This window comes from Furipterus horrens, unplaced genomic scaffold (genome assembly GCF_987537825.1).
Source record: "Furipterus horrens unplaced genomic scaffold, mFurHor1.1.pri manual_scaffold_11, whole genome shotgun sequence".
Taxonomy (NCBI): Eukaryota; Metazoa; Chordata; class Mammalia; order Chiroptera; family Furipteridae; genus Furipterus; species Furipterus horrens.
This window is the reverse complement of record NW_028327181.1, coordinates 31,494,980-31,555,010: the sequence shown is the minus strand read 5'-3', so window position 1 is coordinate 31,555,010 and position 60,031 is coordinate 31,494,980. Positions and strand designations below refer to the sequence as shown.

The following is a 60,031-nucleotide window of genomic DNA, read 5'->3' as shown; positions in this document are numbered from 1 at the left end:
GCATACAGGGCAAGACACTGAGGGAGGTCAAAGAGAGCATGTTACTGAGGCAGTCACAGAGGGCAGGGCAGTGAGTGAGGACACAGGGCCAAGTCACGGAGGGTAGGTCACCAGGGCATCTCATGGAAGTCATGTCACTGAGGGAGGTCATGGGGAGCAGATCACAAATACCACATGAAGGAAGCCAGAACTTAGAGCAGGTCACAGATGCCTGGTCACAGTGGACAGTTACTGAGTACAGGTCACAGATGGATGGTCCCAGAGGGCAGTTCACAGAGAGCAGGTCACAGACAGCGGTCATAGCATGTTACTGAGGGAGGTCATAGAATGCAGGTCTAGGAGGGCAGGTGAGGGGAGCCTAGTCAAAGAATGAAGGTTTCAGAGGGCAAGGTCACAGACAGCAGGTCACTAGGGCAGGTCACTGGAGCCAGGTCACAGAGGGCACATCATACTGGGCATGTCACAGATAGCAGGTAAGAGAGGGCAGGACACGGAAGGCAGGTGACTGAGGCAGGTCACACAGAGCTGCTCACTGATGGCAGGAATGAAGCAATACTGGGTTGAAATAGCCAACTTGCCTTCATCATGCCATTGACTTCAGAAACACCAGAACGCTCAAGCCACAGGGAACAAGGATGAAAGGTCCCCATAGCATGCCCTTCTTCACTTAACAGGCACCGATGTCAGTCTCAAGTGCTTTACATGAGAAACGACACGACCTTCTGGCAGTGCACAAAGAGCACACCCGCACACCCACCCAGCTCCAGCTCTCGCGGAACACTGACTGCGTATTTTGCATTGAATTATTACAGGACAACAGAGAAGCCACCAGATGGTAGAGAAGTAAAAAATCACACTCGATATATAACAACATAAATTAAAAAGGCAGAAAAAGGCGAAATTCTAAAGATTATAAAAAAACGAACTTACTTTTTTTTTGATGTTATTCCTCGTGTTTATTGTTTTTTACTTTTTGTCCTGAAATGAGCTGGCGCGGCCCTGACGAACCGGCGCGGCCCTGACGAACCGGTGCGGTGAGTTGTGTGGCCATCGTCCCGCAAAGTGAAAGGTCGTCCGTTCCATTCGCGGTCAGGTTCAGTCCCCAGGCGGGTGGCATTCCAGAGGCAATGGGTGGATGGTTCTCTCCCTCTCTCCTTCCTCTCGTCTCTCTCTAAAAATAAATGAAAGTCTTTACAAACCAAGTTTGTGCATTTCCGAAGCTTTCGTAGGCAACCCAAGACAAATTAGGCATTTACTTCACTTTATTCCCTACTTACACTAAAATAAACAGACCAAAGGCAGGCCTGAATAAAAGACTTCATTATATCAACTATATTGCTTAAGAGAGTTATATTAATTATGACTCTTTCGTACTGCATCCCAACACCTATCCCTTTTCATCTCCCATACCGACAAATCGGAAAAGCAAAACACAACAAAGAGATAACACCCATCGAGTCTACAAGGAGCTTAGGACCAAGGCATAAATTCCATGCCCTGGGTTCTATGGGTGGGTATATACACAGTCAGTGTACATCTGTGCATCTTGTCACTTAGAGACACTCGGTTACCTGTCGCCGGTCTGCATGTTCTCTTCCCTCACAAGGCCCACTCCCTCTTTTACATTCCTCAGGAGAGTCTGTTTGTTTTCAAATCCTGAGGGTTTCCTGTATTGTCCTTCTCACTGCTCTGGCACTGACTATCTGACAACCATGCTAGTGAGAGAAATGCCTTCAGCTTGCCATTTCCTTTGGCTTTTACTTCTGACACTGTTGACAGCTGTCCCCCATGGTCCCCAGCCTGGCCCACCTGCACCCAGCCCTCGCTCCCCCTCCCCTGGCCTTCCCCACACTACTGCCTGTGACGGGCTGGGCACATCGCTGCTTTCTCCATCATCACTTACAGCCGGTGCCACCGCCTTCGGGAAAACGCAGTCATTTGCGTCATATTTACAGGTTCCAGAGGCATCTCATCCCTCAGCTCAAAGGACTACTGACACCAATGCTGAACTCGTTTACGTGTCAGCTCAGTCATAGGAAGTACGGCACTTTCTTCACTTTGCAAAACGACTCTGATGCTGACAGTCTACACCTGTCAAGAGCCGTGCACAAACAAAGGGCTCTGTACCATTTCGACATCATTACATTATGCTTTTCATGTTACACTGACTTAGTGAGGTAACTGTTTCCAAAAGTAGTGAAACCAAGGAACTAAGAGGGAGAAACAAGAAGGTGAAACCGGGTTGGGACCCCGAACCCTAACGGTTCCTGTGCAGCAGTTGGGACAACAGATGAAGAGCAAAGGCAGACGTGCACATCCCTCAATCAGCTAATTTGGTAGACATAGGAATGGAGACATTATCAGAAACTGTTTGCTGAAAGAGCAGCTGCCAGTGCAAAGCCAGAGGAGAGCACATGGGAGCTCGTTTTCCAAATATGCTCCTTCTTTTGTAGCATGCTGTCCCACTGTGCCCCAAAGATGCACAGAGCTAGAGCAGTAATAACATACGGAAAGGTGAAATCATACCTCCTTCGCTTTTGAAACGAGTTTGGCCTTGATGGAGAGATAAAGTGTGTTCGCGCTCAACAACGGTCTTAAGGGCTGCGAGAAAGCCTTACCTTTTCTAGATGGCTCTTCCTGACGACCGCGGGCTTTTCTAAGCAGGTTTCTGCTACCCGGTCTCCACGGTGCCTCACGCAGTCTGTGGAGGTAAGTTTTAGGTTGGGATCACTGTGCGCACAAAAAGCAAACTCTTACGATGTCTCACTCACTACCGGGACTATACAAAAGTCTCCTAGGGCAGTGAAGCCGGTTCCACTCAGGGGCATAAAAGTTTGCTAAAATCATGGAAGCATGTACCTCAATCCTTCTGACGGCTGAGGTCTTCTACTCCTGTCGGTGCGTATTACTTTGCTTGCAGCCTCCATTCGATCCAATGAAAAACAAACAAAACCAAAACAATGCATGAGAAAATATCCAACAATTCAACTTTTTCAATTATGATAACTATAGAAAGAAAAAAGATTCTATGCCTACATGTATCTACAAAAGGATTATTATTCCTAAGATGCAAACAAAACAGTCTATGAAGGAAATAGGTAAAGGGGCAATACTCTCGGCATGGCTAACCTTTAAATCTACTTTTTATTTCCTCCGTTCTGTGAGGAAAAAATGGGAAATATTGTCGGTACCTCCTGCTCTTTGAGAACCAGCCTGCACACGGACCCGCGGCTTTGACCCCAGTCGTAGGGGGCACACGTGTAGCTTGCAGGTTCTGTCTGGTTCAGCTGCCTGCCTCGCGCAACCAGCGGAGGTTTTCTTTCACATCATGTTTCTCTCCCTCTCTTTCTCCCTGCCTTTTCCCCTCTCTAAAGAAATAAAATGTTTAAAATATGAAACCTTAAAACATAACAAATAACAAACAAAATATAATTAAAGTGGTGCCCTGCGATGCTCTCTGAAGCTCCATCATCGGCTCTTCCATGCTGCTCTACTCGTCTTCAAAGAGCCTTCAGTCGTTCACGGCTTATCCTTGGACGTGCATCATCAATACTTGCTGAGAGAAAGAGAAAAACAGCAAATAACATACAAGGGAGCTCCGATAAGGCTATCAACTGATTTCTCAACAGAAACATTACAAGCCAGAAGGGAATGGTCAAAAATATTTCAAGCAATGAAAAACAAAGGCCTACAACCAAGAATACTCTACCCAGCAAGGCTCTCATTCAAAATAGAAGGTGAAATAAGGAGTTTCTCAGACAAAGGAAGACTGAAAGAATACATCTCCACAAAACCAGCATTGCAAGAGATGCTAAAGGGAGTGTTCTAAGAAAAAAGAAGAAAAGAACAAGAGAGGAGAGGAACAGAGGTACAAAGGGAAATGAATAAATACACGTCAATAATAACCTTAAATGTAAATGGATTAAATGCTCCAATTAAAAGACATAGGGTAACGGAATGGATAAGAAAACAGGACCCACATGTTTGCTGTCTACAAGAAACACACCTGAAAACAAAAGATTTACACAGACTGAAAGTAAAGGGATATAAAAAAATATTCCAAGCAAACGGACCGGAAAAAAAAGCCGGGGTAGCTGTCCTCATATCAGACAAAACGGATTTCAAAGCAAGGACAATAAAAAGAGACAAAGAAGGACATTTCATAATACTTAAAGGAACAATCCATCACGAAGATATGACTTTGATAAACATATATGCACCCAACATAGGAGCACCCAAATACACAAAGCAAATACTAGAAGACCACAAAAAGGATATCAACAACAACACACTCATAGTAGGGGACTTCAACACTCCATGATCAACAATAGACAGATCATCCAAGCAAAGAAACACCAAGGATATACAGGCATTGAACAACACACTACACCACATGGATCTAACTGATATATATAGAACTTTTCACCCCGAAGAAGCAAAATATACATTCTTTTCAAGTGCACATGGGACATTTTCAAGGATAGACCACATGATAGGTCACAGAACAAGCCTCAACAAATTCAAGAAAATTGAAATCACATCAAGCATCTTTTCAGATCACAATGCCTTGAAACTAGAAATCAACCTCAGAGAAAAAAATCAAAGACACCCAAACTCATGGAGATTGAATAACATGCTATTCAATAATGAATGGGTTAACAATGACATCAAAGAAGAAATCAAGCAATTTCTAGGAACTAATGATAATGAGCACACAACAACCCAAAACCTGTGGGACACAGCAAAAGCAGTCCTGAGAGGGAAGTTCATAGCAATACAGGCATATCTGAAAAGGACAGAAGAATCTCAAATAAAAAACCTAACCATAAAGCTACAAGAACTAGAACAACAACAACAAACAAAGCCTAGGGCAAGAAGAAGGAATGAAATCATCAAGATCAGAGCAGAACTAAATGACATAGAGACTAAACAAACAATCCAAAAGATCAACAAAACTAGGAGCTGGTTCTTTGAAAAAAGAAACAAAATCGACAAGCCTCTAGCCAGTCTAATCAAGAAAAAAAGAGAGAAGACACAAATAAACAAAATCAGAAATGAAAGAGCATAAATCACGACCGATACCTCAGAAATACAAATGATAGTTAGAAATTACTTCAGACAACTGTATGACAAGAAATTTGACAATCTAGAAGAAATGGACAGATTTCTAGAAACATACAACCTTCCAAAACTGAATCAAGAAGAAGTGGAAAGTCTCAACAGACCAATAACAAAGAAGGAAATTGAAACAGTAATCCAAAATCTCCCTGTACACAAAAGCCCTGGACCGGATGGCTTCACAGGCGAATACTACAAAACATTCAGGGAAGAACTAACTCCTATCCTCCTCAAACTGTTCCAAAAAATCCAAGAAAAGGGGAAAATCACAAACTCTTTCTATGAAGCCAGTATTATCCTAATCCCCAAACCAGGTCAAGACACAACAAAGAAAGAAAACTACAGGCCAATATCACTGAGGAACATTGATGCTAAAATCCTCAATAAAATATTGGCAAACAGGACCCAGCAATACATGCAAAAGATCATACATCATGATCAAGTGGGCTTCATTCCAGGGATGCAAGGATGGTTTCATATTCGCAAATCAATAAATATAATACATCACCTAAACAGAATGAAAGACAAAAATCACATGATCATATCGATAGATGCAGAAAAAGCATCTGATAAAGTACAACACCCATTTATGATGAAAACACTCAGCAAAATGGGAATAAAGGGAGCATATCTTAACATAATTAAGGCTATATATGAGAAGCCTGAGGCCAACATCATACTCAATGGACAAAAACTGAAAGCATTCCCCCTGAACTCAGGAACTAGACAAGGTTGTCCACTCTCTCCGCTCCTTTTCAACATAGTGTTGGAAGTCCTAGCCACAGCAATCAGACAAGAAAAAGAAATAAAAGGCATCCAAATTGGGAAAGAGGAAGTAAAACTTTCATTATATGCAGATGACATGATAGTATACATAGGAAATCCTATAAACTCCACTAAAAGACTACTCGATATAATAAGTGAATCTGGCAAAATCGCAGGGTACAAAATAAATATACAGAAATCTAAGGCATTTCTGTACACCAACAATAAAATAGCAGAGACAGAGACAAAAAAGAAAATACCATTTACTATAGCAACAAGAAAAATAAAGTACCTAGGAGGAAACTTAACCAAAGAGATAAAAGACCTGTACTCTGAAAATTACATAACATTGAAGAAAGAAATTAAGGAAGAAACAAATAAATGGAGGCAAATACCATGTTCTTGGATGGGAAGAATCAACATCATCAAAATGGCCATACTACCCAAAGCAATTTACAGATTCAATGCAATCCCTATTAAAATACCACTGACATATTTCACCGACCTAGAACAAATACTCCATAAATTCATATGGAACCAAAAAAGACCCCGAATAGCAAAAGCAATCTCGAGACAGAAGAACACAGCAGGAGGAATCACCACACCAGATATCAAACAATACTACAAAGCCACTGTAATCAAAACAGTCTGGTACTGGCATAAGAACATATAGATCAATGGAACAGAATAGAGAGTCCAGAAATAAACCCAGGCCTCTATGGTCAACTAATATTTGATAAAGGAGGAAGGAACATAAAATGGAGTGAGAAGAGCCTCTTTAACAAACGGTGCTGGGAGAACTGGATAGGGACCTGCAAAAAAATGAAACTAGACCACCAACTTACACCACACACGAGAATAAACTCAAGATGGATCAAAGACTTAAATGTAAGCCGTGACACCATAAAAGTCCTAGAGGAAAACATAGGCAAGAAAATATCAGATATCTCAAGTAACAATCTCTTCACGGATACATCTCCTAAAGCAAGAGAAATAAAGGAAAAAATAAATAAATGGGATTACATCAAACCAAAGAGTTTCTGCTCAGCAAAAGAAAACATCAGCAAGATGAAAAGGAAACCAACCATATGGGAAAACATATTTGCCAATGACATCACAGACAGGGGACTGATTTCCAAAATATATAAAGAGCTGATACGACTCAACATCAAGAAAACAAACAACCCAATTAAAAAATGGGCAAGGGACCTGAACAAACACTTCTCCGAAGAGGACATACAGAAGGTCCATAGGCACGTGAAAAAATGCTCAACATCATTGGCCATCAGGGAGATGCAAATAAAAACCACAATGAGATACCACCTTACACCAGTCAGAATGGCCATCATCAACAAATCAACAAGCAACAAGTGCTGGCGAGGATGCGGAGAAACGGGAACCCTGGTGCACTGTTGGTGGGAATGCAGACTGGTGCAGCCACTATGGAGAACAGTATGGAATTACCTCAAAAGATTAAAAATGGAACTGCCTTTTGAACCAGCGACTCCACTACTAAGATTATACCCGAAGAATCTCGAAACACCAATTCAAAAGAACTTATGCACCCCTATGTTCATTGCAGCCCTGTTTACAATAGCTAAGTGCTGGAAACAACCTAAGTGCCCATCTGTAGATGAGTGGATCAAAAAACTGTGGTACATCTACACAATGGAATACTATGCAGCAGAAAGAAAGAAGGAACTCCTGCCATTTGCGACAACATGGATGGAACTAGAGAGAATTATGCTTAGTGAAATAAGCCAGGCAAAGAAAGAAAAATACCATATGATATCACCCAATACAGGAAACTCAAGAACAACACAAACAAAGGAACTAAATAGAACAAAGAGCAGAATAGCAGTCAATAGGGGGGTGGGGAGAGGGAGAGAAGGGGGATAAGTAAGGGAAGGGTTTAGTCAAAGAACCTGTATAAAAGACTCATGGACATGGACAACGGGGAGGGATATGACTGCGGGAGAGGGGGTGGGTTGGGTGGGGGAGAGAAATTAGGGGAAAAGGGGACAACTGTAATTGAAAAACCAAAATAAAAAAAAATAAAAAAATAAAAAAAAAACACTGACTCATGTCACTATTACGATGGAACATGTTAGAAGTAAATTATTTCTTCCATTTCAACGCCTACAATGTTTTAATTTAAGTTCTAATAGACTCTCTCATGACAGCATAGATTTTTTAAATGTTATAGCATACTCAATGAATGAAAAGCACAAATTATTATTCATTTAGTACTGTAACTCTGGTTTTAGGTCTTTGTGTACTTACCTGTATTTTCACGTTGGTACATAGCAAAACGCAGGTTATCATTTTGAGGGTATAATAAGGTTCATAAGAAAAATTTACCTGAATATAATTTTGAAGTTTATAAATTTAAAACCGAACTAAAACTTCAAAAACTCTTTCAAGTGTTAAATATCTATAACTCAAACATTAAATTGTTCCTCAAAGGATCAGATGGGAATTTTGAGATATTCATGTATCTTATGCATATGAAAATCAAGCATATATTATATCACACCTCTGCAATATTTAAGTTCAATTGTTTACCAAGAAACTTTGATAGTTATACCTTTACTGCAATGTAAGAGGGTATATTAAGATTCCGTTTCTTATTTAAGAGGGCTGATCTCATGCTATCTTTTCATCATAAACTTTTAAAGATTTTACGTATTTATTTTTAGAGAGAGGGAAAGGGAGGGAAAAAGACATGGAAAGAAACATCAATGCGAGAGAGAAACATCGACCGGCCGCTTCTTGCATGCACTCCGACCGGGGACCCAACCTGCAACCCAGGCATGTGTCCTGACCAGGAATCGAACCTGCAACCTGTCGCTTTGTGGGATGACACCCAATCAGTTGAGCCACCCACTTAGGGCTCTTTCCTCATCATTGTTTTTAAAAATCCCGTTTTTCACATTCAGAGCATCAGAGGTTTGGAAAAGGTACTATAGAGAATAGTAAGATGATGGAATAATGATGACTTCCAAAAGTGAAAAAGGTCTTCCTCTACGGTGTTTTATTTCCTGCTGAGTAATACGTAAATCCTTAAGGACAGCACATCCAGGAAAAGGATCTAAAAGTGTAATCATGATAGAGGCCTTTCCATTATCCTTGTTACCTATCACTAAGTATTTCAACAAGTCCGATACCTAAACGTAATTTACAAAGAAGAAAACAAGAGGAGAGAAGTGGCTTAATTCTATTTTAACGGACAATAACCAAACACATCATAATAAATGATAACAACTCTGCTAACCTAATTCAGATGAAATATTCCATGTATTTCTCAGGTACCCTGCTATCACTGTTCCATGCCTTCAAATCATTCAACAGTTAAAAGTGCTTCTACAGAAGAGGCACTCAGGTATAAAAATGCCAATCTTACTGAAATGAAACATTTAATTCAAGTAAGCTCTCCCATGCCATTGTGTGCAAACTCTCTACATTTCACCGTCAAAGACAGAAACTATCAGGTTTTTCATTAGATCAAGGTTATGAAGTGCTTAGTGACTGAATGTTTACCATAAAGTCAATTGAGAAACTTTTTCCACCATTTTTCAAAGAATACTTTCACTTCAATTATGAATTACACGACTGACACATAAAACACTCAGCTCTTCCCAGAAAGACTTAATACATGTATTTCAAATATCAGTTTGAAGATGATTTACAAAATAACCTGTTCCCGAACCTCCACCTGCTCCTCTGCAAGGGGTAGAGTAGAAGTGTAGCGACAACATCACCAAGACGCTTTTCTCAAGCATCCTTACCGGACGTCATTGCTGTGCCGCAAACCCTGCTTACCAGGTCACAACAGAGGCAATGGTCACAAACTACGCAACGACACATCAGTAAAATGAGGAGACCTGATACAGAAAAAGCCAGTGAAGTTCTAGGAAACTACTTCGATAGAAACTCCTTCAAACGTCATTGTAATTCAGCAGCTCTCATTCTGATATGGCTTGACAACACAAGTCACTTTCATAATCAATTCCTTAAAGCCAAAACAGAGAAGTGGCATCAGCAACATGGCAGTTCCAATCTCTCCTGGAACAAACACTGAAAAACAAGCAGGATCCTGACTTTGTTTCTGTTTTTCTTATTTAAAAAGTCCACATGTAAGTGAAATCATACGGTACCTAACATGGCAAAATTTCATTCTTTTTTTATGGCTGAGTAATATTCCTGTGTGTGTGTGTGTGTGTGTGTGTGTGTGTGTGTGTGTCTGTGTGTGGGTGTACCACACCCTCTTAGTCCAGCCATCTACTGATGCACACTTAGGTTGCTTCTAATTCTTGGCTATTGCAAATAGTGCTGCAGAGAACATAAAGGAACATAAATCTTTTTTTGGAGTTTTTTCCGATAAATATCCAGAAGTGGAATTGTTGTGTCACGTGGTAGTTCTGGTTTGAATTTTTTAAGAAAGCTCCATACTCTTTTCCATAGTAGCTGTGCCAATTTACACTCTTACCCACAGAAACAAACCCATAGAGAACAAACTGACGGTCGCTGGATGGAAGTGGGAGCAAAAGAATGGGTGAAAAACGTGAAAGGGAGTAGGAAGTACAGATTTCCAGTTATAAAAATAGACACGAGGGTGTGAGGTATGGCATTGGGAATATAGTCAATCACTATATTGTACTATGTGGAACTAATATGATATTGTATGTAAGGTGTAATTAAAAAAGAACTTTAAAAACTTCTAATAAAGAATGCAGCAGTTTTGCAGCCTGTCAGGAACAATCTCCGAGAAGAGTAAAAAATGGAGATCATTTCTACTAAACAGTAATTGTTTTCAAACAACTGTATTTTGTTAGAACTTTATAAATGGCCGAAGGTTCACAGCAATCAAGCAAACAGTGAATTTTTAAAAAGGCCACTGGAAAACGGTAGGAAAGCTCTGGGGCGGTTTTCCTTGCCCTTGTGCCACTCCTTCCCCAGCTTGGCTGTGGGCATGAAAACCGCATCCCCCAGTTCCCAGGGTAGGATCCTGGTCCTCAGGTCTGGAGAAAGCACAGCAAGACCTCTTTGCTAATGATCGTGTAGGCAGGTCTGTTCTAAAGCCGTCTGAGAGCTCCCTGAAGGCTGGAAAAGCTACGGGCATTGCTTGAAGCCATTAAGCTGGCCAACAACCCATAGCTGCCTGGCCCAAAAGATTCTGGTGGAGGCATAATACCACAGATGGCAAAATGCCTATGGGCGGAAATTGGGGAGAGAGCTTTTATTGGGAAATTAGAGCCCTCAAAATCACCCATATATTTGGGGAATTCAGAAAGCCACATGCATGCCTCGGGTAAGATGCTTGCTCAAAAATTACCTTTGAAGAAATAAGCTTTCACTTTGGGCTGGTCCCTGGGCTCAGTGCAAACCCGGCTGAGTGCTGAGGGACAGCCCTAACAGCCAATCTTCAAAGACTGAAAAAAGGTTTACTCTCTTGTTTTCTGGCTCCTGGTATTCAAGGAGATCTCTGTCCAAACACTACCCCAACATACGCCGAGGAGCAGTCTTCAGTGACCACGCATAGCAACAAATACATCCTCTAAAAATAGTTCAGTAAACCCCTGAAAAATGGACTACTATAACCTTCGACCATCACAAAAAAATAAGTCAAACCCTGGACCAGGGGAAGATCTGATTTCCAAAGTTACAGCATAAGAGTAAGACACGCCATTTTCAAGAAGAAAATCACAAGGCATTAGCAAATTTAAAAAGTATGGCCCATTCAGGAATAAATATACTGACTGAAACAATTGCTTAGAGAGCACAAAAAATTAAGACACAGCATACCTAAACCAATGGGATGAACAAAAAGCACTTGTGAGAAATAATGTGCGCCAGTGAACACCTACACTAAAAAACTAAAAAACAAAACAAAACAGAACAAAACTTGAACTCTGGCTGCGGTGGCTCAGTTGGCTGGAGCATCATCCCATAACTGAAAGGTCATGAGTTTGATTCCTGGTCAAGGCACACACCTAGGTTGTGGGTCCATTTCTTGGTCAATGCACGTACAAAATGTCAACCAATGGATGCTTCTCCCTCTCTCTCCCTTCCTGTCTTTCTCTAAAAAGCAATAAAACAATCATCAAGGGAGGATAGAAAAAAAAAGAAAGAAAGATTAAAAGACGTGAAGAACACTATTAAACACAGAAGAAGTAGTAACCTTGACATCTTTCAAATTCTTCCAAAACAGAAAAGAAGGGAACTCTTCCTAACTCATTCGATGAGATCACCAGTTCTTTTTCATACCAAGGCCAGATAAAGACACGGCCCCCCCCCCAATAATAATGACCAGGATACATTTTAATGAGCATAGATGAAAAACTTCTCAACGAGATACTAACAAACTGAATCTACAGCACGTACAAAGGTTTATATACCGTGAGCAAGTAGGATTTATCCTAGGAATGCAAGAAGGTCAATATAAGAAAATCAATCCATACAACAGACACTAATGGAATGAAATCAATTACTGCCCACCTCAATAGACACAGAAAAGGCATTTAACAAAATCTAATGCTCTTTCATGATTGAAAAAAAAAAGTGAGAAAACCATTAAGTAGATTAAAAAACAAAAACAAAACAAAACACTGAGAAAACCATGGACAGGAACTTCCTCAACATAATAAAGGTGTCCTATGAAAACCCCACAGAAAACAACAAAATCAATATTGAAGGACTGAAAGCTTTCCCACCAGGATCAGGAACAAAACAAGGGTTCCTACTTTCACCACTGCTATTCACTATTACCTTTTTAAAAATTCACTGTTTGCTTGATTGCTGTGAACCTTCGGCCATTTATAAAGTTCTAACAAAATACAGTTGTTTGAAAACAATTACTGTTTAGTAGAAATGATCTCCATTTTTTACTCTTCTCGGAGATTGTTCCTGACAGGCTGCAGAACTGCTGCATTCTTTATTAGAAGTTTTTAAAGTTCTTTTTTAATTACACATCAGAGAAGGAAAACTCTGACTCCAAAAAACCTCCGCTGCCTTGCGGCATACCTCTTCAGGGGAAAGGCTAAGGGAGTAAACCCCGACAGAAAATCCGGAGCCGGAGTCCCTAAGGCGGTTTGACGTTGTAGTCAACACCGGCAACTCCTGCGGCGCACCTGAAGCCAAGCTGTATTGACTCCGTCTTTCCCTTGGACCCTTCAGCTGCGAAGAGAGGGGGGGTCTGCTGCATGGGCAACAGCAGACCCTCCATATCACCCTGCCCAGGCTCTGTAGCTTCAGTAGAAGCTACACCATCGTCTCTCGAGACGGACGGATGCCGACGACGACGACGACGATTCACTATTACCCTAAACTTCTAGCCAGAGCAAGTAGACAGGGAAGAGAAACAAAAGGCATCCAAATCGGAAAGGAAGAAGTAAAATTATATCACTGATGGTATGATTCCATATATCTATACCTATATCTATATAGATATAGGTATAGATATATATATAATCTTTCAAAGAATCTACCACAGATCTACCTGTGGCAACAACAAATGAAATGAGCAAATTTGCAGGTCATAACATCAACATACAAAAATCTGTGTGTTTCTATACACCAGCAGTGACAATCCATGAAGAAAATTAAAGAGCAATTCCATTTCAATGGCATCTCAAAGAACTAAATACTGGAAATAAGCTTAACCAAGGAGATGAAAGTCTTGTACATTGAAAACTATAAAGAATGCAGGAAATCAATTTAAAATGTCCAAATATGTAGAACGGTATTCCGTGTTCATGGGTCAGAAGACAAACGATCGAGATAGCAATACTATCTAAATGAGGACACGTTCGATGCGATTTCAATCACAATGTCATCCCCCTTTTTACATAAATAGAAAAGCTGGACATCCAATTCACATGGAATTGCAAGGAGCCCAAAATAGCCAAAGGAAAGTCGAAAAACAACAAAATTAAAGGGCTCCCACTTGTGATAAATATGTGCCCAGAATATGTGAAAAACCTTTCAATTAAAACAACAACAAGACAAAAACCGCCCATTTAAGTGAGAAAGACGTCTGAAGATTCTGCCCCAAAGCAAACCTGTGCATGCTAATCAGCACAGGAAAAGAAAATCCTCATTCATCACTAGGAAACCACAAATCCATACCCCAAGGAGATACCAGTGGTTACCTATTAGAAGAGTTGGCATAAAAAACAAACGTTGACACTTGTCAGACCTTTCATGGCACGTGAATAAACAAACTGTGGTACAGCCATGCGACGAAATACAGGTCAACAAGAAAAAGTAACACACTGCTGATTTAAACAGGAATGAATCTTAAATGAATCATTCTGAGTTCTTCTAAAATATCAATTCTAAACGAGTAATTGGGGCCCTGCAGCCCTACCAGAAGCAGAGGCGGATTGAAGGGTGGGCGCAGCGGGCGCGCACCCTGGGCCCCGACTTCTGAAGGGCCCCGCAAAACCCCAACTTGACACTTTCCTCTAATGACACCAAGTTTGCTTTCATTACTACGCTGCATAAAATATGGGAAATGCGGATTTTTCTTTTCCCTGGCTCTCTCCTTGTTTTTAAGGGGCCCAACCAATATCTACTTCCCCGTCCGGGGCCTCCACCCGCCTTAATCCGCCTCTGACCAGAAGTCAGGAACTGCAGTGCTGAAGAGGGGAGGAGGCCGTCAGGCTGAAGGCCACTCCGGGGAGCAGGGGTCCCGGCCCGGCTGCCAAACCCAAGGGGCACCTTTGGCATCAGCACCTGGGAGACTGTGCTCTACTTTTTTGTCCCCTCAAGTCATACAACATGACATAATGTAAGAGGAGAAAGTCGGCCATCACAGGGACGCAGATCCTTACCGTTTGTGCTCCTCTTCCTTGGTTTCTCCAGCTCCCAGCTTCCTCCTTTCCCAGAAAGCCCACAAGGATTCCTCCTTCTTAATAGGCTGCACCGTGCCTTCATTTCCAACCTCCTGTTCTCTATGCAGCCTCAGAGAGGAGAGCTAGGGAGCTGGGGTGGTGTCCATGGGGATCACCCCGCTGTCAGAGGCTGGCCTGGCAGCCAAGCCTGCAGATGTGCTCGAGGATGCGCCCGCACCGACTGCCCCAGGGATTGGTAGGCTGGTGGTCTTCTGAGTTCTTGCCGCGTGCCCAGCAGAGGCAGGGCCCCTGGGGGTGGAGGCTGAGAGGGACACCACGGTAGAGGCCACCGTGCTGCTGGTGGTGGTGCCCAGCCCTTGGCTGGAAGCATGGGAGCTCTGCTTGGGTGCAGGTCCGTGGGTGGGCATGACGGCGGTCGCAGCAGCGCCTCCCAGCGTATGCTTTTTCCCAGCCCTGACGCCAGGAGTCGTGACCAGGGTGCCCTGGCGGGTGCGCTTCCGGGTGTTGTGTCCGGAGCTTCCCCCAGGGCGCTGGGTGGCCGTGCCAGACGGGCCTGGAGCCGATGACGAGGCGGCCAAGGCAGGCCTGAGGCCGGCGTGCGTTCCCGGGGGGGCCTGGGCGATGCTGCCCAGGGCTGGCTGGCCTACAGTGGAGACTGGGGCCTGGGCTGGGCCTGAGGCAGCCCGTTTTCTGCCTCGAGAGCTGGGTGGAGCACCCGAGGGAAGTGCATAGGGAGCGGGGCTGGTGTCCATGGGGGTCACCCCACTGTCAGAGGCTGGCCTGGGAGGTGGGCTGGTGTCCATGGGGGTCACCCCGCTGTCAGAGGATGGCCTGGGAGGTGGGCTGGTGTCCATGGGAATCACCCCGCTGTCAGAGGCTGGCCTGGGAGGTGGGCTGGTGTCCATGGGGGTCACCCCGCTGTCAGAGGCTGGCCTGGGAGGTGGGCTGGTGTCCATGGGAATCACCCCGCTGTCAGAGGCTGGCCTGGCAGCCAAGCCTGCCGATGTGCAGGCCGAGGGGCTGGCGCTCAGCACAGAGGTGACTGGAGCACCGGCGGACACAGGGGCACTGAGGGCTGGCACAGGCTGCGGGCAGGAAGGCACAGGCTCTGGAGCCCCGCAGCCCGAGAGGGCCCACGCCTCACCACGCAGAGCCCTCAGGAAGGTCCGCCACCGCGCTTCTCGGTCTCTGTCCAAATCTTCTGGGGTCACCCTGTACCCAGGGTCGGGACCTGGTGGCAGGCTTAGAGGGGGCCCTCGCCTGCGCGGGAGCAGGCAGACCTTCCTTTTGCGGCGCCTGGAGAGTGCTGTGTCCCCTCTGGTGGCACCCCGGCCCTGCTCAGGCTGGCTCAGCCTCCGTGGCAGGGCGGCAGCTGAGGAGGGAGCCCCAGGGCGCTGCTGCCTCAGCGTCTTCCCGGCCCTCTGGGGCAGCCCGGCTTGGCAAGGGGCGGCACGCCTCCCCCTCTCCACCGGAGGGCAGTCTCGGGTGGAGCTATAGGAGCTGGTGATGGGGTTCCTCTTCCTGCAAAGGCAAGGGGAGCCCCTCACGGAGGCCTGGGACTTACCACGCCTTCCGTCTTCCTGGCCCTGCACCTGGAGGGTGCCCTGCAGGGGCCCAGGCCTCAGCACTGCGGCACGGAGGCCTCCCTGGGCCCCAGGGAGCCTGCAGGTAGGCGGGGCTCTCTCACAGCCCTCAGCCTCACTCTCTGGCACAGTGGGCACACCCCCTTCCTCACCTACCTCCTCCCCGTGCCCCCTACAGGCCCACTGGTACAGGGACCTCAGGATCCCGAGCAAACGCCACAGGCTCTGGGGGATCCTCACACAGACACTCACGAAGGTTGCAACACCGCATGTGAGCAAGTGCTGGCGGGCTGGCCCTGCAGGAGGTGGAGGAGCGCGGACAACTGGGTGCCGCTGGCGGACCAAGGGAAACTGGCCACCTGGGGGAGCTCTGAGCTGGCCCCCTGGTCCCCAGGGCGGGGGGTGGGGGCAGAGTGCACTCAGGCAGTTGCCCATTGGGCGAGTCTGGGAGCTCTGTCCGGGAGCACAGAAACCTTCCTCAGCAGCCAGCGAGAGCTCGCCAGGAAGTATCCGTTGGGGCTGTTGCCTGGATACACTTGGAACTCCCCGGTGGGGGCGCGGGGAGGGCCGCCAGGAGGAAGGCGCTCGCGCCAGCTTGCCCAGATTCTGTGGCAAAGGCGCGCCCAGATGCCTCTCGAGGTCGCTTCCGTGCTTCTCCACCTCGAGCTGGGGCACGGCACCGGCCGCCGCGGGCCCTCCGACGGCCTCTCCTACCTCCGCCGCCGCCGCCGCCGCCGCTGGGACCGCCGCAGCTACCACTCCAGCCGCTGCCACCCACCGCTCCTGTCGCTCCCGCGGCTCCCGCCACCGCCGGCCCCGGTCCGATCGCCGGCGCCCCCGCTCCCGCTGCCGCCGGCCCCGGTACCACCGACGCCGCCCCCGATCCCGCCGCCGCGGACCCCGGTCCCAAAGCCGCCGCCCCCGCTCCAGTCGCCACCGGCGCCGGTCCCAGTGGCGGCGGAGGTAGGAAAGGCCGTCGGAGGGCCGGTGCGGGGTCGGTGGCGCCGCCTGTCGGATCAGCGGCGGCGTCATTTACAGAACCTGGGACGGCGGCGGAGGTGCTACCGGCGGGAGGGCCAGGAGCGGCGGCGAAGGAGGCGGGAGCGGGGGCGGCGGGAGAGCCCGTGGCCCATAGCACCTCCGCTGCCGCCCCCGCTCCCGCTCCCTGCGTTCCCGCCGCCGCGGCCGCCGAACCGGTCCCACCGCCGCCGCCCTCCCCGCTAACGCCGCCGCCGGCCCCGGTCCCACTGCCGCAACCCCCGATCTCGCCACCACCGGCTCCGGACGTACCGCCGCCGCCCACGCTCCCGCCACCGCCGGCCCTGGGTCCCACAGACCCCGCTCCCGCTCCAGCCGCCCCTCCGAAGGCCTCTCCTACCTCCACCGCCACAGGGACCGCGTCCTCCGCCGCTGCCGCTCCTGCCGCCCTTCCGACAAGTTCTCCTACCTCTTCCGCCGTTGGGACTGGGGCCGGCAGAGGCTAGAGCGGTAGCGGCGGCGGCAGAGATAGGAGAGGTCGTCGGAGGGCCGGTGGCGGGCGGCGCGTGGTCGGTGGCCCCGCCTGTCGGATCAGCGGCGGCATCTTTGACAGAAGCGGGGACGGCGGCGGAGGTGCTACCGGCGGGAGGGCCCGGAGCGGCGGCGGAGGAGGCGGGAGCGGGGGCGGCGGGAGAGCCGGTGGCCCATAGCACCTCCGCCGCCTCCCCAGCTCCCGCTCCCGGCGCTCCCGCCGCCGCGGCCGCCGACCCGGTCCCACCGCCGCCGCCCTCCCCGCTCACGCCGCCTCCGGCCCCGGTCCCACCGCCGCCGTCCCCGCTCACGCCGCCGCTGCCGCCGCCGCTCCGGGCGATCACACCGACCGCACCTCGGCCGCCGCACCCCCCCTTTCGCTCCCGCCACCGGCGTTCCCGCTCCCGCCGCCCCTCCGACGGCCTCTCCTACCTCCGCCGCCGCTGGGGCCGTCGCCGCCGCTGCTCCCGCTGCGGCCGCTGCCACCCACCGCCTCCTCCACCGCCGCAGCTGGGAGTACTCTGCGGGCCCCACACCAGCCCACCCAACCTCAAGGCTCCATCGCCGCGCCCCACCTTACGCAAGTGACCTTACGCGGCTGCCCAGACGCCCCGTCCACACGTACGCGTGCGCGGATGACCCCACGTGGGCACGTACGCGTGCGCGGATGACCACGCCGTGGGCACGTACGCGTGCGCGGATGACCACCCCGTGGGCACGTACGCGTGCGCGGATGACCCCACGTATGGAGGCGTGGTCGGCGCAGGGCTCAGGAGGGGCGTCAGCTGCGGTGCGCGGGCGGCGAGCGCTCAGCGAGGACAGCGGAAGGGGGCGGCGCGGGCGCGCTCTGTTCCAGAACGGCGGGAGGAGGACGAGTGACTCGGAGGCTGCCAGGTGCGGGCCTGGAGTGGTGCGACGGGCGGAGGTGAAGGCGGGGCTGCGGTCCCGGCAGGTCGGGGTGGCGGTGAGGAGAAGCCCAGGTGAGAAGGCGGACGGAGGCGCGTCTGGGAGGAGGGCCGGAGCCCTGTGAGCCGTGCGGGAAGAGGTGGGCCGGGGAGAAGGCTGGACCGGAGACGTCCGCGGCACGCGGTGAGAGGGGGAAACTGGAGGCGGGGTGGGGGGAGGGCCCGGGCAGAACTGGGGGGAATAGGAGCGGACTGAGGCCTGCGGAGCGGAGACCTGTCGGTGGGCGGAGGTGACAGAGGCCCCGAGAGGCTGGAAGGAGAGCTGGGGAGGCAGGGCACGGGACAAGGGGCCCGCCGCTCCCACAGGTTTGGGGGTTCCTTCCCCGTGCGGAGGAAGAGGGAGCAGAGCGAAGCAGCGTCGCCGCAAACCGGCCCTCCCGCCAGGCCTCAGCCGTGACCGGGGCGGGAGGGCAGGTCGGGCGGGTTTGCGCAGCTGGCGCCGGCTGGGGGTTCACGGCGCTGTGCTGGCCATGGCCGCCGGGCTGCTGCTCTTTTCTCCCGGGAAGGAGAGAGACGGGGACCCTGGCGCCCCGGGAGCGTGGTCAGGAGCGCAGGACTTCTCCGGTTGCCAGCGGAGCCGGAGGAGGGAGGGAGCGGTGAGCCGTGCTGCCCCCTGGGGGCCGAAGCGGGCGCTCTGGACGTGCGGGCGAGGGGCCGGGGCCCGCGCGCGGCGTCTGGGCAGCGGGCTCGTGGCGTGGGCGCTGTGCTCTCCAGACCGTTCTCCTGCTGCTCCGGGGCCGGGAGGGAGACGTCCTGGGGTTCGTGTCTCCACTGCAGCTGGAATGTCCCCCAAGGAATGGATGTAAGCAGGACGGCTAGAAGGGGACCCAGGGCCCGGCTGAACTGTGCGGCGCAGGCCGGTGCGGCAGGGGGCGCCCGACCGCCCCCGTGTCCCAGGGGACTCCCGTGCGCCGGCGTCTCGCGGGTCCCCGGGCTGGCTCTGTGCTGTCAGGCCGCGTCCGTGGCTCCGCGCGGTGCCGCTGGGCCGAGGTGCTTCACCGGCTTCTGCAGCCCCGGGGGGCGCCTCCGGGGACCGGGAGGCGCAGGGGGGCGGCGGGAGCGTCATCTACAGAGGTCCCGCAGAGTCGGCTCGGTGAGGACATTCGTGGGGTTTTGAGGTTTTTGTGTGGCGTCAGGGAGAGTTTGGGTGAGGGTTAGGCGGACAGAACACAGGCTTGTTTGTGTTTTGCTGCAAATGATAGACAGATTTAGGCGATTTGAGACTTAGTAAACACGTCTTGTGGAATATTAAAAATGTGTGCTGTGAATAAGTAATCTCTAGAAGTGACCGAATTTGTTTATCAGTGTCAACCTAAAGAATACTGGTGTCCCAGAGAATTGACAATTTCTTACTCTTAGTTTTCACAAGGAATTAAAATTTTTTAAAGGTTAAGAATTCAAGTGAAAGGTCCAGAAAAAAGCCGTAAAGTACTGTGTGTAAAAGAAAGGTATTGAGATACGGGCATGTATATTTCAGAGAAATGTAGTTAAGTTTGTTCTAAGTGAGGCTGGTTGTGCCAGAGTGGACAGAGGAAAAGCAGGACAAAAGCTGAATGTCAGGAGGAAAGTGGAAGGTCTGTGATGAGAAATGCAGAGAGAGGACGTTTTCTATACGGTGAAGGGGAATACGATGGGACGAAATTCCATTAAGTAAATGAATGTAAATATGAAAAGTGAGCTGACGTAGAAGCACGGTTCAGTTCTATTTTATTTTGTTGAAATGACAAAATATTTTTCCATATTGTGTAGCACCAGATAAGGTAGTATGAGAGTTTTTCTGCCTATAAAAGAGATACTATGTTTCCTTAAAATGTTTCTGCTTCATATCGTTTCAGTCAGGTCTTTGATTACTAAAGAAGACGGTCTTCTGCATCCTAAGAACGGACGATGTGATAGTCACATACTGACCCAGAGCTGCTGTCACAGGACCCCTGCTCTCTCAGGTAAGACCCCTCCTGACACTCACAGGACTCAGAGGGGCAGTGACTGGACACCCCACACTCCCTGCCAGGACTCAGAGCTAACATTCCAGCACCCCCTAATCTCTCATGCTGGACTCCTCCACACCGTCCCATGGCCAGGGCTCCGTACTCTCTCCGGTAAGACCCCTCCCGGCACTCAGAGAATCCACGGCTGAAGTGACAGGAGTCTCTATGCAGGCAGAGAGAGTGGAACCCCCCACAGGCTCAGATGCACACTCCAGGAAATGCTCTTCCCTGCTGCCATCTAGTGCACATCCTGAGACCGGCGCCTATGTACTCAGCAGCAGCTCTTACTATTTTGCAAGGGCAATATGAATCCCCAAGGCAACTCACGCCACACCTTGCTCGGGATGTCTTACAAACGCATCCGTCGTGGTAGGGCCCGCAGTACCTGTGGCAGGACCCGCTACTCTCACGTGACACTCCTCTCCATGGTGGCTCGGGGGATAGTGTTGCAGCTATGTAGGTGAGATGGAACGCTCTGAAGCCGTGTATAAAGTGAGGAAAGGATTTTAATAATGACCAGGAGTTGGGCAGACCCTGAGCCGGCCTCTAACATGCTCCAACCTGCAATGGAGTCTAAAACGCGGAGTTTTTATACTGACGAGGCCCCCTTTGCTGCTTCTTTGGCGGGAAACGGCCTTAGGAAGAGGGGGCTGGGCAGGACTGCAGGAATGTCTTGGCAGTAACAGGAACAGAAATTGGCAAGGCTATAAGGTTATCTCTGGTGGCAGCATAGCTCTTCAGCCAGGGACGAACTCCCTGCGAAGCAATCTGTCTTCAAAGGGCTAGACATTCTGCAAAGCACAACCTTCACAAATGTTCTAAACCAGACACAAGTAAATGGAAGGTGATAGAGGCTGAGGTCCTTTTAGCTTGTAAATCACCAATTGCTACACTCCTTCTGACATTCCTCTCTTCAAGGCTTTTTAGCAAGTCCTTGCTACTTTTTACAAAGAACATCTGAAGCCCCTACGTGTTTACGTATTTAGCAGACCTTTGAAACTTTTTACAGGGACTATTTGGTGCCCCTACAACAACATCCACTATTCTGTCTGGTGCGACCTTTCCCCAAACTAACAAGACATACAGCCAGTTTGACCAGACCCCCAGTTCTCCCAGAGAGAGCCCCCTGTTCACAATCACAGAACTCAGAGCTGAAGTGACATGGCCCCTTACTCTGTCAGGTGGGAGCCCCTCCTCATACTCATAGGACCCTGAGCTGATGTCACTGGACCCGCTATTCTTTCTGGGTGAAACCCCTCACCACATTCACCGGACCCAGAGCTGACGTGACACAACCCCTTTTTCTCTCTGATGGGACTCCTTCCAGTGCTCACAAGATGCAGCGCGATTTTCAGAGGACCCCCTACCCTCCCAGACTGGCCGCCTCCACTCACAGGACCTACACCTGATGTCACAGATCTTGCTCTACTCTTGGGTGGAACTCCTCATCACAGTAATAAGACTCCACACCGAAACAACAGGGCTCCTCACTGTCTCTGGTGGGTCAGCCAACGACCACAGGAGCAAAGACTGAAGTTACCGTACCCTCTGCCGTCTCAAGTGTGACCGTACCCGACAATCACAGGACCCAGAGCTGATGGGACAGGATGACCTACACTCTAAGGGAGGGGCCCTTCCCCACACTCAGGAGACCCAGAGCTGATATGACAGAAACCACTGTTCCCGCTGGTGGGACTGTTTTCCAAACTGATAGGAGACAGAGCCAATGTGACCGGACACCCTACTCTCTCTAGTCAGACCCCTCCCCGCAGTCACTGGACACAAAGGTGAAAGGTCAGGACATTCCATTTTACAGGGAGACGCCTTTCTGACCCTCACAGGACACAGTTGTGTAGTAACAGGACACTCCAGCCTCTCATGTGTGACCCTCTCCACATTCCAATGACCCAGACCTGATGTCACAGGACCCACTATGCTCTCAGGTGGGGCCCCTCCCCTTGCTCATAAGCCCCAGAGCTGACCGGACACAACCTTTGATTTTCTTTGGCGAAGACCCAGAGCTCGCATTACAGGGCTCCATGCTCTCTTAGGTAATACTTCTCCCAACAGCCAGAGGACCCAGGGCTGATGTGGCAGGTCGCCCTGCCGTGTCAGAGTGGGGCCCCTTTGTACACTCTGCTGCACACTGCCTGCCATCTAGTGCGCATCTGTGGAATAACAGCCGAGGCGAGGCCGCCAGGAAATGCTCTTTTTCGTTGCCATCTTGTACATCTTGGGAATAGCACCTTTTTTCGAAGCATCTGCTCTTATAATTTTGCAAGGAGACTTGAAGCCCCAAGGCACCTTACACCACCACTAGCTCAGTATGTTGTGTACACCCGTGTTTCCATTCCAATTCTAATACTCTTCTGCACGTGGGGTTTCTGACTCTCATGTGAGTGAGGTTCCCATGCCTACGTATGTCTAAAATTTGGTTATTTTCATTGGCTAATCTGTGTCATACCTATTGGGTTATTGGACCAGCCTAAAGATTCTTGAGGTTAGAGGAAAGATTGCTTCTCCACCACGTAGGCAAGCGAGCAGTGAGGTATTTAATAGGTAAATTTGGGGAGTACATATATGTCACCATTTCCTTAAGTAAGGTTTAGCAATTTAGCTAAAGCAACTTATTCTCAAAACTGAGTGATTATGTCAGTGAAATATGGAACAAGGCACCATTTTAGCTTGTGGCTATAAACCTTTTATTCAAACTTTCAAAGGTGGTAATGAAGGGGGCCAGAATTTTCTACTCGGCATGTTGATTTTAAACTGGCTGTTAAGAAAGGAAAGACTGAGAAATTACTTATGTTTATCATCTCAGTTCTTCCTAAGCAGTTTAATGGCCAAAATTTGGTTTAGGAAAAGAGCTTTAGCACAATCACCTTAGCTTTAGACAGTAATAGTCCTAGCAAAAGCCCGTCCACCCTCTTATCTTACTTCTTGTGTGTTATAGTCTTTGGGGGGTCGCCGAACAAAAATTAACCTGCCAGGTATGCTGCCTTTTTTCTAAATTAACCTGAATGTACCCATTTCACCATTAAAGTCTAAGACTCTGTTCTTCCATTTTCCAAAATGTCCTTTATACCCGATATCATCTCATTGTGTTTGGCATTCATTTCAACATGAATTCCCCTTGTGCATGTATTAAACATTGAGTATCTCCTCTTAATCTGATTGTGCGAGTTTGACTATTATCTCAGGTGTCAGAATTTAGAAGGTATGACAAAAGTAGTTTTTAATCTCCCACAGTTTTGGTGAGCCGGCGCGGTGACATTCATGGCAGGGACACTTAACTTCTGGAAGGTGCAGCAGCCGAGAGATCATGGACATCTCTGGCAAAAGTAAGCACTATTTTTTCTTGTTGTTGCTCGTCTTTTTGGTTTATTTCTGCAGGGTTTGGCGTTATTTAGTAATTCTGTGAGTTATTTTTCTCTCTTGTACATTTACATTGGCCTGAAAAATATTTGTGACACTAGGTGCTCCGACTTAGTGAGTCACACGAGCTCTTCATTAACTCTCAGCTCTGCTCACAGGGTGAGGACTTGGTTCTGCTCCTGCATCTGGCCCCTGGCAACTGGGGTCCATTGTCCAGCTCCAGCTCTGGAGTCTGGCTATGGGTTCTTGCTTACAGATGTGGATTCTGTCTCCAGGGTCCGTGGCCCGGGGTCGAATCTGTATTTGGCTGTGTGTCTGGGAGCTGGGGTCTCTTTGGGTGTGTCTTTGTGCGCTGGGTTTGTGTGTGGGGTCCACGTGCAGTTCTGGCTCATGAGTCTGATGTATGGAAGCTGGTGTCCAGAGTTCGCTGTCAGTCTCTGGTGTCTGGTGTCTGGCATTCAGGGTCCACGGTCTGGCTTGGGTCTTGGAGAGAGTTTTTGGATTGGGGCAGGGGTCTGGGGTTCAGCTTTTGGTTCTGAGTCTGCTCCAGGGTCCAGGGTCCAGGGTCCTGAGTCCAGGGTCTGTGTCTGGAGTCCTGAGTGGGTCCTGGGTGTGTGTGAACTGACACCAATTCAATGTCGACAGGAGTTCCAGAGGTGGGGTGCGTTGAAGAAGGAAAGCTTATTGAGTGCAAATAGCTCGGTTTTGGTACAGAACGTCTGAGAGTGGGTGCACAGCCGTTAAGAAACCCAGGATTGTTACGGGTGAGTTGTGAAGCAGCACTGCCGCGGGTCAACTCAGTGGTGCCGCTTCTCAGTTATGGAGCGTCACGGCTGTGGGACAGCCCGGGGACAGACTCCCTCAGGCTGTGGTTCTCAGCTCTTCGCTATTTATGTGAGTTCTGTTCCCATCGTTTCCTCTTTGCTCTGCCACCTTGGCACAGAAAGCAGCACAAGTTTGCAAAGGAGCCCCTCTGGGTGACAAGATCAGTGCAGGTGAGCAAACGAAAGGCTTCTGGTGTGGTTATTTTTAAATTATGCCATGTTTTCCTCTAGAACTCCTTTTTACCCAAACCGAGAATGCCTTTCTTTGTTGCAGGTTACTTACATTATCTAGGAGAATAAAAATGTATTCAAAATCCTACCCAAACAGGTTAACTGCTACTGTTATAAGTTTAGACCCTTCAAGACATCTCTACTTGCATAATTATATTCTTCTGCTTCCTGTGGATTTAATTTTTGTTACTCTGGGTTTGTGATATGATGCAAACCTTGTGAATTCCCATAGGTTCTTAAAATATTACTTCTGTCTTAACTATATTTTTTAGATTTTACTTATTTATTTTCAGAGAAAGGGAGGGAGGGAGAAAGAGAGGTAAAGAAACTTGGATGTGTGAGAGAATCATCCATCGGTTGCCTCTCTCATGCCCCCAACAGAGGATCCGGCCACGGCCCAGGCATGTGAAGCAACCAGGAATCAAACCTGCATCCTTTTGGTTCGCAGGCCAGCGATTAACTCACCAAGCCACACCAGCCAGGGCTCCAGTAGGTTTTAATGCATTTTTTTTTATTATTCAGTTCCAATTATTTTTAACTACAACTGCGATTTATTTTGAGAGTTATTTAGAAGTGTATTTCATATCTTTTAAATGTAGGGATTTCTACTTACCATGTATTACTGATTACTCTGTTAACTACAATGAGAACAAGAAACTCACTTTATATAATTTCAACCCTTTGAATTTGTTTGAAACTTGCTTCATGCTACAATAGGGTCAGTGTAACAGACGTTCCAGGCGTGCATCTCTGCTGTCATCTCTTGTTCATTTTGGGAATCACAGCGTCGTGCAGGTCAGCGGGGAAAGTTGTGTGCGCTTGGTTGTCTGTGAATGTTGACTCCAGTTTGCTGCTCACGTTCCTTATATCCTTACGGAATTTTCTGAGGGGGTCTATTGTTTCTTAACGAGGTATGCGCTATCCCTAATGATTATAAATTCTTCTTTGTATCTCTTCTATATAATTTGAGTTTATTATATTGAGTATGTTGTGAATGTGGATCTTCCTGGTAAATTAAACTTATTTATATGAAGTGCTCTTCCTTTCTAGTATTGCTTTTTGCATCGAAGTCTGGTGGATGGTATTATGTCATTTTCACTTGGTATGTTTGCCTGATACAGGGTGAGACAAAAGTAGGTTTAGAGTTCTGAGTACAAGAAACAAAATTTGTTGTTGTATTATTATTCAGTGTTCATACTATTAAACCTACTTTTGTACCATCCTGTATAGCTTTTCCCATTCTTTCACTTTCAGTCTTTTTGTACACTGTGTTTTAGGTGATTGATGTTTTTGCCCAGTTTTTGTCTTGTCTTTTTATTCTGTGAATAAGTTCTTTTACAGAGTAGTCTTTAATTTTATAAATTATACATTATAAATCCATTTCTTCATGAAACTTCATGTCCAAAAGTATACCTGATTCCTGGCTGATTTTGTTGAAACGGATCACTAAAAATCCAACTTAGAGATGAGGGGCGGGGCCTGTCTTAAGGTGAAAGGCGGAATCGGGCTGGAGGTGAGAGGCAGGGTCAGGCCAAGGCTGTGGATCCGCGCTGGGTGGGAGGCTCATTGAGGCTGGCAGGCCTGAGGTGAGGGCAGTTGTGGAGGAGAGATGAGCAACTAGGTGGTCCTGAGATCAGGCGCTGCCCGCCGCCTGTCTCCGTGGGTCATGAAATGACACTCATGGCCAAAGGTGATGCAAGCAGTGAAATCCAGGGAGGTCAGGTGAGCTGCGTGGAGGTATGAGGTGAGGGGATTGGGGAGCGGCTACAGCCAACCTGTAAGGAGCAGAAGAGGGTGGCCAGAGTGTTTGTGGGGTACACATCTCAGGTCCCAATTTAAGCGACACTTCCTGTGGGACAACTTTTCTATTTCAATATAGATACTACATTTAGAGAGAACTTTGGTAAATAGGTATCATCATTCTTTTATCCAAGAACTTGATAATGCTTTTCAGTTGTTAAAGTGTCTGTTATTGGGTAGCATTTTCCAATTTTGTTCATGCAGATCTTGTGCATGGTTGTTAAGTTGATTCCCAGGTTTTTCATTGTTTACATGTTTTGTTGTTAGTTTTTTTAAAAATTATATCTTTAACTTACTATTTCTAGAAATAAAATTTATTGCAGCATGGTATTTCCCCTTCGTTGTAGTAAATTCTATTTGTAATACTTTTTAGTTGATTCCCATTAAATATCAATGTAAATATGCTATCACTCAACAATGATCATTACATTCTTGTAAGCGTATATGATGTAGGAATAGTTAAAACATGTAAGAAAAGAGAAAATGAGGTTCTGTTAGGAGCTAGAAAATATTTTCTGTTAGTCACAAATATCTCCACGACTAAAGAATAGAGTAACATCATTCTTAGCATTTTAAACTAGGCCATAGCCTGGACACATGGTATTATAGAAATCCAAAGTACTTTGTTAGTGGAAACGTGCTCCAGGTAGGCTCTCTGAGGAACACACGACATAGCAAAGGTCCACACTTTGAAAGAGGAAAACTTTTGATGGTGAATTCCGGAATCCAAAAGAGTAAGGCCGTTTGTTCTAAGTGACATTATGAAACAGTTATTCAAGTGCTTTGTGAGCAATGAAAAGAAGCAGTGACCCTCAGATGCCTACTGTGTTTATCACAGGGTATAGGAGACTGAATTGTAGTCTCCTAGGTTGTCAGATCTTGTTTTGCCTCCTACTCTTTTCAGGTGACTTCTCAGCCTGGGACAGTCCTCCCCGATATTTGCAGGACAGCTGGCCTTTTTTGTTCCGTAAGTTGCAGACTCCATGCTGCCTAATCAAAGAAAGGCAGCATTTCTGGCCTAGGAAGCAAAGTGACATGCTGTTTTAATTCGAGTGGACTCTTCATGATATGGAGCAGGGTTTCTGGACCTTTTGGGCCAGGTAATTCATTCTCCTGGGGGACTGTCCTCTGCGTAGTAGGTGCTTTTTGGCATTCATGACCTCTGTTCACTGCATGCAGATAAGACCCTCCCTTCCCCCACCCTCATGACAATCTAAAATGGCTGCAAACATTGCCTGGTGTCCCCTAGGGGGCAAAAATCACTTTTGTTTGAGAACCACTGATTTTGAAGCTTTTATCATTTTTGAAACCAGAATGATCTGGCTTTGGTATGCAGTATTATTATTTTTCCATGTCAATTATTTTCTAACTCCAACTGTGACTCATTTTGGAGACTTATTGGAAACATCTAATATAGGGATTTTCTTGTTACCTTGTTACTGGTTTCCAGGTTAATGGCAAAGAAGGCAATAAAGGTAGTTTATGTGGCATTCGTTGGAACTTGCTTTAGAGCTTTCGTCAGTTTTTGAAAAGTTCTAAGTGTGCTTGAAAATCATTGGTAATTTGTGTTGTTTGCTGCAAGTTCCTTAAACAATGAGAAAAATAAAAATTACTCAGAATGCTACACTGAGAGGTAGAAACTAAAATAAAATAAAATTGTAATCATTTTATGTATGTACCCTTCCAGACATGTGTGCAGTCAGTGTTTCCTTCCGTTTCCACTGGATTTCATTTGCTATTTTAGGTCCCTAATACGAGTGCAAAAATGCTCACACGTCCGCCCTCCAAGGGTTGTGTGACGCTCACTGCTGGTAGCGATGGGGCTTGGCCAGCGCCGCGTGGCACCCCTAAGTTGGGGAAGTCAGAGCACCTCCAGGGGTCCCCTACTTGACCTCAACCCTCCTCCACTCCCCCTTCCTCCCCGCCCCAGGGTCGGCCCACGTGTGTGCTTCAGCCAGCCCTGTCTTGAGAAGGTTATCATCTCGTGGTGAAGAGAAGTGAGCAGATCAGTGACTGCAGACAGCATAGAATGACTGGTGTCCTGGTATGGATGCGTGTACACACACACACACACTCTCACATACAGACACACTCACACACACACGCTCAGACACAGACTCACACACACACTCAGACCCAGGCACACACTCATACTCTGGGGAAGGAGAGGAAGTTAATCTCTGTCTTCAAGGTGCTTTCAGTCTAGTGGGAGAGATCGCAGAAATAACTACACCCTGCGACGTGCTGAAAGGAAACAGCCTCGCTGGCGGGAGGGGACAGACCTTCCGGTCTCCACTTAGCAGCTCAGGGTGTCAGTCTCTCCACGTCCTGCCCTCCCTTGTTGTCCTTCATCTCCTAGGTGTAGCCTTCTGGGGAAGATGTCGCGTGGTCTCAGTGTGCGTTTATCTAATTACTAGTGATGCGCGGCATCATTTCACGTATTGTCCGTTTCTGTATTTTTTAGTAGGAAGGAAATGCCTGTTTACACCCTTTGCCATTTTTAAATGGATTCATCTATCATTTTATTGTTGAGCTGTAACTGTTTATAAAAGATTCTGGGCTACTATCTCCTTATCAGATACTTGATCTGCAAACCTATTCTTCTATGCCCTAGGCTGTTTTACTTTATTGGTGGTGTCCTTTGAATCATAATTTTTAAACTTTTGACAAAGCCCAATTTATCTTTTTTTCCGCTTGTGTTGATTCTGTCTTTGGTGTTTTATCTGAGGAATCATTACCTACTCTAAGGTCAAAAAGTTTTACACCCATGATTGATTGGATTTTAAGATCGGTGTGTTAATTTCTGCATAATAGGCAGCTTGGATTATCTAGGGAAACCAATTGAGGAAGTGTTGTCACTTTAACAATATTAAATCTTCCTGTCCATAAACATGAGTTTTTATTTATTTAGGTGTAATTCAGTTCCTTTCAATGATGTTTTGTAGATTTCAGGGAACAGATCTTCCAGTATTTTCTTGAAATGTTTCCTAAACACTTTATTCTATTTGGTGCTATTATAAATGGAATTGTTTTTCTAATTTTCTTTTCAAATTGTTAATTTCTAGTATATAGAAAGACAATGGGTTTTTGTATATTCATTTTATATCCTTCAAGCTTTGTTTTTATTATAAAATACCAAGTAATTTACATTGTAATTGAATTTTGTTATGCTCTATTGAATTTTTGGGTTGTTTGAATGTATTTCTTTGCTCCAATAGTCTGAGTTTTTTGTTTGTTTTCTTGTTTCTTTTAGAATTCCTTATGATTTTCCACATACAAGAACCCATCATGTAGAAGTAGATAGTTTCACTTCTCCCTCTCCAATCTAGATGCCATTATCTTCTCTTTTCTTTTTATTGATTTTTTCAGGTGACATTGGTCAATAAAATTAAAGGTGTACAATTCTATAACGCAATTTAGGTATATTGTAGTGTGTGTTCACCACCCCAAATCAAGTCTTCTTCCATCACTCTTTATCACCCAGTGACCTTCTCCTACCCCTCCGCACCCTGCTTTTTCTCTGGTAATCACCACAGTGTGGTCTGTGTCTATGAGTTTGTTTGTCTTTTTGCTTAACCCCTTTATCTTTTTCACCCAGTCCCCCAATGCCCTCTCCCTGACAGCTGTCAGTCTATTTTCTGGACCAAGGAGTCTCTTTCTGTTTCGTTTGTTAGTATATTTTGTTCATTAGATTCCACATGAAGGTGAAATCATATGGTACTTGTCTTCCTCTGACTGGCTTATTTCACTTAGATAACATTCTTCAGCTCCATCCATGCTGTCGCAAAGGGTAAGATTTTCTTCTTTTATATGGCCGATTAGAATTCCATTGTGTAAACGTACCACGGCTGTTTTCTCCTGTCGTGTACTGATGGGCACTTGGGCTGCTTCCATGGCTCGGCGATCGTAAACAATGGTGCGATAAACACAGGGGTGCGTGTATTGTTTCAAATTAGTGTTCTGGGTTTCTTCAGATATATTCCCAGAAGTGAGATGACTGGGTCAGAAGGCAGATGCATTTTTACTTTTTGGAGATAACTCTACACTGCTTTCCACAGTGGCTGCACCAATCTGCATTCCCACCAAGAATGCACAAGGGTTCCTCTTTCTGCACATACTCAGAAGCACTTGTTGCTGATTTCTTGATGGTGACCATTCTGACAGGTGTGAGGTGGTATCTCACTGGGTTTTAATTTGCATTTCTCTGATGATTAATGAAGTTGAGACTTTTTTCATATGTCCATTGACCATCTGTGTGTCCTCTTTGCAGAAGTGTCTATTGAGAATCATTGTCCATTTTTTAAATTGGATTGTTTATTTTGGTGGTAGTTGTGGAGTTTTTAATAAATTTTAGATATTAACCCCTTATCGGAAGTACCTTTGGTGAATATGTTATTCCATTCAGTAGGTTGATGGTTTCCTTTGCTGTGCAAAAATTTTTAGTTTGATGTATTAATAGTTGGGTTTTTTTTTTCTTTTTCTTCTTCTTTTTATCCCTTGCCTGAAGTGATGTATCAGAAAAAAAAAATATCGCTACAGGAAATGCCTGGGATTTTCCTCCCTATATTGTCTTCTTGGATTTTTATGGTTTTCAGTCTAACACTTAAGCATTTTATCCATTTTGAGTTTATTCCTGTGTGTGGTATGAGAGGTGATCTAGTTTCACTTTTTTGCACATATCAGTACAATTTTTCCAATGCCATTTATTGAATAGACTCTCCTTACTCATTGTATGATTTTGTCTCTTTTGTCAATAGATTAATTGGCCAGATAGGTGTTGGTTAATTTCTGGGCTCTCCTATTCTGTTCCATTGATCTAGGTATCTGTTTTTAGGCCAGTTCCATGCTGTTTGATTACTCTGGCCTTGTCCTATAGTCTCACGTCAGGTAGTGTGGTTCCCAAAACTTTGTTCTTTCACAAGATTTCTGAAGCTAGTCAGGGTCTTCTGTGGTCCATATAAGTTTTAGGAATATTTGTTCTACTTTAGGGAACACTTTTTGTATCTTGATAGGAATTGTGTTGAATCTATAGATTTCTTTGGGTAGTATGGACATTTCAATGATATTAATCCTCCCTATCCATGAGCACAGTATGTGCTTCCAGTATTTGTACCATCCTCAGTTTTGTTCTTCAATGTCTTATAATTTTGTGAGGACATATCTTTTACAATCTTGGTTAGTTTTATTCCTAGGTATTTTACTCTTTTTGAAGCAATTGTGAGTGGGATTGTTTTATTCATTTTCCTTCTGTCAGTTTCTTATTTGCATATAAAAACGCAACTGATTTCTAAATATTAATTTTTTATCCTGCTAGTTTGCGGGATTCATTTATCAATTCTAAGAGTTTTTTATTGGAGCACTTGGGGCTCTCTATGTACAATATCATGTCATCTGCAAATGAAGACAGTTTGACCTCTTCCTTTCCAATTTGGATGCTTTTTACTTCTTCTTCTAGTCAAATTGCTGTGGCTAGGACTTCCAGTGCCATGTTGAATAAGAGAGGAGAAGTGGATATCCCTGCCTTGTTCCTGATCTTAAGGGAAATGTTGGTCGTTTTTGCCCATTGAGTATGATGCTGGCCTCAGGTTTGTCATCTATGGCCTGTATTATGTTTAGGTATGTTCCCTATGTGCCCACTTTGCTGTGAGTTTTCTTCATCAAAATTGGTGCTGGATTGTATCATGCTTTTTCTGCATCAATTGATATGGTCATGTGGTTTTTATCCTTCATTATGTTGATGTGGTTAATCACATTTATGGATTTGTGAATGTGGTACCAACCTTGAATTCCTGGAATAAATCCCACTTGATCATTGTGTGTGATCTTTTTGAGGCATTGGTGTATTTGATTTGCCAATATTTTGTTGAGGATTTAGCATCTATGTTCATCAGGGATATTGGCCTGTGATTTTCTTCCTTTGAGAAATAAGTCATTTAAAGAAAAACAAAACAGTAAAACTCACTCTTTGCCAATGACATTAGACTATATAGAAAAACCCAAGAGAATGAAACAAAAAAATGAATAGAATTAATAAAAAAATTCAGTGAGACATCAAAATGCAAAGTTAATATACATAAATGTGTCACATTTGTATAAAATAATAACAGAAAAATGTGAAGATGAGTCCTCAGTGGTGTGATCAAGTAGGTTGGGCATCAGCCTGCAAATTGAAAAATCACTGGTTTGATTCATACTCAGGGTACATGCCTGGGTTAAGGGCCAGGTACCAGCCTGAGGGCCTGTGAGAGGCATCCAATCCATGTTTTTTCTCATACATCAATGTGCCTCTCCCTCCCTTTCTCCATTTCTTCCTCTCTCTCTAAAAAATAAATAAATGAAAAAATTTAAAAATCCGAAGGAGAAATAAGTTAGATAATAGCATTTACAACTACATGAAAAAGAATTAAATGCCTGGAAATTAACATAATCAAAGATGTCAGAGATTCTTGAATCAAAGTTATATGACATTGAAGAAAATTTTGAATAGAACATGAGAGAACTAGAAGAATAGTTTATGCTCACAGAGTAGAAAGGTTAAATTATTAAAAATGACCATACTTTCCAAAGCAATTTAGAGGCTTAATGCAGTATCTGTTAAAATACCAATTTTATTCTTCTCAAAAATTCAAACAAATAATTTTAAAATTTATATGGAACAACAAAAGACCCTAAATAGCCAAAGCACTCTTGAGAAGAAAAAAAGAAGCAAAAACTTGGAGGTATCACGAAACGAGATCTCAAACCACACTACAAAGAAATAATAATCAAAACAGGATGTCATTGGCAAAAAAAAAAAAAAAAATCCCACAAAGGTTAATGGAGATAATAGAGAGCCCAGAAACAAACCCTCCCCCATATGGACAAGTCACGTATGACAAAAGATGTAGAAATATACACTGAAACAATGACAGTTCCTTCAACAAGTGATCTTGAGAAAACACGACAAATACATGCTAAAAATAGACCTAAACACTCTTAAACACTATACAAGAATACTCTTAAACTGAAGACAGCCTTACACAATTTTCCCAGAATCGCAACTGACACCAACCGTGCCCACCTATTTCTGTCTTTAAGCCGATTGCAGATTTTCCCACATCTGTTTACCTTCCAGTTGACACCAGCCTTGCTCACAGTCTGCAGTCCAACTGATGATGGCCCCAACAGTGTGATCCCAAACAGCCTCTCTTCTTATCATGTTTCTTCACACCTCATTTTTTAAAAAAGCTCAAAACCTGAGATCACAAGTGTTAGACAGCACCAGTGTTGGAACACCCCTCTTACTCATGTAAAACCTTCAAAGAAGGTGTCCCAGGGAGAAACATTAGAGATTCTCACTCCCAGTTGTCTAAGACTGGGTCTCATTTATGGCCTCAGCTCTTCCCAGCTTTCCACCTGGGACAGCATCTGTCCCTCTGGTTAATGGCCCCTGGGCCATGCTACCAAGCTTTCTGTCCTCCTGAGCCTCACACCCCTCATGCCATAGTTCTGGAATCACATGACAAAATGTAGCAACTCGGAATTTTTACCAAATTCCTCACACAGGACACAGCTTTGCCCCATCACAGAGCCACATCCACAGGCTACAGTGCCTTCAAACTTATACATATTTTGAAGACTAAAGGACAGCAAGCACTTCGTATGCATCTGCATTGGGGCTTTTCAAGGAGAGCAACTATTGACATTGTAGGTCAGAGTGTTCTAGTTCTGGACAGCCATCAGCCGAATCAAAGACTATTCATTGGGTCCTTTAACACAACCCAAAATATGGTGGTCCCCAAGTCCCCAAGATTGGTATTAAAAAAGGAGAAGAGACAGGGAAAGAGAAAGGAGAGAGGCAAAGAGAGAGAAAATAAAAGACTGAAACAAAAGGAAAAAAAGGAAAGCAACTCAAAATTAAGTTTATGAGAGAAAAGTGACATTATCGTTAAATACAACTTGCATGTGACTTCATATCACCTGGCTGTATCGTGTGCTGGAGTATGTGGTTGGCAATCACTCAGTGGTGATACAGAGATGTGCATATCAGGAGGCAGGGTCCACTCGGAGCCATTGTGGCGTCTGCCCATCATGCAGGCCCACATGACACACAAGGTCTGATCCTAAGTATGACAGGACAACATAAAAGGCTTATATGAAATAAAGGATAATACCTTTGCTTTCCTAACTTCAACCTCTTTAAGGGGAAGACCTAAAAATGTGGCCCAGGGCAGTATGACCCTCTTAGGATCACATTGCTGAATCCCAGGCCTAAGCCCTTCTTTTAATTTTGCCATCTTTGAGTTTTGGGATCAAATCCTGGAAACAGTGGCCCACAGATAGTGTGGGTTTTATGTTATACACACCTGACAATGTATGTAGGAATTAGTCTCTTGTGTCATCTCCACTGTGCAGGTAAAGTTACTCGGGAGGGCCAGGAAGACTCATGGATTATGCGGGAAACTAAGCAAGTCAGAAATCGCAGGTCTAAATGCAGCTGTCTCTCCTGAAAGCCAGGACCCTGGATTCATTATGAAGAAGGTGTGGGGAGGGCTGTGTTGGGAATATTTGCATATTTATGGAGGTGCTGGCAGTGAGCTCTTGAAAGTTCTGAGGGGTTTACAGGCAAGTCTGATGATTGGAGAAGGCCCATGGGATAGAATGTTGAAGAAGTTGTTTCACTTCTTTAGTGATAGAACAATAAAGGTGTTAGAACCCTGGTAACCAAGCACCCACATTTCCGAGACAGGCCCCTGACTACCTGCCTTCGGTAAAGACAGTTGAGAGAGCAGGATGTTTTCCCATTGTCTCCAGACCTTCTTAGGCTTTGGCATTTGGAAAGCCTGTAATAAAATTGTTTCACCAACGGTAGACAGTGGCTCCAACCTCTTGTTTAACAGCTGTGGTCAGTGAGCAGTGAGCAGCCTTGGGTCACGTATGGCAGCTCAGGGAAGGCCACCCAAGGTAAGGCCACATCTGTCATCTCACGTGGGAACCTTCCAGCCCCTGCCACTTCTGTGTGCTGGACTGGGTGAAACTGCAGGTAATTGTTCACAGCATTCTTGAATGATTCTAATCTGTGGTGTCAGATAAAGCATTTTTTATAATTTCTGATTATTTCTATTTTTTCTGCTGGATGAGTCTTACAGGAAGCTTGTCAATTTCATATATTTTGGAAAGAATCAGCACTTGGTTTTACTAGTGTCATCTTTTGTATTTCAATTGTATTCATTTGCACTCTGATCCCTGTTATATTCGTTTCTGCTACTTAAGTATTCTTTCTGGTTTGTTCAAGAATAAATTTTAAAGTTTTTAAAAGAGTTTCTCCTGGTGAGATAAACCCGTACAACTATAAATTTTCCTCTTGTAAGTGATTTTGCTGTATCCCAGATTGAGTTAGGTTGTTTTCCAGTTTTCCTATGTCTCTAGGTAGTTTCTGTTTTGGTTTGTTATTCTCTTTGATCTGCTGGTTATTTACAAACATGTTGTTCAGATGCTTGTACTGCTCTCTGTTTTATTTTCTTGATATTTTATTTCAACTTTCCTACCAATGAGGTCAGAGAACATGGCAGATATAATTTAACATTTTGGGCTTTATTTGTGGCCTAGTACAATATCTGTCTTGGGAAATGTTCCATGTGCATTAAAAATGCATAAAATGCGAGGTTTTTTTTGCCTTAAATGATCTATAAATGTCTACCAAATCAATCTAGTCTAAAGTGGAAGGTAAGGACATTAGTATCTTAAATATTTTTAGCCTCACCTGAATATATGATTTTTAACTGAAAGGAGTTTAGACAGAAAGGAAAAGAGACAGAGGAGTAGAGAAAGAGAAAGAGAGAAACTTTGATGTGAGAAAGAAGTAGTGACTGGTTCCCTTTCCTGTGCAGCTTCACTGGAATTGACCGTACAACGTTGGTATGTGCCCTGATGAAAAATTAAACTCACTAGTCATTGGTGCAAGGGATGATGCTTAAACTAAATAGGCCACCTCGCCAGGGAAAGTTCTTAAATTACTTAAAGTACTGTATTTTAAAATAACATATATTATAAAAAAGCATCTCATACCACATTTAATTTTCAAAGGAATCATGAGGAGACTTGAATTGGGTGGTGAACACACAATACAATCTACACACGCCTTATGATAGAATTGTGCACTTGAAACCTGTATAATTTTCTTAACTAATGTCATGCCAATACATTGAATTAAAAGTGTTAAAAATTACCTTTTGAGGTAAGTGCTTTTTAAATCATGGTGTTACAAATGAGAATACAAAAAGAGTTCACTACTTTAAATTCACATTACTCATACGTGTCAGGTTCACGTTTGAACGTGACATTCCCTTCCTCACCTCTCCTGCATATCTTCCAATAGTGCAGCAGTTAAACTCAGAGAGAGTTAAAACAAACTGATAAAAGGAAATGGGGCGCTCTCATCAGGGGTCTCTCACCAGGATTTGTACAACTAACTCAGTGGAGCTCACTTTAAGTGGTTCTGGCTGTACATTCTCTGAATGGCACAGGTTGGTGATCTAAAGTTGAGTGTGAAGGGCACCAGGGCCAGCTCAGCAGCTAGCGTGGGAAAGAAAAGAAGTGGTCACACCCTCAGACACACGTGGACAATATGCCCGTTTGTGCCAGGCCCTTTTCATATACAACTGTATGCTCTCTTTTTCAAGCCATGTTCTGTAGATACATGAGGTCTTTTAAACAGATCCAAAAATCACTTAATTTTACACATGATCTTGTGACCCATTATTCTGGTCAGAATTTAACATGCCTACAGATGCACAGAAGACTATGAGGATTCCAATCGTGACATACAAGACAGAGACCTCAAATGATGTCTAGGTGACGGTCTGACACTTTGGCTAAAACCGAAGCTCAGTATAGTGTCCACTTCTCTCACTGAGTCATGCTGCATGTCCCAGATATGCCTGCATGTATCAGGTGTTCATATGCACAAGTGCAAGAGGAACTAAATTACCAAATTGTCCCAAATAGTTGAGTTGTCCTGAGGCTTCACTGCTGCTTCCAGGGGTCCCTGATGTGGCCACAGATGGTACAGGAAAAAGAGTCCCATAGATGACATCTCCAACTGCCTGACAGGTTGCTTTCAATGTGCATGCATTTGACTCTGCATGTGATACTCCTAATTCATGAAGGCCCTGCCTGAGACACTTACCATAACACAGTGTAAGATGGAGACACAACTATTGATCTTCAATTTTGGTCACAGAATCAGGCAGCAAACAAATTACACATCATTGGAGGTCTCCTCCACATATGTCGTATATATATTTTTAGCATATTTGGATCTGCAGGCATTTTCTAAATGTGGACTTAACTGATGAATCACAGAAATAAATATAGGTTAGTGACCTTTTGAGTCCAGAGAAAGGGCCTCTTGTTTTTACAGTATATATGTTGGGAAAAGAAAATGGCATTATGGGTGAGAAGGGCCTGGAAATACTCTGGCTTTTGTCCAAACTTTTTGTAAAATTGTGGCCACTTTGTGTTTTTTTTTACTTCAGCTGGTGGTCTTGACCTTGTGCCTTTTCTCCATCAACTTTACCGGCTTCATCCTGTGCCATACAGAGGACATGCTGCTACACTCTGTGAAGTTCAGACCCACGGAGTCAGTTGTACAAACACTAGTGAGAACCACTTACTCAGAGCCACCTAATACTCTTTCCAACCTTTCTTCTTAATCTATTTAAATTACCTTTCTGTACAATTAGAGGATGTAGATGGCTGGAGAAACAGACAGTTCCAGGTTGAAAAATGGGAGGTGCCACAGGTGAGTGTTATGATTTTAAAGTAGTTAAAATGCCTTGTAATTTCCTCATCCATTATCTGAGATTGGAAAAAGCATTTATTTAAAAGGGTCAATTTGATAGTTCAGTGTGGTATGAGATTATTAAAGAACAACACTCTTATTTTAAAATACTGCATTTTAGACAATTAAAAAATAAAAACAGACTTAACTGCAAATCAGGTTTGATTGATAAATATTTATAGAACATTGCATTTACAACTGCAGGGTGCACATTTTTCTCTAGATTACATGGAAACTATCTGAGATAGATCTTATACAAAGGGAAAAAACAATCTTCAGTAAATTAAAAAGTTTTAAGCTATAGTAACCATATTTTCTGACCACACTGGTAAGAAACTAGAAATCAAATATAGGAAAAAACATAATAAAAAAAAGGATTGGGAGACTGTAAAACATGCTATCAAGTCCCTAGTAAATCAAAAATGAAAACAAAACAAAAAAAAATCCAACAACAACAGTTAGACAAATAAAAATTCAAACATGGCCGTAGAAAACCTTGATTTAGTAAAGCTTTTATAAGTGGAAACTCTGTAGCCATACCATTCTAAGTATAGAGCAGAAAAATGTCAATAAAATCATTTGAATTTATTTCTAAATACCTTAGAAAAAGAAGTACCAAAACAAAAATGTTAGTTGTAGTAAAATAAAATGAAAACCAGTGCCATCATCAATAAAATTTTAAAAAGCAATAAAATAAATAAATCAAACCAATGGCTCCTTCTTTGAACTGATAAGTAAATTTGAAAAACCTTTAGTAAGACTCATCGGGCACTAAATACAGAAAAAAAGTAATAAGTCAGAAAAAAAATGAAACTATAATCCATACTACCAAAACTCAAAGAATTATCGAACATCAGCAATTATAGAAAACAGATTTGACAATTTAATAAAATGGAAAATTTTTAGGTCTTACACTCTTTGAAGCTAAACCAGAGTGAATCACATAATCTGAACAAACCAATGACGAGCAACAAATTTGAATCACTAATCAAAACACCTAAAAACAAAAGCCCAGGACTAGATAGAATTACAGGAGAATTCTCGGAAATTAAAAAAATAATAATTAGTATATATCCTTCCCAACCAACCCATAAATTGATGAAGTTCACTTCCAAATTTATTTCATGAGACCTGAATTATTTTGATACCAAAACTAAAGAAAGACACTGCAAAGAAAGAAAATTACAGGCCTATATTCTTGATAAGTGTACATGCTGAAATTCTCAGCAAAATAGTAGCCAACCAAATTTGACTGTATTAAAATGATTCTGTATTCTGATCAAGTGTGAATTATGCCAGTGATGCAAGAATGACCCAGCACCCAGAGAACAATAGATGTGACTCATCACATCAAAAAGGAAATAAAAATGAAAAGCATATGAATTTCAAGACATACAGAAAAAGTACTAGAATACAGTATGCATTAGTAATAAAAATATGTCAAAGAAGGTTTGTAGAAGGAAATGACCTAAGCTTCATAAAGGCTACATATGACAACCTCACAGTTTACAGTATACTCAACTGTGAAGTAATGAAAGTTTTCCTTTTCAAATCAAAACCAACTCAAGAATGTTCATTCTCATTATTATTATTCAAAATAGTAGTGGAATATTTAAACATAGCAATCAAAGGAGAAAAAGAAATAAAATGCATTTAAGTAAAAAAGAAAGAATTAAAATTGTCACTATTGGCAAATGACATGGTACTCTATATAGAATTTCTTAGATAATTCAACAAAATTAATAGATTTAATAAAATAATTCGTTAAGAAACAAAATACAAACCGAATATACAGAAATCTATCACATTAATATAAACAATAAAAGAAAAATCAAAGTAATCCCTTTTCCATTTGTGTGAAAGAAATAAATGCCTGTGAATTTACATAACTAAAAAGTTGAAAGGGGCCTTTGCAAACTTTGCTCTTTCTCACTTCCTCTCTCCTTCTTTCTCTCTCTCCTCTGTTCTTTCTTCAAGTTAGGAAGAAAAAGTGTGGCACCTGCTCCTCTCAGGTGGAATCGTTCTAGACCAAGGCAAAGAGAAAAGTACTATCCTACTCATCCTTTGTCTCTTTTGTATACTTACTTGATCTACAACTTACAAAGAAATAGTAAACTATTTAAAAATGGAAAAATATATCAAACATCACAACTTCATTTTTTTAATCCTCATGCAAGTATATTTTTTTCATTGCTTTTAGGGAGAGAGGAAGGGAGAGAGACAGAGAGAGAAACATCAATTGGTTGCTTCCTGCTACATGCCCCGACTATGGATCAAAACAATCACCTGGGTAAGCACCCTGACTCGGCATCGAACCCACAACCTTTCAGTCCACAGGATAGTGCTCCAACCAGCTCAGCCACAAAGGGCAGGGCCACGACCTCATTTTCATTTCAATATGTTATTTCGACACAAAACATAATTTATTATTTTTAACACCCTGGCTTTAAGGAGGCTACCATAGCCATTATATTTTAATAGGCTCTTCTTTGTTTATTTTGTTTCAAATGTGATGATTACCTTATTTGACATATTCTCAGGAACGAGGGGTGAATACACTATTTAACAATGATTTTCAGCTTACTAAAAATTAAAATGTTCTTCCAGCCCTGGCTTCTGTGGCTCAGTGGATTGAGCATCGGCCTGCGAGCCAAGTGTCGCTGGTTCACTTCGCAGTCAGGGCACATGACTAGGTTGCACGTCAGGACCCCAGTTGGGGGCACGAGTGAGAGGCAACCACACAGTGATGTTTCTCTCCCTCCCTTTCTCCTTTCCCCTCTCTCTAAAAATAAAATAAACAAACAAATGTTATTTAAAAATATAAAAAATAAAAAAATAAAATAAAATGTTCTTCTGCAGACTTTTCCTCCATTGCTCCCCCACAGCCCACCCCCTCTCCCACAGTTCAACCCCCACCCTGTTGTCCATGCCCATGGGTCATTTATAGCAGTTCCTTTACTAAACCCGCCCACTACTGACCCCTTCACTCCATGCGCCCCTCTCCCCTGGTGCCTGTTACTCTGTTCCTTGTTTACGTGTCTCTGGTTCAGTTTTGTTCATTTGCTCGTGCTGTTCATATGGTATTTTTCTCTTGTTGTCTGGCTTATTTCGTTAAGCATAATTCTGTCCAGTTCCATCCATGTTATCACAAATGGCAGGAGTTCCTGCTTTTTTTCTGCTGCATAGTTTTCCATTGTGTAGATGTACCACGGTGTTCTAACCCACTCATCTACAGATGGGCACTTAGGCTGTTTCCAGCACTTGGTTATTGTAAACAGGGCTGCTATGAACCTAGGGGTGCACAGGTTCTCTTCAATTGGTGTTTCAGGATTCTTCGGGTATAATCCTAGCAGTGGAATCGCTGGTTCAAAAGGCATTTCTGTATTTAGTTTCTTGAGGAAATTCCACACTGTTTTCCACAGTGGCTGCACCAGTCTGCATTGCATTCCCACCAACAGTGCAGTAGGGTTCCCGTTTTTCCGCATCCTCGCCAGCACTTGTTGTTTGTTGATTTGTTGACGATGGCCATTCTGACTGGTGTAAAGTGGTATCTCATTGTGGTTTTATTTACATCCCTCTGATGGCTAATGATGGTGAGCATACTTTCATATGCCTATGGGCCCTCTGCATATCCTCCTTGGAGAAGTGTTTGTTCAGGTCCTTTGCCCATTTTTAACTGGGCTGTCTTCTTGGTGTTGAGATATGTAATTCTTTATATATTTTGGAGATCAATCCCTTATCTGATGTATCACTGGCAAATATGTGTTCGCATATGGTTGGTTCCCCTTTCATCTGGCTGATGTTTTCTTTGTTGAGCAGACTCTTTAGTTTGATGTTGTCGCATCTGTTTGTTTTTTCCTTTACTTCCCTTTTTTTAGGAGACGTGTCAGTGAAAATATTGTTACGTGGGATATCAGAAATTTTCCTGCCTATGTTTTCCTCTAGGATTTTTATGGTGTCATGTCTTACATTTAAGTCTTTGATCCATCTTGAGTTTATTCTGGTGTGTGGCATAAGTTGCTGGTCTAGTTTCATTTCTTTGCATGTCACCATCCAGTTCTCCCAGCACCATTTGTCAAAGAGGCTCTTCTCATGCCATTTTATGTTCCTTCCCCCTTTGTTGAATATTAGTTGACCATAGAGGCCTGGATTTATTTCTGGGCTCTCTGTTCGGTTCCATTGATCTATATGTCTGTTCTTATGCCAGTACCAGGCTGTTTTGATTACAGTGGCCTTGTTGTATAGTTTGATGTCAGGTGTCGGGATACGTCCTGTTGCGTTCTTCTGTCTCAAGATTGCTGCAGCTACTCGGGGTCTTTTTTGGTTCCATATAAGTTTATGAAGTATTTGTTCTAGGTCGGTGAAATATGTTGCTGGTATTTTAATAGGGATTGCATTGAATCTGTAAATTGCCCTGGGTAGTATGGATGTTTTAATGACGTTTATTCTTCCCACCCCTGAACATGGTATATGCTTCCACTTATTTGTATCTTCCTTAATTTCTTTCTTCAGGGTTATGTAGTTTTCTGAGTACAGGTCTTTTACCTCTTTGGTTAAATTTATTCCTAGGTACTTTATTTTTCTTGTTGCTATAGGAAATGGAATTTTTTCCTAGTTTCTAGTTCTGAGAATTTATTGTTGGTGTAGAGAAATGCCTTCAATTTCTGAATATTGGCTTCGTACCTTGCTGTTTTGCCAGATTGACTTATTGAGTTGAGTAGTTTTTTCGTGGCGTCTATAGGGTTTTCTATGTATACTGTCATGTCATTTGCAAATAATGACAGTTTTACTTCTTCTTTTCCAATATGGATGCCTTTTCTTTCTCTTCTTGTCTGATTGCTATGGCTAGAACTTCCAAACTACGTTGAATAGGAGTGGAGAGAGTGGACATCCTGGTTTTTTGTCCCTGATCGCAGGGGAATGCTTTCAGTTTTTGTCCATTCATTGTGATGTTGTCTGCGGGTTTCTCATATATGGCCTTTATTGTGTTGAGGTATGCTCCCTGTGTTCCAAGTTTCCTGAGTGTTTTCATCATAAATGGGTGTTGTACTTCATCAAATGTCTTTTCAGCATCTATTGATATGATCATGTGATTTTTGTCTTTCATTTTGTTTATGTGGTGTATTACATTTATTGGTTTGCGAATATTAAACCATCCTGGCATCCTTGGGATGAATCCCACTTGATATTGGTGTATGATCTTTTTAATGTGTTGCTGGATCTGATTTGCCAACATTTTGTTGAGGATTCTAGCATCTATGTTCATCAGCGATATTGGCCTGTAGTTTTCTTTCTTTGTTGTGTCTTGACCTCGTTTTGGAATTAGGGTAATACTGGCTTCATAGAAACAGTTTGGGAGTCTTTCCCTTCTTGGATTTTTTGGGTAGGTGTTAGTTCTTCCCTAAATGTTTTGTAAAATTTGCCTGTGAAGCCATCCGATCCAGGGATTTTATGTGCCTGGAGTTTTTTGATTATTGTTGCAATTCATTCTTTGTTATTGGTCTGTTGAGACTTTCTGCTTCTTCTTGATTCAGTTTTGGAAGGTTATTTGTTTCTAGAAATCTGTCCATTTCTACTAGGTTGTCAAGTTTCTTCCCATATAATTGTTTGTAGAAATGTCTTACAATCCTTTATATTTCTGTGGTATCGGTCGTGATCTCTCCTCTTTCGTTTCTCATTTTGTTTATTTGGGTCATCTCTCTTTTTTTCTTGATGAGCCTGGCTAAAGACTTGTCGATTTTGTTTATCTTTTCAAAGAAGTAGTTGATCTTTTGAGTTGTTTGTTTAGTCTCTATGTCATTTAATTCTGCTCTGATCTTGATGATTTCCTTCCTTCTACTCGCCCTGGTCTTTGTTTGTTGTTGTTGTTGTAGTTCCTGTAGCTGTAGGGTTAGATTTTTAATTTGCGATTCTTCTATCCTTTTTAGGTCGGCCTGTATTGCTATGAACTTTCCTCTCAGGATTGCTATTGCTGTGTCCCATAGGTTGGGGGCTGTTGTGTGTTCATTATCATTTGTTTCCAGAAACGTCTTGATTCATTCCTTGGTGTCATTGTTAATCCATTCATTACTTAATAGCATGTTATTCATTCTCCATGAGTTTGAATGTGTTTGAGTTCTTTCCTTGAGGTGGATTTCTAGTTTCAAGGCATTGTGATCTGAGAAGATGTTTGATATAATTTCAATTTTCTTGAATTTGTTGAGGCTTGTTCTGTGTCCTACCATGTGGTCTGTGTTTGAAAATGTCCCATGTGCATTTGAAAAGAATGTATATTTTGCTTCTCTGGAGTAAAAGATTCTATATATATCAATTATTCCATTTGATCTAGGGTGTTGTTCTTTGCTTCAGAGAGCTGTGCATTGTTCACAATGGGGTGTTAAAGTCCCCTACTGTGAGTGTGTTGCTGTTGATATCTTTTTTGTAGCCTCCCAATATTTTCCTTATATATTTTTGTGCACTTATGTTAGGTGCATATATGTTTATCAGGGTTATATCTTCATGATGGATTGTTCCCTTACGTATTTTAAAATGTCCTTCTTTGTCTCTTTTTATGGCCTTTGCTGTGAAATCTGTTTTTTCTGATGTAAGTATTGCTATCCCAGCTTTCTTTCATGTTCATTGCTTAGAATACTTTTTCCATCCCTTCACTTTCAGTCTGTGTAAATCTTTTGTTTTGAGGTGCGTCTCTTGTAGATAGCATATATGTGGATCATGTTTTTGTGTGCATTCCGCTACCCTATGTCTTTTGAATGGAGCGTTTACTCCATTTACATTTCAGGTTATTATTGACGGGTATTTATTCATTTCCCTTTGTACCTGTGTTCCTCTCCCTCTCTTTTTTCTTTTTCTCACCGCATCCCCTTTAGCATGTCTTGTAATGCTGGTTTGGTGGAGATGCGTTCTTTTAGTGTTCCTTTGTCTGGGAAGCTCCTTGTTTCACCTTCCATTTTGAAAGGGAGCCTTGCTGGGTAGAGTAGTCTTGGTTGTCGGCCTTGTTTTTCATCGTTTGAAATATTGTTTGCCATTCTTTTTTGGCTTGTAGTGTTTCTGTTGAGAAATCCGTTGATAGTCTTATCAGAGCTCCCTTGTATGTTATTTCCTTTTTTTCTCTTGCTGCCTTTAGGATTCTCTCTTTGTCTTTGAATGTTGAAGTTTTCATTATGATGTGCCTTGGAGTAGACCTTTTTGGGTCATATTCATTTGGAGCCTCTGTGCTTCCTGGATTTGCATGACTTTTTCTCTCATCAAGTTAGGAAAATTTTATGTCATTACTTTTTCAATCAGGTTTTCTAGCCCATGCTCCTCTTCTTCTCCTTCTTTTATCCCTATGATATGCATTTTGTTTCATGTCATGTTGTCCTGCAGTTCTCTTAAACCATCTTCATTCTTTTTAGGCATTTTTTCATTTTGTTGCATTGTCTGGCAGTTTTTTTATATGTTGTCCTCTAACTCACTGATCCGATCCTCTGCTTCCTTTAGCCTGTTTTTGATTGCTTCGACTGTGTTCTTCAGTTCAGAAATTGTATTCTTCATTTCTTCGTGGTTTTTATTGATAGTTTCTATGCCCTCTTTTTGGTTGGTGTAGTTCTCAGTAAGTTCTTTGTAGTTTCCCTGGAGTTCTTTGTAGTTCCCCCGGAGTTGGTTGTAATTTTCTTTGACTTTGTTGAGTTCATTGAGCTTCATTTGAATTCCATGTGTGATGGTTTGCTTGCCTCTATTTCATCTATCCATCCTTCTGAGAATTCCTCCTTTTTTTTGGTGGGGTGTTGTTTCTGTTTGGTGGGGTGTTATTCTGCCTCCCCGTTTGGGGTGCTGGTCTTGTTTGTATCTGATTATTAGATTGATCTGCTTTTATGTAGTGCCTTTGTGGTGTGACCATCTGTGGTAGGAACCTGTGTCATACAGCGGTGCTGTCTCCTTGATCTCCTTAGCTTGATGCTCTTGGGATGCCCTTTATGCCTTTTACTTGGACTCTCTGGAAGTGTTTTGGTTTTGTTTGTTGTGTTGATCTTTGGTGGGCCCTTCCTGTGTATTAGCTGAGAGTCTCTCTGCCCGCTTCTGACAGTAGTTGAGCTGCCTCTGGCTGCTGCCTCTTGGAGGGCAGTAGTCTGCTTATGAGACTTCTCCCGCAGCACTGATGTTGAGTCTGCCCTGCGATCTGGTCTGCTAGCTCTCCAGTATTTCCTCCAGAACCAGCATCCAGTGTTTTCCAACGCTCCTCTAGTTCTTTCGCCTTCTTTCAGCTACATGGCATGTTGAGTGTGGGAAGTGCACTTTTTTCTCCCTGCCTGCAAGCCGGCGGGAGCAGCGGGAGGGCGCTGGGGGCCCTGCCGGGAACGTTCTCCTACGCTGGTGGGTGAGGGCGTTCCCTGGCACTGGCTGTCGTGGGCGCGGGCCAGTAGCGGTCCTGTGGTCTGGCATGTGGGCCGGCACTAGCTCTCGAGCCCTTGTTAAATATTTGGGTCCTCCTCAGCACGCTGCAGCCGCTTCGCCTCCTGTAGAGCCACCTCAAGTCCTGTTCCCACCACAGCCACGGGTGCTGCTCTCCTGTGAGTATTCTTGGTTGTTCTTCAAGGATGCAGTAGCTTGGAAACAGTTGCATCTTCTTAAGGTTTGCTTTTAAGCTTTGATGAGACAGACTAGAGAAACTCTTAACTCTAGGGCTATTTTAGTCCCCGCTACTGAGACACTGCACATCTTAGTACTCTGCCCGGTAATTTATGTGGTTTTCTACTCTTTCTGGTGGGAACACACTTGAGTTTTTGTGAGTCAGAGGTTTTCTTTGCTCCTTTTCGGGGGTCCTTTCTTCGGGCCACAGGAGGTTTTCTTTCCAGACGTACTCATGCACTATGCTGGAGACTTAAGGAAAATCCTCTGCAAGTATCTGCAGCCATATGGACATATCTCTCCTCTCTAAGATTGTGCCCTGCATATGCATGCCACCTAGGCCTACCCTGGATCTGAAGAACGTCTCAACTAAAGGAGACCTCAGCATAAGATGTGGGCTGGATCTTTCAGTTGGTCAGTGGGAATCTTGGGGCTCACCTTCCCTGTTTCTCCTCCCTCAGATATAACTAGCCTGTCTTGCCTGCATCCAAGCAATGGAAGCAATTACTTCATCCATTTTGTTTGACTTTCATTAGTTTCTTGTAGGAGTTAGTTATTCCGTGTTGGCTCCTAGAAGTTCTTCATCAGAAAGAAACCTGCTGTTTTCATCATCTGTCAGAGTGCTTTATGTTTAAGATTTAAGGCAAAACTATTATTATTATTATTATTATTATTTATTATTATTATTATTATTAGAATGCTTCCCTCTAGGGTAGTTACCTCCTTTTGCACCACAATATACTTTAGAGATACAACTACATTGTATCATTAACAGTGGTTTCTGGTTGTAGTGATTCCCTTGGGGTAGGGCATGCTGGTATGGTTTAAAAATGACACTTAAAAGAGCTGCTAATATGCAAAACTCCCACATTTCTACTATTTCCTTCTTACATACGATATTGGCCAGAGAAAGAATCTTTGTCCTTACTTCTGAATGTTAGAAATAGTTCGTAAATATAATCAACATTTTGCCTCCCCTAAAACAACCTAAGTTTAATTATTTAACCTATTAACATGCCATTTTCTTACATGGAGCCTAATTATAATCCCAGAACAAACTTTGTTTAGTCATGAGATGCCTTTATATTAATGTATCCGTAAAGCTGTTTATAGTATTTAAGATTTCCAAATAAATGAACAATAGTGCGAGTAATCAAGTTTTAAATTTTTGGTCATCTGTTTAAGATCTGGGATATTTTGTTGCAGGCCATAGGGATTGGTTGCTTGTGAAGCAAAATTTTAATTAATGGGGAAAAAATGCCCACAGAATTGAAGAGAAAGGGAAAGGACCAGAGAGACACAAGGGGCACTTAAATATGCCGTTCTCATTATGAGTTCATCTCAACCATTTTCTTCAGCTATTAAAGGAACAGCTAATCTAATGCAGTTTTGGTAGCGTCTTGACAATAACATTCAGGAAAGTAAGTGACTGAGAGTCCCACCAAGAGGCTCTCCTGTGGGGAATTAGTTAACTCTACAGATGAGGATTGAGGTACAGCTTTAAAAAAGTGCAGTAAACATAAAATGAAAAGATGCTTATATTGATTAGGTTGTGCGTGTCCTCACTTTTCCTGTGCTCACGAACGTGGGGACCACCAGTTACCTGCAGGATAGGAATGACTCACCCGCGCGGTCACGCGGACGCTTACTTAGCGAGCTCTGGGGAACCCTCGGTGTCAGCGGAGGCGCCGGCCGGAGGGGCGGGGCCGGGAGCGTCCCCTCGGGGCGCGGCGGCCGGGAGCCGGAAGGTACGCGCATGCGGCCACTGGGCGCTCGTGCACTCACTCGCGTGCCCCGCGGGGCGTCTTCTGGCGCAGGAGCCTCTGCGGTCCCGCGGGAGGGCAGCCTCGGGGCCCCAGGTGCCGGGTGACGCTTCCTGGAGCCGCAGCGGAGGGAGATAGGCCGCGGCTGCCCTGAGCCCAGACCCACAGCCCCAGTCTGTCCCTGACCGTGTCCTGCCCTTTCCTCGTGGGATCCCCGGTGTAAGGGCTCCTGTGAGGGCCCCACGGGGGCGGGGCGCCGGCTGTGGGATGCAGGGACAGACTGGTCTTTATGGGGACCCAGGGCAGTGCGCCCAGAGCCGGACCTGCGGGGTGGCCCGAGGTCACTTCGTGCTCATCCCGGGGGTGGCCTTCGTGCCCCCAAGAAGTGTCATCCGTGTGGTTCACGGCGCAGCGCGGGCAGCCCTGTGTAATAAAACGGCCTCTGTGGCTCCCACGTGTGCAGTAAAACCATCTTCGACCTTGTAAAGACCATTCTGGCCACAAAAAGTAACGAATCCCAAGGACCTCATTGGCTGTAGATGGGATTCTGTGGAGTGGCCGCACAGTAAGGATTTGTATTTGTTTTTCTTTTTCAGGCAATTACATATGAACCATCTAGCATCAGCTTTAGCTGTATCTACTGTTTAGTACTCTGTGTAGATGCTTTTAGAATATCACCTCTGGTGATTTCAGTGCTAGAAGGCGATGATATTTTTCACCATTTTACAGTTAAAATTGAGGCCCAGGCATGTGAAGTAACCTTTTCAAGGCAGGAGGTCATTTCTGAGGATGAATTCAGGTTTAAGTCTGCTCTGGGCGAGACACTGAGGTGCCCTAGAGTGTCGGAGCGCACGCACGTGCACACACAGCGGTGCAGGGTTCTGCTTCTAGCGGGTGACAGGTGGGTTTGTCACTGATGCAGGCCCCCAGGGACTGCTCATGACTGCCAGTTTCTGTATTGCAGCAGCTAATATTGATGTGAGGTTGGATTTTATTTCTTAATTAGCAGTGGGGTCCTGGCTGGTCCAGTAGGCTACGTAGGGGACAATAAGTTAGACCAAGGGCCAGCCTGCAGAACTGTTATCTGTTGGTAGGGGACAGGGTAGAGAGTCAGCTCGGGGGAGCAGGGGCCAGTCATTCAGTTCCCTCGTACTGTTCCCTTGTTGTGTGCCACGGGCCACGCTGCTGCGGGGGGTCCAGTGTTGTATAAGACCTGGTCTTGTGCTCTAGGATTTTACAGTTGGGTTGAGGCTGAGGGACAACTGTGTTGATAGGGCTTCTCCAGTGAAAAGTGACTTCTTAAACGTAAGTCGCCACGTCTAGGGCACATTTTAACAATTCATACCAAAGGTACTATATACTTTGACTCTGAAAGTTCTGTATGTGTATGTGTGTGTACCAATTAACCAATTTGTTTACTTTTGGTATTTTAGATATTGGCAAAACACTGGAGGGATGATGAAATCAATCAGCTTCCTCTTTTGCTTGGAGAGCCTGCATTGGTAAAGTATTAGGCATTTTCCAATATAATATTCTAGCATTTATGCATGCGATTTGGTCATCTTCCATGTGGCATTAAATTTGGCCTGTGATAGGCTCAAAGAGAGTGCTTCTGCGCCTGCCAAGCCTGTCTGCACCTCGTCGTCTCCGCAGCAGACATTGGCTGAGCTCTGACTCCAGCTTGGGTCCTGTGCAACGTGCCCGTTACTCAGGTGTCTTTTTTTCTAAGGCCTGATGACTAGCGGCCCTGCTCCCAAGCAGTGGGTGCATTTGCTGGTTATGTGCATGTGCTGGTAGAAGACACTCTATTTGCTTTGGGAGCTGCAACAACAATCAAATGAGACTCGAGAATTGGATGCAAGGAGGATTTGTGATTGTTTCGAACCACTTTCTATTTATCACTTTATTGTACTTTATGAAGATACTACGATGACTACTTTGGAGTATAAACAGAAGTTCTATGTCTCGGGAGTCGGCAGACCAAGATTCTAGTTCCTGTTGTGCTAGTCAGATTCTGTACACTGTTCAGGCGTCCACTCTGCCATTGGGATGTTAGGACGATGAGCTCCTTTGCTAATGCTCTTCTCCATCTTGAGTCTGTGACTCTTCTGTCCTTCCACAGTTTGCCTGGGTCAGCAGTTTGCTGACCCTTTTCCCTCTAACCTTCAGGACAGGCCCTGGACTTGGGCTGTTAAGAGAAAATCAGCTGTCTTCATCTGGCTTCAGGATGAAACAAAGGGCACCTGAGGGAGAGAGGGGTGTGAGGAGACAGAACGCAGGGATTTCTCTCTGGCTTAGTTACTCCAAGATGTGGACACAACAGGTGTCTTCCCTGCAGCTGTGATTATCAGAAAGGGTGAGTTTCACTAAATCTGAATCCACTCATGCAGCTCAGTTTCAGTGCTTAGACCCCAGAAGGCTCAGTCCTTTTCTCAGTCTGGCCCCAAGGCGTGGTGTGCAGTTAGCACAGAGTTCTCCTGAGAGGGCAAATGCAGTTAGAACAGGGGGTCTTGGGAGAGTCCTGCCTTGGTTAATGGAGTGCAGGTAGAACAGCGGATTCTGGGACAGTCCTGCCTGAGGGAGAGGGGTGCAATTAAAACAAGATCCCAAAATAGTCCTGCCTTAGGTAATGAGGAGCTAGTAGAACAGGCGTTTCTGGGACAGTCCTGCCTGAGGGAGAGGGGTGCAGTTAGAACACAAGCTTTATGGAGAGTTCTGTCTAAGAGAGCAGCGTGCAGGTAGAAGGCGTTCTCGGCATTTCTTGCCCTGAGGTACAGGGGTGCACTTAGAACAAGGGTTTTCAGGACGGTGCAGCTGGGACTCAGTTGTGTGGCCTAAAAGTCAGTCCCTTTGAGGCTCACCTCTGGTCTGTAAATGGACACTGTGCTCCTTACATGCATCAGTGTGGCCTTGGCACTTTCCTTCTCTCTGATGAGATTACTAACAAAGTATTTTCTATGTTTATTTCCTAAAGGGAATGTCTCTGGGACCCTGAACCCTCAGGAGCATCCTCATGTAAGAGATCATTGAAGCCACAGGGAAAGCATCTCACCTGAATTTCCAAAAGGAATAACAACAGATCAGCTGCTTGCGTTGTCCGCTGTACTTTCACTGGGGCTTGTTGATGAAGATCCAGCACCAGTGTTGAAGGTAACATATAGGGAAGGAAGCAGTCCATTAGATCACGGTCATTCAGCTACGAAAGAATATAGTTTATTTTTAAGTACAGTTAACTCAGTCATCTTTTGCTTAATTTATCTGAATTGAGGTATGCTCCCATCAGAACAAATAATTGTGAATGGATTACGTGTGTGCATGTATTTTCTAGAACAAATCAGTAGTACTTAATTTATTTAATCTACATAATTTAACCCATTTCTTTTATTTTTATTCTTTAAGCTTTATTTTTAGTGTCAACAGCTTTATTTTTTCTCTTGTCTCATACCCAATAATATTTTAGCACATACTGACATAGACCTAGCTTTTACTATGATTATTAATAATCAGGCAACAAATACACATACTAAAAAATATTTCAATATATGACTATTTAGTAACTTTGTTACTGTATTCTCTTAAAAGCTTTATGCTACAGCATAAAATATTTCCTTTGGTCATTTTAACAGGTCCTGTCTATCACTTGGACTTTTAGTCATCCTCAAATTTCCAGAATATTTTTCAGAAACTATTAACATTTTTTTGTGTAATGGATTTGATACATAGTCAATAATCATTTTGGGACTGATGACACTAATGTTCTTAAAATAAAAGAATCCAGAAATTTAATTTTATATTAATTCCTTTTATACATTACTTTTATATACTAACCCATTTCTTAAGAACACATTTGCATTTGTTTTTAACATTACTGGGAAATGGCAAACCCAAGAATGAAAGACTATAAAACAGGATTCATTAAATATAATGGAAACTTTTACAGGTTTCCATTACATTGGTGGGGTGCAATATTTGTGTGTGTTAATAAACTAATGTTTTATATTCAAATAAATAATGTAGGGTAGAATGTTTATTATTGAGATTTTAATTTGTTTTAGATTATACATGTCATAATCATTGTTAAAGTTGTTTACAATTTCAAACGAGATAGAAAAAATTAGTGTAGAGAGTGAAAGGGCTCAGGAATTCATTTTAAAACCTATAGGAATGAGCCCTGATGGAGTCACTCAGGATCATTGGCAGCTGGTGCAGTCTCGAATGTTGCTGCCTCACGCCGTGTCCCCACACCTGAGGCCTTCCCTCCGTCGGCCTCCCCACCCCAGGGGCAGGGCCTTCCCCGCAGGAGGCTGCCAGGCCCGAGGCCGAGCCTCCTCTCCTCACTCTCCCACGTTCCACATCCGTCCTCCACTGGACAAAGATGTCCAGGTCTCTTGTCTCCCCGCTCCCAGGTTACCCCTGGGACAACTCTGCTGCACTTTCCCCTGGTACACCACTGGCTCTCAGGGGCCTCCCCGCTCATTCTGCTCTCAGCCCAGCAGACAGATTGGGGTTTGCGGTGCCTCCCTGCTCATCACCCTCCTGGGGTCTCCCTAGAGCAGAAACCCTGGGCCCCGTCTCTCTCGCATCATCACTGACCTCCCCTCGGGGGTCTCGGCGGCCCACTCGAATGTAGACCCCTGAGGGTGCATGTGTGTCTGTTGTGTGGACTTACTGCCCTGCAGTTCTTAGGAATTTGAGTGAATGGAAGTTAACTCCTCTTCAGTTAATGTCTAGCTCTTTTAATTATTAGTTTTTGCTCCTGAGAATTCTGGGTATTTACTGATGACATGCAGTAAAGCTATAGAAATTTGTCAGTTGCCAACTCACTGACCTTTCCTTTTCCTCCTGTTAATTTTTAGTTAGCTGACTTGGCTTTTCTAGTTACAGTTATATCAGCTGTAAATAATAATATTTTTACTTTTTTGTCAATGTTTCCATGTTCAGCAATTACACGTCTAGACCTATGTAATTCACTTTAGTTGTATTGATTTTTAATGTTTAAATTTCTATTCTATTATTTTTAGGAGAATCTCTGCATTTTTCTCAGTGTTTGGAATTTTGTCTCCTTTGTTTTTAGCTTTGTTGCATTGTGCAGAGGGAACGTGGCCTTTTCAATTTATCATTGTTAATTGGCTTTATTTAAAATCATTTTGTTGGTTATGATTTGACTGCTATCTCAAATCACTTCTAAGAAGAGCTTTACTTTATTATAGGTGATGGAATTTTATGAAGGGATATAATGAGAAATTGGGACTCTTACGTGACTGAAAATTCAGTAGAACATGATGAGAAACCTAACCAAAAGTTGCAGTAATTTATGTCTGTTTTTTTTCTGAAGTAGAAACAGTAGCAATAAAATCACCTTTGTGTCTCACAGAAGACCACAGGGCTTGCTTCTGTCCCGGTGCTCTGCTTGAAGACAGGTTTCCTGCATCAGGCCGTCTGGGAGAGGGGTGTGCTTGTCCCCTGCTGCAGAGCTTCCAAGGGTTCAGTGCGGCCTCGTCAGGGCAGAGTTCAGGCTCAGCAGATCTGGCTTTCTAACCACAGGGTGTCACTCAGGAGCGTGTTCTGTGTGGGGGTCGGGTGAGTGTGCCTGCATGCTGGCTCGGTCACGTGTCCTTGGGTGCTGGCTCAAGTGCATGGTCTTGGCTGAGGTGCTCAGCATTTTGAGCCTCAGTCTCTGTGTGCAGCAGCTGAAGTAACGGAGACATGTGTTTTGTCAGGTGTTTCTTATACTAAGCGGGGGACTGTTGGACAGTGCCAGTGAAGTGTGTTATTATTATTATCATGAACCCGGGACTAGCAACAGTGTTTGCTTGTCAGTGATAAAGTCCAAAATTTTAACTGCCTTTTGTTAACTTATAAATTAAAGCAAACAGCAAAGTTAAGCATTGCTGCCAGATAGTTCCAATTTAGAAGTTAGTTTAGGTGGTACTTTATTCTACATATTGTAGGACATGAAGGTGGGCCAAGGGGTCAGAAAGGGGTCATCCCCGAAAGTATAATAATGCCAGTTGCTGATGTAGAAATTCATCAGTGAGACTGCCCTGTGCCAGAAAGCAGTAGGGTCGGCACAGAGGTCCAGGAGAGTGCACAGGTGAGGAGGGACACAGTGCCCTGAGAAGACCAGGTCTGGAGAGCAGTGACACCAGCAGGAAGGGGTCTTCTGGGCGGATGTGCAGAGACACGAGAGAACCCTTGGGGCACGGCCGTTTGTGCTGTGTGGGAGCAGGTTCCTCCCGTGGGCCTGGCTGTTGGATGAGGAGGTGCTGAGGAGGGACTCCTGGGCTTTGTGTCATGCAGATCCCGGGATGAGGAGGAAGAAGGATGATGGCCCAGCTCAGGGCTCCGTGGAGGGCGGGCCTTTGCGGAGACCAAGAGTGTCCAGTAGAAGCAGTCAGTGGGCAATTGGAGGGGATCTGGCTCTCAGGAGAGGAGTGGAAACAGAAGTTTGGGATCACAAAACCAGCAGGCAGATTCACAGGTCGTCTTTGTCAACAGAACACATCGCTTGTAGCATACTGTACATGAATTTTCTCCCCTGCCACTGATGGTGGCTTTTCCACTTTATATTTAAGGAAACTAAGTTGCAGATTAAGTGCTTTGCTCCTTAACCAATCCCATAAATACGTTGCACGGGTGCTAATTGGGCATCTTAATTATTGTAATGTATTTAATTTTTTTTTTTTTAGATTAGATGGTAATTCTGAAACAAATGCCTACAACTCTCTATTGGTAAAATCATGTATACGCTACAACACCACATCCCTGAGAATCATCGTGTTTTAATGACTTGGATAAACTTCCTATTATTGAGAAGTAAGTTTCATCCTGAAAATTGTTAAAAAATTAATTCAGCACATTGTGATCACAGACTTAGCCATTTTCTGTGTCTTAAAGTGTATAAGCATGTTGCCAGCTCCAGGAGGAATTACCTGATGAGCCTCAGTAATCTCTGTGTCCGTGCTGGTCTGTCTAATGGCAGGTCCCACAGTTAAGCCTGCAGGGACGGAACTGCTGCCGTGTTTAGCTGTTGTATCAGTGACTAAAAACAGACCGACAGATGGCTGTGCTCCCTGGGATTCACAGTCTAGCAGGTCCTAGCATGGCGGCCACAGGAGGATGGCCATGGAGCCTGCTCAAGGGAGTCACGCTCTGACCCGCAGATGGCCCAGCCTCTCCTTGAACTCTGCAACATCCGCATCTGAACTCGGTGCTGTCCCAGCGCCACACTGGAGGTGCTGGCTGTGTTCAGAGACACCAGCTCGATCTGCACAGGCCTGTCCCTGCAGGTGGCTCCTCGGGGCCGAGACGCTGTAAGTGGGTGGAGAAGACTGTGCTCCCGGCAGAGGCAGAACTTCCTGCACATGTTAAGCAGGTGTGTGGCTCACACCTGTTTTGGAAGGAGCACTTGGATGCAGTTGTGATTCTTATTTTGAGAGAAATACTTATTTAGGGAAAATTATGGTACATACTGTTTTGTTTTTTTAATTTTATTTTTTGGTTATTCAATTACAGTTTTCCCATTTTTCTTCCATTGCTCCCCCCTCCCAGCCCATTTCTTCTCCCACAATCATATCCCTCCCCGTTGTCCATGTCCATGAGTCATTCATACACGTTCCTTGACTAGACCCTTCCCTTACTTATCCCCCTTCTCTCCCTCTCCCCACCCCCCTATTGACTGCTATTCTGCTCTTTGTCCTATTTAGTTCCTTTGTTTGTGTTGTTCTTGAGTTTCCTGTATTGGGTGATATCATATGGTATTTTTCTTTCTTTGCCTGGCTTATTTCACTAAGCATAATTCTCTCTAGTTCCATCCATGTTGTCGCAAATGGCAGGAGTTCCTTCTTTCTTTCTGTTACATAGTATTCCATTGTGTAGATGTACCACAGTTTTTTGATCCACTCATCTACAGATGGGCACTTAGGTTGTTTCCAGCACTTAGCTATTGTAAACAGGGCTGCAATGAACATAGGGGTGCATAAGTTCTTTTGAATTGGTGTTTTGAGATTCTTCGGGTATAATCCTAGTAGTGGAGTCGCTGGTTCAAAAGGCAGTTCCATTTTTAATCTTTTGAGGTAATTCCATACTGTTCTCCATAGTGGCTGCACCAGTCTGCATTCCCACCAACAGTGCACTAGGGCTCCCTTTTCTCCACGTCCTCGCCAGCACTTGTTTCTTAATCTTTTTCCTTTTCTAATGTAACTACACATAAATTTAAAATGATCTAAGTGGTTTGTATTACATTTCTAACGGGCATCACTGGTCAAAGCCTTGGCCATTTTGTAATCCACGTCATCCTGGAACAAACTGTTTGTAACAAGGGCAGCTGGGGGTCTCAAGTGCCAAGACAGCCCATGTGATTCTGAGGAAGACCTCGGGAGCCCCGTGCGCCCTCCAGGGAGATGATCAAACAGGTGAGCCCGAGGAGACACCCTCCCCACGGAGGCCTCGCTGCTCCTCACCCAGAGCTGTCTCTGCAGTAAACGAGCACTCTTTCTCAAGTCCTTGCATATTCATTGCCATTTGTCCATGGCCTTTACTCTTGTGAGATCAGTTTGGCTTGACATAAAATTCATTTAAAAAAAAATACTTTATTTATTTATTTTCAGAGAGAGGGGAAGGAAAGGAGAAAGAAAGGGAGAGAAACATCACTGTGTGGTTGCTTCTCTCGCGCCCCCAACTGGGGGCCTGGCCTGCAACCGAGCATGTGCCCTGACTGGGAATCGAACCGGCCACTTTTCAGTTCACAGGCCGCTGCTCAATCCACTGAGCCACACCAGCCAGGGCTATTCCCTTCTGTTTCTCTTCTCCTGGGATGCCTATTATCACTATGCTGCTCCTTCTAATGGGGCAGATAGTTCTCGTAGAGTTCTTAGTTTTTACGTCTTCAACCTGAATCATTTCTAGATTTCTCTCTTTGAGCTCGCTAGTTGTCTTTTCCACCTGGTCTGCTGTATTTCCAGTGCTTTCTAATGTATTCTTCATCCCATTTATTGAGTTCTTCAGCTCCAGAATTTTTTTTTTTTAATCCTCACTCAAGGACAATTTTTCATTGCTTTTCAGAAGGAGAAGAAGGAAGAGAGGGGAGAGAGAGAGAGAAACATCGATGTGAGAGAGAAGCACCAGTGGGTTGCGTCCTACATGCTTGGACCAGAGATCATATATGCCTGGACCATGGATCAAACACACAACCTTGTGGTTACAGACAACACTCCAACTGAGCCTCACCATCCGGGGGCTCGTTCTTTTTTATAGTTTCCACCTCTTTGGTAAAGAACCCCTCTTCTTCACTAATTCCACTCCTGGGCTCGTTGCACTGCCTTGCTGAGTTTTCTTCATGATTGCCGTCTTGCATTCTCTGTCATTTCAATCACAGACTTCCATGGCTTCGAATCCGGTTTCTGGAGACTCGTCATGTTCTCTCTGAGTTACTGTGTTCCCTTGGTTGTTCAGTACTCGATGGATCATCCCTCTGCCTGTGCGCTTGAGGCAGTGAACTCTTGTTGAGATACCATTTTTGATCTTAACAAACTTCACGTTGATAAAGTTTTTCTTATGTTTTCCAGTAGATGGTGCTGTAGAGCAATTTTTTGTTTTACCTGTTCTACTTGTACCTTCAGGGTTGTGTGTGTAAGGGGGCGGGGATCGCTGTGGCTGTGGGAATCAACGCCTTGATGACTAGGGTGGTGGTGTCCCTGATGTGTCCAGGCTGTCTTGGTGTCAGGGCACAACCATCGTGGCGGGGGACGGGGGGTAGGTAGCGGGGAGCTGGGTTCATGAGCCTTCACCGCTGCTCCCTTGTTCCTTATGGCCACTGGCACATCTGCGCTGTAACACGGGGCTGTAGACATATTTCCTCTGTTGCTACCAGATGTGGCAGCAATGGGGGGTAGGGGGATGGGCCGGATTCTCAGGCATCGGCGCTACCCCCCACCATGGAGTAGCGCAGGCCATGCCCCGATTCCTCCACTGTTGCGTTAGCTGTGGCCACTGACATACATCTGCAGCAGCACATTATACTTCCCCGTCTTACCTACCCTGACATTCCAACACACCCACCTTCAGTCACACTGGCGTGTGCGCCTCTCGTGTGTGTGTGTGTGTGTGTGTTGAGCAGGGCAACCTTTGCTGGATTACAGATGTCTGATTTGTGTAAATTCAAGGATAGATAGCAGGGAGACCACTTGGCCATGATCCCTTGTCACTCTCCAACACACAACTTTTAATGTCTGTTCCATCCTGTCACTTTGGTTTCTTCTTCAGGGACTCTGTGATATGTATGTTGGACATTCATTGCCCATCTATTATGCTATGTAATGTTCTCTCAAATCCTTTTTCTCTGTCTTACTTCCTTTGGATTTTTAAAACTTTTCTTTCATTCTTATACCACAATTAGGTGTAATTTATTCAAGACGGGGATTATTTATTCTTCGCAGTCAACTGTGAACCGTGACTATTAAAAGCAGATGCCACAAGAAGATTCCCAGGACAGGCCATGCTTCATTAGTGCATACCTTTTGTTCTCTGTGCCGAAACTGAGCATGTCATTGGTTCAGTTTGTCAGTAAGGACCACAGTAAAATGGGCTATCATTTCGTGCGCCTAGTGGCCAACAAAGCTGCTGAGCCTGCCGAAGGAAAAAGCACTTAGAACTACTGACGTCAGGTCTTCACTTTCAAACCGTCCGATAGCCAGTTCCAGAGACTTATACATGGCCACCAAGACGTGCTAAGTAATCAGGCGATTGAGGTCTATGGACCTGCCCAGGAGCTGGGGATGGAGAAGCCGGAGAGCAAACATCAATAAGCACAAATACATATGTATCTCC

The 60,031-nt window shown here is 44.5% G+C and overlaps 1 long non-coding RNA gene across 3 annotated transcripts; it reads left to right on the top strand.

Annotated features, from left to right (window-relative positions):
* Window positions 1–20,692: 20,692 nt before the first annotated feature.
* Window positions 20,693–58,569, top strand: LOC149997342 (uncharacterized). Of its 3 annotated transcripts, XR_016514142.1 has the most exons (6): window positions 20,693–20,738; window positions 24,033–24,124; window positions 50,638–50,706; window positions 52,179–52,354; window positions 55,894–56,020; window positions 58,268–58,569. It is a non-coding gene; the product is annotated as an uncharacterized LOC149997342 (long non-coding RNA). The 3 variants fall into 3 exon arrangements; XR_016514143.1 differs by lacking the exon at window positions 55,894–56,020; XR_016514144.1 differs by lacking the exons at window positions 50,638–50,706; window positions 52,179–52,354; window positions 55,894–56,020; window positions 58,268–58,569 and adding an exon at window positions 27,918–28,241.
* The last annotated feature ends 1,462 nt before the right edge of the window (window positions 58,570–60,031 follow it).